Consider the following 72,089-nt stretch of genomic DNA (forward strand, 5'->3'; position numbering starts at 1 on the left):
CCGATGCTCCCACTGCACTTTTACCAAAGGTATTTCTTTGTTCCGCAAAATCTTATTCTTCCTTTCCAAGATGGCTACAGGCCTTTCCACGTAATTCAGGCACTCATCGACCTGTATATCATCCAGCGATACTACTGCCTCCTGATCTGTAATACATTTTCGCAACTGCGAAACATGAAACGTGCTATGAATTCGGCTGAGCTCCTTAGGTAGCTCTAGCCTATAAGCCACTCTGCCAACCTTGGCAATGATCCTGAACGGCCCAATATAACGGGGACCCAATTTTCCCCTCTTCCTGAAGCGGATCACACCCTTCCAGGGAGAGACTTTCAGAAGTACCATGCATCAACCTGAAACTCTAAATCCGATCGGCGTCTATCGGCGTAACTCTTTTGCCGACTCTGAGCGGTCTGCAGCCGCTGTCTGATCTGCTGGATCTTTTCGGTAGTCTGCAAGACTACCTCCGTCCGTCCCATCACTATGTGTCCAACTTCACCCCAACAGACCGGGGTTCTACATCTCCGACCATAAAACAGCTCAAAAGGTGCGGCGCCAATACTAGAATGATAGTTGTTGTTGTAGGCGAACTCTGCCAGTGGTAGGTGAGAATCCCAGCTCCCACCAAAATCAATAACACACGCTCTCAACATATCCTCGAGGGTCTGAATGGTCCGCTCGCTCTGACCGTCGGTCTGCGGATGGAAAGCTGTACTAAAGTGCAGCCGCGTACCCAGTTCCTCGTGGAACTTCTGCCAAAACCGGGAAGTAAACCTAACATCCCGATCGGAGACAATGGAGACTGGAAACCCATGGCGAGAGACAATCTCGCTGACGTACATATCGGCCAATCTCTCGGCCGACGAACTCTCCCGTATGGCCAAGAAATGGGCACTCTTGGTCAATCGATCCACGATGACCCATATAGCATCAAACCCCTTCTTCGTTCTCGGCAACTTGGTAATAAAGACCATCGTGATCTGTTCCCATTTCCACATGGGAATCTCCAGGGGCTGCAGTTTACCATGCGGCCTCTGATGCTCAGCCTTGACCATCCTACAAGTCAAGCACCTCTCGACGTACCAAGCGATTTCTCGCTTCATGCACGGCCACCAGTAGCTCAAACTCAAATCCCGGTACATCTTGGTGGCCCTCAGGTGTATAGAAAAGTGAGACTTATGAGCCTCCTCCATCACTGTCTGCTGGATCCCTCCGGACATCGGGACCCAAACCCGACCGTGTCGGGTCAACAATCCGCGGCTATCCTGAACAAACCGGGCGTTCTCGCCCTTAATCCGCTCCATCTTCCAGTTCTCTGGTCTCATGCCCTCGACCTGAGCATCCCTAATCAAGCTCACAAGCGGGGAATCCACCGCTATCCTCATACACCTTGCCAGGGTAGAAGACCCAGCTGACTTGCAGCTCAAAGCGTCCGCAACCACATTCGCTTTACCAGGATGGTAAAGGATCTCACAATCATAGTCCTTGACTACATCCAGCTACCTGCGCTGCCTCATATTCAGGTTCGGCTGATCCATGATGTGCTTCAAAGTCTTGTGATCCGTGTATATAGTATATCGGACCCCGTACGGATAATGCCTCCAAATCTTTAGAGCGAAAACCACCGCTCCCAACTCAAGATCGTGCGTAGGGTATCTTGTCTCATGCGGCTTCAGCTGCCGCGATGCATAGGCTATCACCCGTTCCCTCTGCAAGAGGACCGCCCCCAGACCTGTGATGGACGCATCACAAAATACTACGAAATCCTCGACTCCCTCTGGGAGCGTCAACACTGGCGCCTCACACAAACATCGCCGGAGGGTCTCAAATGCCCTCTGCTGCTCGGGGCCCTACCGGAAATCCACCCCCTTCCTCGTTAGACGAGTGAGGGGTACTGTAACCTTGGAAAAATCTCGAATAAATCTCCGGTAGTACCCTGCTAATCCCAAGAAACTCCTGATGTCGGAGGGAGATTTCGGAATCTCCCACTGCATAACCGCCTCGACTTTGGTCGGGTCGACCAAAATCCCCTCCTGGTTAACGAGATGTCCGAGGAACTGGACCTCTTGTAACCAAAACTCACACTTCGAGAACTTGGCATACAGCCGTTCTCGTTGCAAAACCTCCAACAGCTCCCTGAGGTGCTCCTCGTGCTGCTCTCAGGTCTTGGAATACACCAAGATATCATCTATGAACACAATGACTGAGTAATCGAGCATCGGTCTGCAGAACCGATTCATCAAATCCATGAATACTGCAGGCGCGTTGGTGAGCCCAAACGGCATCACCACGAACTCGTAATGACCATAACGAGTCCGAAACGCGGTCTTCTCCACGTCTTCCTCCCTCACCCTGACCTGGTGATACCCGGATCTCAAGTCGATCTTGGAAAACCAAGATGCGCCTTGCAGCTGATCGAAAAGATCATCTATCCTTGGGAGTGGATAACGGTTCTTCACCGTTAGCTTGTTTAACTCCCTGTAGTCGATGCACATCCTGTGCGAACCGTCCTTCTTCCTGACGAAGAGGATCGGTGCTCCCCATGGGGAACTACTCGGACGAATAAACTGCTTACCCAGCAGCTCCTGCAACTGAGATGACAACTCCTGCATCTTTGGCGGTGCCAGTCGGTACGGAGCCTTAGCGATAGGGGCCGCCCCCGGCACCAGATCAATCCTGAACTCCACCTGCCTCTCCGGAGGCACTCCAGGTAACTCCTCCGGAAACACGTCAGCAAACTCTCTAACCACCGGGACCTCTGAAACTGAAGTCTGATCCCTGACCCGTGTGTCCACCACACACGCTAAATAACCTGCACATCCGTGCTGAATATACTGTCGTGCCCTGGCGGCCGACCAAAACCCTGATCCTACTCTGGTGCCCTCACCATATACCACCAGTTCTCCCCCACTTGGGGTTCGAACTACTACTCGCTGTCCCTCACAGTCGATCATGGTGCCAAACCGGCTGAGCCAATCCATCCCTACGATCACACATACTTCCCCCATGGGAATAGGAATCAAATCTATCTGGAATGATACCCCAAAAATCTCCAGCTCGCATCCCCGGTAAACTAAAGAAGCAGAAATCCCGTGCTCGTTGGCGATCGAAACTCGCAACGGACACTCAAGCTCATCTACCGACACACTGAACTCTCTACTGAAAGTCTGAGATATAAACGACCAACTCGCCCCCGAGTCAAATAAAACCAATGCAGGCAAAGAGTTTACTAAAAACGTACCTAAAAACAGGCACCAATGATAAGCACAACATAGATAAAAAAAATTGAAACAGAAAATAGAAACATACCAGCAACCACATCTGGTGCTGCCTTGGCCTCCTCGGCCGTGAGCTGGAAGGCGCGCCCCTGAGCCTTCGGAGGCTCCGCCTTGACTGGCCTCCCATCCCCAATCCTCAAAGTAGCCGGTGCGGATCCCTGCGCCGACTTGGCGGCGAGCTGCGGGCAGTTGGTCTTCACGTGACCAACCTGATGACAATGATAACAAATCCTCATATCTGCTGGAGGGGCGGACTGGTGACAGTCCCTGGCATAGTGCCCCTCCTTGCCACATTTGTGGCACCCACCTCCTGCTCGACAAATCCCTGAATGACCCCTGCCACACTTTCCACAAGTGCGGCTCTGCTGACCGCCGGTCCGAGTATCAGCGGTCTTGGACCGCTTAGGTGCCGGCTGAGACTGTGTCGGAACCTGACGCTTCTCCTTCAACTGCAGCTCTATCTCCAACTTGCGCTGCCTCGCGGCTTCCTGAAGATCCAAAAGAGTCTCACAACGTTGCGTAGCAACAAACTGTCGAATATCAGTCTTGAGCATACTCAGATAACGAGTCATCTGAGACTGCTCTGAAGCAAACTCCGGGCAGAACATATCCCTCTCCGTGAACATACGAGTGATCTCCATCACTGACTCCCCATCCTGCCTCAATGTCAAAAACTCCTGAGCAAGCCGCTCCCGCTCAACACGTGGAACGTAGCGGGTGCGGAACATATCCTGGAACTGCTCCCAAGTAACAGCAGCTCGCTGATCATCCGTGTACGACCCTGTCGTCAATCTCCACCAGTCCTTTTCCCCAAGCCTCAGCAGGTTCAGGGCACACCTGACCTTCTGGTCAGCAGGACATGAACACGTGAAGAAACATCCATCCACGTCAGATAACCACCTCATAGCCCTGATCGCATCCTGTGTACCATCAAACGTCGGGGGCTTCGTATTATCGAAGTCCCGGTACTGGAAAGCCCTGCTGGCTCCTCCTCCAACCCCTGCCGCAGTTACAGCCGAAGTGGCTGCAGCGGCAGCTGTCTCTGCTAGAGCTGCATATCGCTCATCAAAGTACTCGACCATCACGGTCTTAATCGACCCAAACATCTCTGGCAGCTGCGTTCGGAACGCTGCAGCAATCTCGTCGTGCATATTCTCCCGGATCCTGGCATCCAACTCCTCGGTCCCTATCTGTACCACGGGCTCAGGTGCTATCGGCACCTCTGACCCTCCGTCTCCCGATCCTGATCCTGATCCTAATCCGGATCCAGTAGCAAGACCTCTCGTCACCACCATACTGAAATATATATACAAGTCATCAGATAAATAACATAATATCGGGAGACCAAAACCCACAAACCCTAGGGGTTGTGACTTCCTTGCTACGCGTATGGGTCCTGTGCTTTCAGTAGTACGGGCCCATACTACCTTCCACACCTACCCATATTTGTCTCAAGTATCATCATAACACCCTAACACTATCATCAACATAATATGCGCTCAACCCTTACTCCTAGGGAAACATCGCCCATCCCACAACTGATCTCACAGCTCCTCACAACCCACACATCCATGAAACTTTCATCAACCCCTGCAGTGCTAGTGCAGGCTAGCCGCACATAACACTAGACCCAATAGACTTTCGAATACCCAATCCTATCCAAAGACTGGATCAAACATTCTCAGGCTATAAGATCTTTATTACGCACAGTCGTAGCGCCTACACTAACGACTACAATAATGATGTCAATTCCATATACAAGAAACCCTAGGCTAGTAGGCATCATATAATCAGGCAAATCTATCATGCGATTCCTGAAGATCCCTAGCCTAGCACTAACATGTTGTTTTAACATATCATAATAACTGTATGGTATTTTGGGGTTTACTTACAGGCTCCAGCTGATCGTACCCTCTGCATCCTCCATCCTTTATTTTGAAAACCATTTTAGAATTTATTTTTAAAATTTCCTTGATTTGAGACTGGGTTCACACGTGTGTTTCCCCCAATTCACTCAAACCAAGGCTCTGATACCAACTTGTAACATCCAAAATTTTATGCCAAATTTAAACTTTTCAAGCATAAATAAAACCAAAGAGTAATTGTTTACAAAAGTGTTTTCAATTCATTATTCAATCATAGTGTCCCAAAAGCCAGATCATAAGGATGAGGAGCGGTACGGTCACGCCTTCGCCTTGCCATGAACTACTGAAGTACCTGAAACAATAAACTAAAAATTATAAGCCTGAGGGCTTAGTGAGCTACCCCCAAAATACCAATACCACACTGATAATACAATATCTGTAATAACCAATCAATCAACATGCATACTGGGCCATCGGCCTGACTGGACCGCCCTATAAGGCCTACAATCCAACTGAATCTATATCGAGCCTTCGGCATGACTGGACCGCCTCGTGGGCCTACAGTCTCCCAGACCGCTCATAGGGTGTGTTGGCCTTCAGCACAAAGCAGGACCGCCTCAACCCAAACGACAAGCAATTAACCATGTGCGCATGACTAACATTTACTGGCATAGACAAACATCGAACATATCTATCTCACTGATTACCAAACATATCAATCTCTCATAACTAGAGCACTGACCTAGCAGGTCACTAACATATCAATCCCTACGGATCATAAGAGCATAACATACTGTCTATCCTGATCCTGATCTAATAGATCATATCCATATGTAGCATACCATAGCGATAACAACTAAAGGGTCGGCATTGGTGCCTTAGACCCTATCGATATAGTGAGGATAACTCACCTTGCAGATGTCGTCTCGGTAGATAAGCTTCAACCCACAGATCACTGCCACAAACTCCACCACCTATTACCATAGAATAATCATACCCATAAGTTCCCAACCCTTCAAGGTACCCCTTAAGCCAACTAACCAAACCCTGGTCAAAGTCAAAGTCATCAGTCAAGGTCAACAGTCCATGTTGACCTTGACTCGCCGAGTACCCCCGGCTACTCGCCGAGTTCCTTGAAGTACTAACCCACTCGCCAAGTCACCTGAGTGACTCGTCGAGTTCCTTTGGTTTACGATCGAGGCCTTAAGGCCACTAGTCGAGCTTCCTTCTTGCAACTCGACAGTTACCCGCGCATACATAAGTTGGGGCAACCTCATCTGACTCGCCGAGTTGTTCATCCACTCGTCGAGTCTACGGCAATCTTGATTGGACTCGCCGAGTTGTTCTTCCAACTCGCCTAGTTAATGCCTATCTTCATATGACTCGCCGAGTCGACCATGCGACTCGCTGAGTCCCTTCAGTCCTTTTTGCCATACAGACTCATTTAAGCCATGCAGCGGCTCCAAACTACAGATCCAAGCTTCTAAGGCATGATTTTCACGTAAAGTTGCAAACTTTACGTGCATGCATAGCTACAAAGGCTCTTAATGTCAAATCCAAGCTCACAATGGGGGGTTTCATGTTCAAAGAGGTTTCATTCACGCCCAAAACAGAAACTTTATGACTCTAGGACTTAGGAAGGGTCCAGATTTGAAGTTACAACTTCAGATCTAGCTCATATCCCACATTACCATCTCAACCAACCCATAAAAACCCTAGATCTCAACCAAAAGAGGTCTAGAAAGAAAAAGGAGAAAAGGTGACGACTTGATACCTCCAAATGATGCTATCTGAGGTAGATTTCTGATTTCCCACACTTCCTTACTCCTAGCCTTTTGTTCCCCAAGCTATTCTTCTCAAAAGATCTCCTCTCCAAAGCTTTACACACACAAGAATGAAACACCACACGAATTAGGGTTTTTTGGGCTCTCAAAGGACTGCAAAGAGGCCAAAGGAGGCTTATGTTTCCTTAAATAGGGTGCAAAACCCCGGGATTTAGGGTTTCCTCTGCTAGCTCCTACTCGTCGAGTCCTTTCATGGACTCGGCGAGTAGGTCACTAAACACGCGTATCAAACCCGTTGCTACTCGACGAGTAGGGCAACCAACTCGTCGGGTAGGCCTTGAAACCAATTAAACTCTTATTTAAACAATACCTGAGAATCGGGGTGTTACAACTGCCGGTGCGTTGGTTAGACCGAAGGGCATTACTACAAACTCGTAGTGCCCATAGCGAGTCCGTAATGCTGTCTTGGGCACATCATTCTTCTGAACTCGTAACTGATGGTACCCTGATCTTAGGTCTATTTTCGAGAAGTAACTGGCTCCCTGAAGTTGATCGAAGAGATCGTCGATTCTAGGTAAGGGATAACAGTTCTTGAGGGTCAGCTTGTTCAGTTCTCGGTAGTAGATGCACATCTGAAAGGATCCATCTTTCTTTTTCACGAATAAGATCGGGGCTCCCCGGGGTAAGGAACTCGGTCTTATGAATCCTTTACTGATCAGCTCATTGAGCTAGATGGATAGCTCTTGCATTTCTGTCGGCGCTAAACGGTATGGAGATTTAGCTACAGGAGTAGCTACGGGCATTAATTCGATACGAAACTTGACTTGGCGCTCGGGAGGAATTCCTGGAAGATCTTCGGGGAAGACATCAGGAAAGTTACAGACTTCGGTGATGCTCTCGAGGTCTTTAACTTTTTGCGTTTCGTCAACAACATGAGCTAGGAACGCATGGCATTCCTTCCGCAGATACTTCTGGGCTTTGATACATGAAATGATACAAAGGTTCGAACTGAGTTTATCACCGTAAATAGTGAGGGCTTCACCAGAGGGAAGATTAAGATGAATAGCTTTCTCGTAGCAAAGGATATCAGCATGATTGGAGCTCAACCAATCCATGCCGATTATGATATCGAAGCTCTTTATGGATACTGGCATAAGGTTGATGGGAAAGGAATGATCGTTCAGGGTAAGAGTACAACCTATGAATATGTCGTTAGTGCTCTCTTTCTTTCCATTAGCCATCTCGACGGTAAATGTTTCAGTTAAAGGTTGAGATTTACATTTGAGTAGATGTTTGAGTGCATGACTAACAAAGCTCCTCTTCGCACCAGAATCGAAAAGAATGCATTCATAAGAGTTGTCAAGGAGGAACGTACCCGTAACAACGGTAGGATCAGCGACTGCTTCCTCCTGGACCATAACTAGCACCCTCCCTGTGTTGCCAGCTGTTGTTTCCTTGGGGCAATTTCTTTTGAAGTGCCTAACCTCTCCACAGCCATAACAGGCTTGACCAGCGCCCGCTCCAGGAGCCTGATTGGTGGGTTGGACTGGTACCTTGCAGTATCGAGTCGTGTGCCCCTTCTTTCCACAACTGTTGCATTGCAAATCACGGCAGGGTTCCGTGATGATGAAAGTTACACTTGTTGCACTTTGGAAGAATACCAGCATAACCACTGGTAGGTGCTTGGGTGGTTGGAACAGCAGCTGGAGTAGTAGCATCATGAATCGCCACTGTTTGTTGTTTCTTGGAGGGCTCCTGCGAAGACTGGCCCTTCCGTTTTTTCCAGAACTTTTTCTTTCCACCACTAGCCTTTGGTGGTTCGGGAGCGGCTGCCACCTCATCAAGATCGACCCCATGATCTATCAGAGTCTGCTCCAGACACTTGGCACTATCAAATGTAGAAGGCTTAGCAGCCAAGACATTCCCTTGAGTTGGGGGCGTCAGTCACCAGATGTACCTCTCAATTTTCTTGCTTTCCGGGGTGACCATTCCTGGACAGAGGAGAGCCAGATCGCAGAATCTAGCTGTGTAGGCAGAAATGTCGGAACCCTTCATCTTCAGGTTCCAGAGATCGTGCTCTAACTTCTGCATCTCGCCCCTTGGGCAGTATTCAGCAAGCATGATTTCCTTTAGGTTATCCCAACCCATGGCATTTACCACCGGCAGGGTTAGGGATTTGACACGACCATTCCACCAGGTCAGTGCTTTGTCGATGAAAGTGCAAGCAGCGAACTTCACCTTGTTGGCTTCGGAACAGGCACAAATCTCGAATATGGATTCGATCTTCTCGAACCATCGAGTTAAGGAAATGACTCCACCATTGCCATCGAAGGACTTGGGTTTGGCATTCATGAAGTCTTTATAGGAACACTCATTTTGATGTCCCTGGCCTCCATCATGACTTTGAGAATCGGGTCCACCTCCAGATCCACCAGAGCTGCCCTGATTTATCTGCGACATCACCGCAACCACAGCAGTCGTAACTGCTTCCTGGAACATAGCTGGGTCGAACTGAGGAGGTGGTGGTGGCGGGGGATCGTTGTTCCTTCTGATGGTTCTTCTTCGGGGAGGCATCTTGTTCTAGAACAATCAGGAAGAAGGGGATGGTAAGTCCCCTAAATTTTAAATCAAGATATATGAAACAAGATATATCTCATACTGATAGTTAAAGTGTTCTACAAAGCGATAAATAGAGAAGGGCTACTAATGCAAGTAAACTATCGCTAAGAAGAAATATGTAGCAACAGTTGGAATGAATCTCTATACTGTATTCGGCTCTAGCGGAAATACTCCTATAGTATTTTAAGTTGTGTTGTTTTGTTCTATCGATATCTGATGTACATATACTTGGTAAGTTTTAGGCTTGCTACAACACCTCAGTCACTCCCGAGCATATGTTGGTCATGTCTCGAATAATTATAGATGATCAGGCTATATTGACCCTAGAAAGGATTAGATAACTTCCCAGGTTTAACCGCAGTGTCCAACATCCAAATACTTTTGTTTTTTTCTACTTATGACTCTGGTTATGTTATGTATGTATACTTGTATACTTCTTATAAAATACTTATATTTTAAAAGTATACTTTTAGTTCAGAGTACTTCAGCCCCTTAGTGTTTATAGTTGTATACCATGTAAGGTTTGGTATACTTAGTTCACTATAAACAAGAGCTCTGATACCAATCTGTCACACCCCCAAACCGGAACGGCGGAAACGTTCGGGGGTGGATGACGTCATGTGTAGTATCACAACAATTGTACCATAGCAATCATAGTAAACACAACCATTACATTGAATACATATGAGAAAAAGGTTTATATATGTTTAAGTCTTGTTTGTACACATCAAAAGTATAAGATAAAATATAAAGACGTGATTCTAATTGCTCCGTCTTCTCAAAACTCCAGGTGGTACCTGTCTACTGATTTCCTGAGAATACAAGCAGTTTTGAAAGAGTATCAGCATAAAGCTGGTGAGTTCATAAGCGATGTTTTGTAGTGAAAACTTGTTGATGAATCTTGTAAAAATGTTTGTATGTTTCCAAGAAAATCCGATATTTTCCTTAGTAAAAGCATGATCTTGCTAGTTCCTTCTATGAATGCTTGTTTCGGTATCCTTTGTAGTATAAAACATGTTACTCTGCATGCTTGGTTACTACTAAAATGTACAGTATGATGAATTATGTATGAAAAACCATTGTATGAAATGTTTTGTTTGAAAACCCTGGCTACCACCATTATTTTTAATAGTTTTATTAAATAAAACCATGTATTGTATTTCTAAAATCCCTAAATGTAGTGTATAATAGTTCTATTAATTAAAATAAAACTAATGAAGAATGAAATCTCGTAAACAAAGGTTAATTTATACTTATAGTGAGTCGTATAACCATGCTTGATATGACCTAGTGACATTTACAACGTTCTTCAAGTGTTGGTTAAATGACATTTGTCACCCCAGGCATGCCTGCCTAACTGTAGCTAGCAGTTCAGGTGTGGGATTGTCAATCCCGAATAGATCTATTCACAAATTTCACGCTCTCCCTCCAGGAGACTATGGTTATACTATGATAGGATTTAGTTCAGTACACCTAAGGGTACAGTTTTGAAGTAGAGTCTCACAATACTATATAACATAGTTTACATGTAATTCTGTATTGTTCTCTTGTATTTGAATCCGTTGAATATTGTATATGGTAATAATTATACTTAAATAATTATTACATGTTGTGCTCTTGTAGTGATGTATATCATAAACTAAATTTGCCATAGTTTATACGTTTAGCATTGAATAACTCTGAATTCGTAAAAGTTGTGTATTGAAAATATTGAATCTGAAAAACTATGCAATTATGGTTGTAAGTTGAAAACGTCCCTTATGCTCAACATAGTACAAAAGGGATAAAATATCTAAATATTTTATACAAATACGGAAATCATTTGTCTGCATCAATTGCATAAGTTTTATACTTGTTAAAAGTCCTTGTGTATTAGTTAACAAAATCGATTTTGTTTGGCTTCTATTCCCCCTGAAAACGTTTAAAAATCGTAAAAGCATAGGGGTATGAACTCACCTCGAGTGAGTGGTTTGTATGAAAGATCGATATGAGATGCCGAGTGTCAAGTGAAGCCTCGAACACAATTGGATCCTATTTAGAATGTAATAACACATAAATGAATCAAATTAGAGCATTTCACTACGATACATGATAGGAAACCACCCTAAGGACTTGGAAACACTTGAACTAAGTGTTAAAATCATGTGTGATTGAATGAGGGAGGTGTAAGGCCACACTAAGGGTGTGTACGGCCATGGGTGTACGGCCCATGAGTGTACGGCCGTACACTTCTGAAGGAGTGTGCGTTTTAGGTGTTTTCAAGGTCCTAACTCGCATCAAGGAAGTGCTCTAGGTCCCATGCTTAGTTGTAATGAAAGTTTGAGGCCTATAATGATCATCAAAGTGGGTTTACGGCCCTATGAGGTGTGTACGGCCGTACAAGGGGTGTGCGGGCATACACCCTCCATGTTCATGCCAAATTGGTCGATTTTAAGGTGAATCAAGGCTAGGATCAAAGGTTTAGCATGTCCAACTAACTGATAGGGGTTAAACTCTCACTTTGGAGGGCCTTTAAGGTGTGTACGGCCAACCTTATGAAGGTGTGCGGTCGTACTCCTTCAAAGGATGAACAACATGTTGCAACTTGAAGAATCAAGGCCCAAATCAAGGGGTCTTTCAAGTATAAAAAGCTAAAGGATGGAATACTTATGTTTTTGAAGCCATGAAGGGTTCACAGTTGAAGAAACTTGAGAGAGAATGGAGTGGTGTGCAGCCAAGGGAAGAAAGAAATGAAGGAAGTGAGGTCTACTCATCTATATATAGGGGTGGGTGACCCACCACCTTGTGTGTGCGGCCATGAGGGGGGTGTACGGCCGTACACTCCTCCTGAAGAAGTGTATGGCCCGAAATGCTACTTTACGACTTGATAACTCATCCCTAATCTCAACCTTGGTTGTACTTAAGCTTAGAACACTTAAACGAACCCTTAAACAGTGCTAAAAGATAACAGAAACGAGTCTAGCATTGATTGGATTGAATAGTTGTACAAGATAGGAGTTTCGTGTTGTCACAAAATCAGATTGAACCCTTTTGGTAACTCCACTCTAAAAAAGGGTAGTGTTGATGGTAAATGTGAAACAATTTAAAAACCGATCTCATTAGGAATCATAAAAACCTCCTTAAACCTTTCTTAGAGTATTAGAGTGGATGTGTCTAGTCTTGATTCGAAGATAATGTTATTAATTAAATATGTGAATACACATGTTATATAATTCCTATACATATAGTATTTATGCCATATACTAAATTTAAACCTTTTAAATTTATATATTCTTCTCTTTCTAATTTAATTCTCTTATTAATTAAAGTTCAAGATAAATATTTAAATTTTAATTCAAGTTTAAATAATATTAATATTTTATACAATTAAATATTCATATTTAAACTCCAGTTAAATAATATTTCCAATTAATCTAAAATTCAAATACCCGGCTTTGAAGAATTAAAATGATAATTTAAAAACGAAGTTTATCCCCAGAATTTCGAAATTTAGTCCAAATCTGAAATCTTAAAATTCGGACAGACGTGTCGCGCGTGTCGATTAAACATGTTTCTCTATTTTTTTACCAAGTTTTTGCAATTAACTAAAACTTGTTAGTCTCTGATACCACTATTGGGTTTTAATAGTAGCTATACAATATCTTAAGTAAATGAAAACAATCAAAAGATATACCTAACTGTACATGCACCAAAGATCCAGGTTTACTAGTTATAACAACGAACTTTAAAAACAACAAGAAAGAGCATACTAACCTCTTGATCCTTTGCTTGAGATCTTATGAATGCCAGTAATTGCACTGGATGAAGGATTCAAAGTAGAATCCCTATAATGAAGTCAGACCCACAAACTCCAAGAGAAAAAAGGAAGAACCATAAACTAGGGCTTAATCTAAATTCTCTAACCCTATGAGAGAGGTTAGAGATTTCATATAGAGGAGAGAGATAGATAAAGAGAGAGAGAGAGGACGATAATATAAGGAAAACCAACTTCTAGGGTTTGACCCCTAGCCGTCTATTTATAGATTGTAGATAGAATCCTAAAAGGATTCAAACTCTTAAGTTAATCTTTATCTGATTCAAACTTGCTCTATCTCTATCCATGTAGCAACCAAAAACTTACACTCCTATATATCTAGGAGCTTTTGGAATATTCCAATTAATCTCTTCGATGAATTAATATTCAAGCTCTTTAATTAATTAAAAAATTTAGTGAATTACCAAAATAATTTCCAATTTATTTATTAATTCCTTAATAAACTAACAACTAGTTTTCCTCATTTTTATTAACCTACTTTGGTTATGAGACCAACCAAAAAGACCCTTTTATTATTAGAAATATTACCAAAATCGTTAATGAACTTGGACACTATTTCCAACACATTCATGAGTATAAATTGGTATGGGGCAACCAAGAATTAGGTGCCAGCCTTTAAGAAGTCATTATGATTGGAAACCGAACATGAAAAACCATAGGGAGGATAACCTCCTCATTGATAATCATAAACCCAAAAACTATACGGGGCATGGCCCGTTGGCAAGGAAATGCATGTAGGGGTGGAAATTATTTGCTCCAGAACCAAAAAACCCGAAAACCAAATCGAACCGAAATCGATTTTAGACCGAACCATATTTAAATCGGTTTTTGGTTTGCTATGAGACCAAACCGAATTGTGAATTTGGTTTTTTGTTCGAGTTTTGGTCTCATGAAGTTTAAACCAAACCGAACAGAAAAAACCAAATTTCATAAATTAATTAATTAAAAAATATATTTTATATTTTATATTAAATAAAAGTATTAATTATAAAGTAAAAATCATTTTAACTCATTTATTCTTTGGATCATTTTGTGTGAAACTTTAGATCTTTCTGTTTGCAAGTTTAGGTTTCTATGTTAAAAACATTTTAATTTATGTTTGAAAATTTTTTAAGTTAATATTTGGTTTCCTCGTTTTTCAAACCGAACCAAACCGAATTAGAATTTGGTTTTCGGTTTGGTCTAGAGAATTTGAATTCGATTTGGTTCGCTTTTCGAATTGGACCAAAAAAATTTCAAACCGAACCGATTCCCACTCCTAATGGCATGAACAATTAGTCAGAGTGTCACCAAATGTATTAGATACGAACCACACTAAATTGGCGTAAGGTGAGAAACAGCCCTTGTAATATAATACAACATAATGAAATGACATTGGTATTTATGTTAGTGTGTCTTGTCGAGAACATACAAAGCAAGCTATACAGAATGAAGGCGAATGTTGTAGAATGAAGGTGAATGTTGAAATGCTAATCAACACAAAGAACAATCTAACGAACACCATGATATAAAGTGGAAACTCCAAATCCCAAAAACTTGCTATGAAACGACACTCCTATTGACAATGTTACATGGTTGATAAATCACCAAGGAGAGAGGAGAGAAAGAAGATCTAGTGGAATGAATAAAATTTGACATTTAAATGTCTTTTATCTTTATATAATAGGGTTATAAAGTTTTCTAATGGACAAAACTATAAGATTGGTCCCAGTGGTATTCAAAAAACTTTTGATAGAGTCCAAAAAGTTTCCAACACAGGGAATCACTTGAGATACACTTGAAAAGTCGATTTTGCCCTCTTCATTTATTTTTCTAATTCTTTATTTATTTTGGTATTTAAAAAATAAAAAATAAAAAATAAAATCTCTCTCTCTCTCTCTCTCTCTCTCTCTCTCTTAACACAGGGAATCACTTGAGATAATCCATAAAAATATCAAAATAATCTTCCACTTGAGATAATCCAAAATCCTTCTCAGGAGAGTTCCTTAGCCAAATGTAAGTGAGTTTTGAAACCCTTCACAGTGGTGATGACGACTTTCAGATCTGAAAGTCGACATGAAGATCCGTGCTGCTCTCCAGATCTACCTCTGCCTGCCATGGAAGTTTTCGATCTGAACAAGTTGCCTCCGGGGACGAACATGTTTGAGCACTTGAATGACAACAAACAATGGTCTGAGCCCTTAATTTTTCGGAAAAATTAGGTGGTCTGAGCCTTTCATCGGAGGTGATGGTTCATAGCAGATAGTGGTGTCATTTTGGTATAGATCTGAAGCATTCTGGTGATGCTGTAACTCGAGGGCCGTAGATCTGTGTAGGGTGTTCACGAAGAAGGTTAGAGCGATAGATCTGGCTAGGGTTTTCATGAAGCTAGGCGGCGGCGAAGCCCTAATCTAGTCAGAGAAGAAGGATGATGGTGGCGGTGAGGAGCTTGAGCTCTAGAGACGTTAGTTATTGTTGGTACTACAAACAAGGACGGCGATGTAACCCGATCTGTTTCTTTGTGGCTGAAGAGATGGTCGGTGGAGTTTCCGATGAGAATGACATGGTGGTCGGTCTAGGTGGCCGTGGGTGTCAGCAGCCAATAATGGTGGTGGTTATGTTTTCTCTATGTTTACTAAAATCATGTGCAAGATGCCAAAATGGGTATGAGAGAGAGAGAGAGAGGTTTGGTGAAATTTTATTTTTTATTTTTTATTTTTAATTAAATAAATACCAAAATAAATAAAGAAAATAAAAAAAGGAAATGAAAAAAAGTAAAATCGACTTTTCAAGTGTATCAGAGACCAAAAACTCAGAAAAACTTTAATTTTGGACCTTCAATTCAAGTTGGAAACTTTTTGGACCTTATACAAAAAAAATTTAATACCACATTGACCAATCTTGCAATTTTGCCTTTTCTAATGTTACTCAAATATAATAACCCTTATAAACTGGAAACAGTCCTAAATAAATATGAGATGTTATAACCAAATAATAACCGGTTAATTGGTTCTATTCTTGGAACTTACATATGAAAAATAAATAGAACATCAATAAAAAAAGGTTGAATAAAAGGAAAGTATTAGTATTGACGCATCACAGTCAATTTCAACACTTTCAGGAAAGTTGCATTCTGGCTGCACATTGCATGCAATAAGGCTTGAGGGAGTGGCCTTACCACCCCTCTCGCCAAAACATTTGTTAAACATGTTATACCATTCCTATTAAAATGTTAGAATGCTCGCCAAGCTTTGCCTCGCTATGTTGGTAACGAGAAGAGAGAGAAGAGAGAAGGAGGGAGTGTGGGCTTTGATTGGTTGGCTCAATTTGCTTTTCTTTTTTTCTTTTTTTTTTCTCCAAACTCAATTCTAATTAAATTCTTTTACAACCATTCCTTATCTTTTACAAGGTGCTATGGTTTGATAACAAATGCTTAGGTGGATTAACAAAATCTGACGTGTGGCAGAGTGCTAAAGGTGCTATCACTCCCTTTAGCCTAAAAGGGTTGCACATCATTTTTTTCATATTTAATCCTTCTTAATTATAGTTAGAAAACATTTGCGTGTGTTTGATGGTGTAGAGGCAGAACCAATGTTGGAGTTGCTTGCTGACTTTTTCTTCAACTACAAAAATAAGTAAATATTTAATTACGAGCTGCAAAACATCCAGAAATGCAAGAATTCCATAATACAATAGCTTCATTATTAATTCTTATAGAAACACATTATTATAAGTACAAATAGAGTTCACACCAACAAACGAGATGAAAGCAATTAGCTAACAAAATACTATAATCGAGACATGGTCCGATTTTCCTTTTGTTATTCAATCAAATGTTATAAACATACTGCTAAATCCATCTCACATGGACGTACTATTAGGAATTCCCTTCCCAGTAAGTCCCTCTTCGCTCGTTGGGTATAGTAGGGTATATGGTACGTTAACTGGTCCAATCCTGTTCTTCAACTTTTCATCATTGTTCATTTTTACAATCTTTTCCTCGATATCTTTCAGCTTCTTCCCAAATTTCTCAAATGCCTTCAAAGGTTCTGCATCCATTGTCCACTCAGGACACTCTCTTTGTCCAAGGTAAACCTCATCCGATGAATGCCTTGACAATAACTCTATCAGCGCTATCCCAAGAAGCGTTTGTAGTTGAGGAGTAATGGTTTTCAAGAAAACATCATCAGGATTCTCTTTAAGTTCATCATACTCAGGAGTATTTGGTTCTGGCATAAACCTACGGCTTAGAGTTGGACGATTAGGGAGATAACCAGCATAAGGGTATTGCCCATAATTTACAGAGGCATGAAGAGCAGAAGCCACCCATATGAATGTAGTGCAGATGTTTATCAGTTCTTGACAAGAATCCATTTTAGGCCACCATGGCTCGTGTTTCTTGTCACCATGTCCCTCTTCACGTAGTTCCTTCCACCATGATTGAAGCTCTGTGTCATTTTGAATCATATCATCGTTCTTGTAGTAGAATTTACAGTAATCCTCAACCCAAGATTTGATAGCGGACCAAATCTCAAGTCCATCAACCGCATATGGATAATCATCGATTAGTAGGCGAAGTCCATGATGAGAATCTGAGTCCTCAACCGCCATTCCCCTAAGTGTAAATTAATCAAAATTTAATCAAGTTTACACTACTAATAACAACTTACCAAAGTATTATATCTAGCATGATTTCCTCTTAAATACTTACCTCTTGACAAGATCCACTGGAAGTGCTTGTTCAGGAAAAACCCAATCCTTATACAACACCGAAGACAATTCCATAGAATATTTTCCAGGAAATACAGTTAGTTCAAGGATGCCTCCACCGTTGATCAATATCTGCCTAGCGAATGCATTGATATTCATGGTATCACGGAAATGAGGGTAGAGAAGCTTATAAACAGGGTGGAGTACGCTAAGTTGCCTATTTGCAGCAATCACGAATGGCTCAACAACTGCATGGGTATGCAACCTGTGATGAATAATGGATATGGTTAAAATATATAAGCACTAGTCTATAAAGTGTTCCTTATGAGCTTCTGTTAGTATACCAGTGGCTGATGAGTTGATGAATTCCAGAATCGTTAACTGCTACATATGCCTTCGCCAACTGCCAGATGGAGCCTTCCACTCCATTTTCAGCAGGGGTGTAAACATTGTTAATGGCACCAAGATTATCTCCATCAGGATGGGGTAAGCTTAACTCGATTACTAATGGTTTTAAAGTTCCATAATTTTGTAGCAGGAGCAAAGTTCTTGATGCATAAATCTTGTTCGTGGTTGCATTTATTCGCCTCAAGTATGGCATCAATGAGTCATGATGATCCAGTATGAATAACCTATTTGCTTTCAAAACCTGTGTAAAAAACAAATTGATGGTTCTTTTTTTCTTTGGTAACAACTTCATCTTGATTGGATTCGATTTTGGAATGATCTTACCTCATCTACTTTTAACCCATTTAGGTTTTTCTCGATGTGGTGTGGTTTTATCGAACTATTTTGATTGCCATAAATATGGACGTCCAGCTTGCTTGTTGGAGGGAACTCCTGCAAAATTGAAAAGAATTCTGAATCATGGTTGAACATCAACAACATTTCTAGTGTGGTGTGCAGGATATATATATCTAATGTACGCGAGTGTTTACTTTTAAAAGACAGATTTTAACAGGATTGACTCCAGCCAGCATTTCTCTTGCAAATTCTTCATCTGTCCTCCAAGCTGACTTGTCCTCTGGAAACACATCATTCAAATTTATTTATGTGCTTAGTAACAATCATTACAATATATTGATAAGAATAATCTTGTTTTTACAAAGTTGTTTATCGTTTATATCTTATTAAAGATACTTCGCTATTACTTTCTTATATTATGTAAGAAGATGTTGTAAGGTTTAGCTGATTTAGGACATGTATACCTTTAATGACTTGTGGTTTCGGAAATTTTGCAATTCCATCACTATCTGTTTCAAGAACTATTTTCAGCAATTCTAAGGGGATGTTTTCTCGAATACGATCAAGTAAAGGACCTCCAGGAAGCTTGAATCCTCCTTCATAAAGCTTGTAGATATCTTCAAACGAGTCAAATTCATCATGGGTGGTATCACATAGAGCTTGAAACTCGGGGAGGAGGAACTGAACGATGGATTTTAGACCATAAGCAAGAAAATCAGACAACTTCAAGTGTCCAAATCTTTCATCTCTTGGCACATATATGTTTAAGCTCATAAGAAGTGGAAGCCTACTCTCCGTCTTAGGATCTATTAGAAGATGAAAACAAGATATTAGTTTACAAAACATGTGCTAAAGACATGGAATTGAATCTTTTTTAATAGGTTCATGTTAGGACCTGAGTTGGTGGGTGGTCTTCCTGTTCTACCCCTACGAGGATATGGGTACTCTGAAGATCCTCCAAGAACTGGGCGTGCATCATTAAGGTCTTTATCGGGATTTCCCAAGTCGTTATAGAAAGCATAGTCGTAAACCCTATCCCATTCTTCAAGCATCCCAGTTCCATCCCCTCGCAAGATTTCCAACTCTTCATCTCTATATGAACGTAGAAATTCAGGTGTCTCACCAGGAAGATATGCCTGTATAATTTGATTTATGTAGAAAAGTTATCATACGTAAATAAAGACATAAATTTTCTATTATAATAGTCAAACAACACACTGATTCTAAAACACACAACAAGTCCGACGAGATATAAATTTGATTGCACTTTTGTTAATGATCACCATTACCAATACAGGTTATTTACAAAATAGAAAGATCAATACGTTCAGCTATGAAAAAAAGGAAAAAGAAAATAAAGCCGTGTTTCAGGTTATACCTTATTGGTGAAGAAAATACGATCCTTTTTGTAGCGTTTTGTAGGGTAAACCCACGAGTTACAGACAAAATGTACATGTCCATGGCCAGGAACATCTTCAAGTGTAAGTGTTTTGAGGTAAAATTCACTGTGGTGATGATTCTGGACAAGAAATGCCCCAGGCACTTCTGTATCTTCATCCCATTCAAATGTTACTTTATACGTGGATTCTCCATCTGTCAGAGGGGTAATAGTGGTAATCCAATCTTCCAACCTAGCTGGCTTCCCTACCTTCCCTTTCAAGTTCTTTTCTGTAAAAATAATGCATATATATAATTTTTTTATTCAATGCATTATCTTTAAGGAAAAAAGCAAAAGCAATTGGACCAACATAAAATTATAACACATGCTTAGGGTTTGTTTGAAAAAGAGTATTTGATAGGAGTAAGTGGTTTGTTGGTAGCTATAAATTTCGAGGTGTAAGCAATTGGACCGAATGGCGTGTTCATACAACTGAATGACTGATTTGGTCTAAATTGCCCCTGTCGCTGGTGGGTTTGATGTTGCTTTATAAGGAGAAAGATGCTAAATGGCTGTAGTAATGATGAGGGGGTGCCATTTTTATGATTCTGGTCTATCGCTTATGGTGGGCTACATAGAAAATTACAGCTCAAGATAATGGAAATGATGATCTTTTTACCCTTGTGGTCGGTTTTTCACTTGCTTCAGGGTATTGCTCTAAAGATATCTCACGGCTGCTTTATTTGGTTATATTTTCATCTTGGTTTCCCTTTGATGTCTCCGTAAGTCCTGGCGGTTTTCATTTTGGTCTCTTGGTGCTTCTGTTTTCTTTTGCATATGTTTTTTTGATTCTGCTTGTGGTGTGTGATTTGTAATAGCTTCTTCTTTCTTGAGATGGGAGTAAATGTAAACAAAACATATATTGTGCGGATGTATAACTCATTTTAGGCCAATAATTTTAAAATACTTGAATAAGGATATATCTTTAAATTAATATATAATTTAATTAATTAATCTTAATTACGTCCTATAATTATGGTATCTTGGTTTCTCTCTTTCCTTTCTATTGATACATCTTCATCACCGTAATTTTTCCATCGATACCACCAGCCACCTTCTAGGGTTTCCTTTACCCAACTCCTAAACGGAAGCCTCAAGATCATCTTCGACTGTCATCTTCTCGATAGATAATCGGCTTCACCTTCATACAATTGGTTATGCTTCCCCTCACACGAAATCACATCGACAAAAGCTCTTCCTTTCAAGAATTTTCTCAGCTATCGACCATTCTCCTCCATGTTTCCGCTTCAGTGTCGCCCTTTTCCACCTCTAGCGTTGCCATCTATTAGCCCCCAACCTTCCCCCTGGCCCGCCCTCCTTCAGTAAATTTCTATTTCTAGTTTTCTGAAATTGTTTTTGAGATTGGATTTTGGTTTCGTGATTAGATTTTATACTTATTGCTTTTTAGTTAAATGTTGATGATACTCGTGTGTAGGCATGAAATTTTGGTTGAGTTCCTTAATAGCCCGCAATCTTTTATTTTAATTGTAACATCCTGTTCCGAGAAATTTCTTATTTCGGGATTGTAGACAATAAATGGATCGAATAAAGGCTTTTGGTTTTAATGGAAATAGAGTTTAGAATTTATTGGACGTTGATAATATTGGTTATGTAATCTAAGCCCTTGGTTTGTGTGTTGGAGCCAAAGGGTAAAATGGGAAAAAATATATGTTAGGCTTCTTTCATGGATTACTCGATCATCGATATGTTACAACTCTCCCCCACTTAAACTAGAAAATAAATGGAGTTTGTGGAATATGTTGGCGTTGTTTTCATAGATTCTAACCAAGACGAATTACGAGGACGAAATCCACTTTTAAGTGGGGGAGAGTTGTAACATCATGCTTAGAAATTCACGATTGGTGTGTTTTGGGTATTCTTTTTGCATGGTTGGTGGTGTTCCTAGTCAGGAACTAAGGGTAGGTACGACAAATGGACGATGATCAGTATTAGGTCATGGTTTTTGGAGTTAAAATGATGAGTTCCTGGTTTTGGGGAGTTATTAATGGAATTTGTTTGTATTTCCAGTTTTTGAGAAGTTTTCTGCATGAAGTGGTTTTTGCTGTAATTTGGGTCTTACATTAGGCAGAGAAAGATAATGGTTGTGGTTGAGTATTTTCAAGTTATTGGGATGCTTGTTGTAAGTTGTGGGTTTTTGAGTGATCTCTCGACTTCTCTATATAGATGCCTTGTTTTTGAAGTGGTTAGAGCGAGCTTGTGGAATATGTTGGCGATGTTTTCAGAGATTCTAACCAAGACGGATTCCAAGGATGGAATCCAATATAAGTAGGGGAGAGTTGTAACACCCTGTTTGGAATCTATGTTCGTGGAATTGATTGCTAAGTGTATGTTTGAAAATTTGTTTACAGTTAGGATCATATAGTCCTAGAATGACTGATTTAGCCTTGTTTCCTGTTCCTCGTCTGGTTATGGTCCTAGAGTGGAATCATTTATTCGACAGTCTATTTGATCATGTATTGTGTATAATTTGCATGCATAAGCCAACCGACAGTGTTAGCAGAAGTTCCTAGCATCGCAGAAGCAAGTTAGTTGGAGGATGCCTTTTTATGTTTTGTGGCCTATAAAGTATTACTGCTTGAATGATGCTTTATTTGTGCTTTATGGGACCCATATTGATGAGAGCTAGCTATTAAATGAATATGTTAAGTTACATACTATAGATGTTAAATAATCCTAGAATAATTGATTTAGACCTATTGTGCTACTCTCGTTTGAGTCTAACCGTTGTAGGGTAAGGTCTTTTATTCGAAATATTATTTAAGTTTGGTTGCATATAATTGTATTCATGGAGTATATAGCTGATATTAGTAGCGGTTCTTCAGCAGCTGATGGCAGGGTGAGGTGGGAATCCTAAGAGAGCCTAGGAAGTGCCTTAGATGGATTGGTGCGTAGTTTAGCGATGTGTATTCATTTGAGAGCAGGTATATGTGATTGGATCAGACTGTAGTTAACATGAGTAGTTACTTAAGGGATCGAAAACAATTCTTGAGGAAATTACAGATAGGTGTGGAAGGTAGTATTGGGCCCGTACTATTGAAAGCATAGGATTAGTACCGGAAACAAGGAAAAATTCAGGGATTCTAAGGAGCTGATTGAGGGTAGATGGTATGGTTTGGCACCATGATTCATTGCAGTGTATTTCCACCCTTATCGGTTTCTCGATTATAGATTTTCAAACTGAGGATGGGTCTGGTGATTGGTTGGGCCTTAGTGGCCATGTCAGTTCGACCTGATTGGTGTAGACCTAGGTAAGTTAGTTAATTTTGAGGTCCGAGGGGGGGCTTACACGAGGTAGTTCCAGATGAGTCGCGGGACTCAAGAAGGAAATGAGTATGATGATCGCCTCAAGGATTGCAGCCAGAGGCCGAGTGATTGGCAGACAGGGTGGGATGTCACTATATTTAATACTTCCAGCTTTTCGTGTTCGGAGGAAAGAGAGGCCAGACTTGTGATTTTCAAAGTTGGAATGTAGACCCAGCATAGGGCTAGACAGTTGCGGTTTTGGCGGCAAGTATGGCAGTGTGGGGATTCACAAGAGGATTCTTGTGGTGTGCTGGCCTTAATATGAGATTAAGGGTTTGGTTTCTTTGAATTTAGTTAATTTAGTTGCTAGTTGATTGTTTCAGGTGATCAGGGGATGTGAATCGGGAATGACAACTTTGCTATATCTAGTTTATCCTGACCTTGAGAATGATGCCTCTTGTATTTATTAATGATTCTCGTGATGAAGTGATGGTTGGGGATTTAAAGGCGAAGTATGTGGCAGTCCACTTGTTCCTAGGTAGAGAATCGGTGATATGAATGGATTGTCATAATTATTGCTTGTGCATCTGCATGGGATTCATGATGATATGGGTGGTTATGCTAGGGAAGTTCTGGGGGCTCCGTATGAGATTCAGAATCTCTTTGAGTTTGGTTGGTCTCTATCTGGAAGATCATCTTGCATTGTGTTATACATTCCAAGAGTCGGGGATGGTAAGTATTTGCTTGAGCCGGTTTGAGATTTAGTCTTTTTGCAATGCCAGTTGGTGGTACTTCGAACACTAAGTAGGTGAGAACTATGTACTCTACTTGGAAGATCATCAAGTTGTTCGAGTTTATGGTTTCGGAATAATGGGTCACACGAATCTGCAAACCGGGTACGCGAGACTTTGGTTCAGGATTTGGTCAAGATGGGGGTATAGAGCAAGTTGCCATCAGATGTATGTGTTCTGGAATCCAAGAGTTGTCTTCGCGACACAAAGCTGTTAGATAAGGAGCTTGTTGTAGCCAGTGGTTCCTTTCTGTAACATCGAGGAATACGTCAAGATGCATTTGGGTCGCGCAGGTTGAGTATCGGTTGTTGAGGGATTTATCAGCTCGTTTTCTAGATTATTATCTATAGTCTAGCAAGGGCATTTGTTGATCGGTCAATTTGCTTCAGATTTGGTATGTTTAGTTCCACATTGGCTTTGTTCATTAGTGTATTGGATCATTGAATTAGTTTTCAATGCATTCTCAATCGTTGGTCATTTCGTTCATTGTTGGTTGTGGAATTATTGTTTGTAGCTGGCTCGAGTTTGGCACATGTCCTTGGTTAATGGAAGTTCGGATGTTGAGACAGCGTTGTTCAGTTTTCCAAGTGTGACTCTAGATCTATTTACAAACAATTTTTGCATGTCGTGTCTGCAGGGTTGGTATTTGGATTGATCTGACCAGGGTCGTTTCAACATTTCTGGATAACTTTGGAATTTTTATTGAGCTAGTAGCGTATTATTGGGATTTACAATCGAGGTGTGGGATCTTGTTTCAGTTATTAATTAGGATGGTTTTGCTAACAGTTGAGGTTCGACATCTCGTTAGATCTGCTGGTACTTCACCATTTGGGTAAGGTTATGAGGAAGGAGCAATGTAGTAGATCTAGGGATGGCTATGTGTTTCCCTTGGGGTGTATATTATGGTAGTTCATCAAATATGGTCATGAGGAGGAGGTATATGTGGACCGAGTAAGATAGCTTAAGAACACTTGGGCCGAATTTATTGGTATGATTCTTATTTGGTTTGTACCCTTTGAATTGGAACAAGAATACAATCGCCTATCTCATTCCCTGGTTGTGTGTGACCATGTTCTCTTCTGATTTTGCATTGGTAGCAACCTGTTCTGTGAAAGGAATTTTGTGTCATATAAACGGATGACTCTTGTTGTGTTGAGAGGAATGCCGATTGGGTTCCTGCAAATCAGTGTGTTGATGGTTGAGTACCTTTAGACCCCTGAGGTGCTAGTCGTGAGTCTTCAGGACAATTATGGAATAACGGCAAGATCAGCGTGGAACCATGAGTTTATCGTCCTAGTTGTTAGATGGTGTCACAATGTATCGTGAACCAGTGGTTGTATAAATCATTAGGGTGGGATTTGGTAGTCATTTGATTGAGACTCTTACGTCTCGGATTGTTAGTCTTATTGGCATGATTGGGTGTAGGGACATTCCAGGGTGTTAGGAGACTCAGTGACCAGCGAGCTTGGAGCATGTGGATAGTAAAATTTTGTTTTGTTTGATGTATTGGTTGTGCATCAGAAGTCTCTTGCTGAATATTTGCATTTGTGTGTCTCTGCTTGCTTGTGGACTTTTATTAAGTGTTGATTGCCAGAGATAGGTATTGGATCTGAAACTTCGAGTCATGAAGTTCGTTGTTAATGTCTCGAATGATTTGTCAGGTGGTTGTACACCTGAGCTAATGGGCGATTTGGATGCAACGAGAGATTATTCGATTGACCATCATTATGTTAATGGGGGCAATAGGTTGGTAATGACTTGTTAGGAAGTCAAGTGTGTATTTAAAGTTTTTGGGCACAATTTCCGGATGTGGGAGTGGTTAAAATTCACGATCAGTATGTTTTGAGTTTTCTTTTTGCATGGTTGGTGTTGTCCCTAGTCATGGACTAAGGGTAGGTACGACAAATAGACGATCATCAGTATTAGGGCATGGTTTTTGGAGTTTAAACTAATGGGTTTCTGTTTTTGGGGAGTTTATTGATGGAATTAGTTTGTAATTCTAGTTTTTGAGAAGTTTTCCGCTATGAGTGGTTGTCGTTGTGATTTGGGTCTTACATTAGATAGAGAAAGATAATGGTTGTGGTTGAGTATTTTCAAGTTTTTGGGATGTTTGTTGGAAGCTGTGGGTTTTCGAGTGATCTCTTGACTTCTCTTTATATATGTCTTGATTTCGAAGTGATTGGAGGGATCTAGTGGAATTTGTTGGCGTTGTTTTAAGAGATTATAACCAAGACGGATTTCGTGGACGAAATTCAGCTTAAGTGGGGGAGAGTTGTAACATCTTGTTTCGAGAAATTTCTTATTTCAAGTTTGTGGACAATAAATGGATCGAGTAAAGGCCTTGGGTTTCAAGGGAATAGGGTTTAGACCTTATTGGACGTTGATAATACTGGTTATGTAATCTAAGCCCTTAGTTTGTGTTTTGGAGCCAAAAGGTAAAATGGAAAATTTTATATGTTAGGCTTCTTGCATGGATTATGATTTTTAGTTCGATAGAAGTATGTGGCTCATTAGTACCTTTCTGTAGATATAAAGATCGCCGAAAATGGAGTTGAAACGAAGAAGTTATGGTTGGTTGAAGTTGAGGTGAATTTTGGTGAAAACTGTCACCATGGCATGGCGAGCATTGCTACGACATGGCGATCAGTCAGGCCAAAGCCCATGATTTTTAGGGTTTTCAACGTATTTAAGCATAAGGTTCTGAATTTTCACACGTTTTATCAGCCTCCATCACCTCTGAACCCCTAGGGAGAAACCCTACCCTCCACCTTCAATATTTGAGCTTCTCTTTTCTCCTATGTCCTCTTTTGGATGCTTTTTATGATATTTTCATGAAGTTTAATGATGAAGAAGGTTCTTTTGGTTGCAAGGAATGATGCCTCAAGTTTAGATTCATCAAAGACACTACATTTCTGGACTATTGTGAGTATAAATTTCTAATCTTGCTATCTAATTCTTTAGATCTTGTCATTTGGGGTTTTTGGCACTTTCGGTCCACTTTATGGGTGATCTTGGAGTTGAATGGACTCCAACATCTTTTCATCAGTTTAGAATGCTTCTTGGACCTCATGGACTAGGAAATTTGTGATATTTTGTCTTCCCTTTTAGCCATGCAAGTTATCTTGGTCCTTTAGGTTATTTTAGTGTATTAAAGTTTTGATCTTGAAAGCTTGTTATTTTTTTACGCATAAAGTTGGAAATTTATTTATATAAACATCATGTTGATTCAGATATGAAGGTTGGAGAATTGGACTTAATGGATTAAGTAGAGAAAGATGCATTTTTGGGTGCTCTTGAGACTTAAAGTCTAGATCTTGGTGCTTTGGACCTTACTAATAAATAAAGTTAGAAACTTTATCCATTATAAAGCTATTAGGAATCAGATCTGATGATTTTAGCTTTGGTCCTTATGGATTAAGCTCTTATTGAAGAAAAGTCTTTCAAACTGAAGACCATAGTGTGGCGAAGGAAGGCCACGACGTGATTGCGAGACTTATCGTGTCTATTTTGTTCGGATGTGTCCACGACGTGGCAAAGGAAATGCCACGACGTAGAGGTCATCTGAGATGACTTGACTGTTGACTTTTTGACCAGTTTGACTTTTCGTCAAACTTTGGTAGAATTGACTATTTGACTAAGGGCTGGTTTCGGTTTGGCTCTAGGAAGTTTAGGTTGGCAGTTGTGTTTCTGAGGTAGCTGTTAGCATTCTGTTGAGTAGTTTAGGTGAGTCTTTTCACTATACTCATAAGTCGAAGGCACCAATATCGGCCTACTGAATTGCATATGTAGGATGCATGTGTCTATGTGACTGTTGTTAGTATAATTGTATATTGTATGGATGGAGCTAATCTGGGCTCAGAGTCATTATGTACTCGGAGCTGATATGGACTCAATAGAGCCGATATGGGCTCGAAGTTATTATGGATTCAGGGATGATACAAACAAAATGGAGCCGATCTGGCCTCGGAGTCATTATGGATGCGGGGTCGTTACAGACCCGGGTTTGTAACGGACCCGATACAGTTATGTGTTGTTATTTATTTATGTTGTATATGGTATTTTGGGGGAAGTCACTAAAGTTTGTGCTTACGGTTTGTTGTTTGAATATTTTTAGGTTTTTCTTATAATAAAGGAGGAGCATTGGCTGATTGCATCGCATCCATTCGAGAGTTCTAAACATAATAACTTTTGTCAATACTTTAATAAATGTTTTTGAATCCAATGATTTTATCTATATCTTTGAAGTTGTAATTTGAGTAAATACTTTTATTTTTAAATGAAAATTTTGGTTTGAAATTTTGGACGTTGCAAGTTGGTATCAGAGCCTTGGTTTGAGGGATTCGGACACACTCTCGGGTGTGTCTGGACTCAAACTGAGGAATTGGTAATCTTTTTGAAATAAAATAAAATTTTCTAAAAATATTATGCAAGGAAAGAGTGTGATGCATGCAATCAGTCGAGATCAAGTTAGTGATTCCTAAAATACCCATACATGTTGATATGTTATATGGTATGGAATGTTTGCATGCTAGAATAAGGCTAAGGATACCTTCAGGAATTGCATTATAGAGTAGCCTGATTTGTGATGCCTTGTGGCATAGGAGGAATTGAATGCTATGTTAGTTTTGGAATCTATGTTCGTGGAATTGATTGCTAATTGTATGTTTGAAATATTGTATACGGTTAGGATCATACAACCCTAGAATGACTAATTTAGCCTTGTTTCCTATTCCTCGTCTGGTTGTATTCCTAGAGTAGAATCATTTATTCGACAGTCTATTTGATCTTGTATTGTGCATAACTTGCATGCATAAGGCAACTGGAAGTGTTGGTAGAAGTTCATAACATCGCAGAAGCAGGTCAGTTGGAGGATGGCTTTTTATGTTTTGTGGCCTATAGAGTGTTATTTCCCGAATGCTGCTTGCTTTGTGGTTTGTGGAACCCATAATGATGACATCTAACTATTAAATGAATATGTTAAGTAACATACGGTAAAGGTTAAATAATTCTAGAATAATTGATTTGGACCTATTGTGCAACTCCCGTTTAAGTCTAACCGTTGTAGGGTTAGGTCTTTTATTCGAAATATTATTTAAGTTTTGTTGCATGTAATTGTATTCTTGAAGTATATAGTTGATATTAATAGAGGTTTTGCAGTAGTTGGTAGCAGGGTGAGGTGGGAATCCTAGGAGAGCCTAGAAAGTGCCTTAGAGGGATTGGTGCGCAGTTTAGCGATGTGTATTAATTTGAGAGCGGGTATATGATTGGATCAGACGGTAGTTGACATGAGTATTTACCTAAAGGATCCAAAATTATTCTTGAGAAAAGTATGGATAGGTGTGGAAGGTAGTATTGGGCCCGTACTACTGAAAGCACATGATCAGTACTTGAATCGCGGAAAATTTCGGGGATTCTAAGGAGCTGATTGAGGGTATGGTTTAGCACCGTGATACATTGTAGTGTATTTCCATCCTTATTGGTTTCTCGGTTCTGGTTGTTCAAACTGAGGATGGGTCTCGTGATTGGTTGGGCCTTAGTGGTCATGTCAGTTCAAGACTAATTGGTGCAGATCTAGGTAAGTTAGTTGATTTTGAGGTCTCAAGGGGGCCTTGCTCGAGGTAGTGCCAGATAAGTCATGGGACTCAAGAAGGAAGTGATTGTGAAGATTGGCTTGAGGATTGCAACCAAAGGCCGAGTGATTGGCAGATGGAGTGGGATGTCACTATATTTGATGGGTGTTATACTCTTCCACCTTTCTGTGTTCGGAGGAAAGAGAGGCTAGACTTGTGAGTTTTAGAGTTGGGATGTAGACCCAACATGGGGCTAGACAGTTGTGGTTTTGGCGGCAAGCATAGCAGCGTGGGGATTCACAAGAGGATTCTTGTGGTGCGGTGGCCTTGAGATGAGATTAAGGGTTTGGTTTCTTTGAATTTATTTAGTTTAGTTGCTAGTTGATTGTTTCAGGTGATCAGGGGATGTGAATCGGGAATGACAAGTTTGTTGTCTCTAATTTATCCTGATCTTGAGAATGATGTCTCTTGCATATATGAATGATTCCCATGATGAAGTGGTGATTGGGGATTTATAGGTGATGTGTGTGGCAGTCCACTTATTCCTAGATAGAGAATCGGTGCTATGAATGGACTGTCATAATTATTGCTTGTGCATCTGCATGAGATTCATGATGATATGGGTGGTTATGCCTGGGAAGTTCTGGGGTCTCCGTTTGAGATTCGGAATCTCTTTGAGTTTGGTTGGACTCTATCTAGAAGATCATCTTGTGTTGTGTTATACATTCCAAGGGTCATGGATGGTATGCATGTGGGTGAGTCGGTTTGAGATTTAGTCTTCTTGCAACACCAGTTGGTGGTAGTTCGAACACTAAGTAGGGGAGAACTAGGTACTCTGCTTCGAGGATCATCGAGTTGTTCGAGTTTATGGTTTCGGAATAATGGGTCATAGGAATCTGTAGTTCGGAAATACGAGACTTTGGTTAGGGATTTGGTCAAGACGGGAACATCGAAGAATACATCAAGATGCATTTGGGTCGCTCGGGTTGAGTATCGGTTGTTGAGGGATTTGTCAGCTCGTTTCATAGATTGTTATCTATAGTTTAGGATGGGCAGTTGTTGATCTGTCAATATGCTTCAAAGTTGGTATGTTTAGTTCCACGTGGGCTTTGTTCAGTAGTGTATTGGATCATTGAGTAGTTGTCAATGCATTCTCGATCGTTGGTCATTCCGATCATTGTTGGTTGTGGAATTATTGTTTGTTGCAGGCTCGAGTTTGGCACATGTCCTTGGTTAATGGAAGTTTGGATGTTGGGGCAGCGTTGTTCAGTTTTCCAAGTGTGACTCTAGATCTATTAAGAAACAATTCTTGCATGTCGTTTCGGTAGGGCTGGTATTTGGATTGATCCGACCAGGGTCGTATCAACACTTCTGGATAACTTTGGAAGTTTTATTGAGCTAGTTGCGTATTGGTGGGATTTGGTCAATCGAGGTATGGGATCTTGTTTTAGTTATTCATCAGGATGTTTCTGCTAATGGTTGAGGTTCGACATCTCCTAAGATCTACTGGTACTTCACCCTTTGGGTAAGGTTGTGAGGAAGGAGCAATGCGGTAGATCTAGGGATGGTTATATTTTGGAAGTTCATCAAATATGGTCATGAGGGGGAGGTATATGTGGACTGAGTATGATAGATTAAGAACACTTGGGCCGGATTTATTGGTATGATTTTTATTTGGTTTGTACCTTTGAACTGGAACAAGAGTGCAACCGCCTATCTCATTCTCTGGTTATGTGTGAGGGATGGCTCGGGTTGTGTTCAGAGGAATGCCGATTGGCTTCCTGTAACTCGGTGGGTTGATGGTTGAGTACCTTTAGACCCCTGATGTACTAGTCGTGAGTCTTCAGGACAAAGATGGAATAATGGCAAGATCAACATGGAACCATGAGCTTATTATCCTAGTGGTTAGCTGGTGTCACGATGTACGGTGAGCTAGTGGTTTATGAATCATATGGGTAGGATCTAGTAGTCATTTGATTGTGACTCTTACGTCTCAGATTGTTAGTCTTATTGGCATGATTGGGTGTAGGGACATTTCAGGTTGTTACGAGACTAAGTGACTAGTGGGTTTGGATTATGTGGATAGTAAAAGTTTGTTTTGTTTGATGTGGTTGTGCATCAGAAGTCTCTTGTTGAATATTTGCATTTGTGTGTTTCTGCTTGCTTGTAGACTTTTATTGAGCGTTGATTGCCAGGCATAGGTATTGGATCTGAAACTTCAGGTCATGAAGTTCGTTGTTAATGTCTCGAATGATTTGTCACGTGGTTGTACACCTGAGCTTATGAGTGATTTGGATGCAACAAGAGATTATTCGATTGACCATCATTATGCTAGTGGGAGGAATGTGTTGGTGATGACTTGTAAGGAAGTCAAGTGTGTATTTAAGGTTTTTGGGCACAATTTCTGGATGTAGGAGTGGTTGAAATTCCTGATCAATGTGTTTTGAGTATAATTTTTGCATGGTTGGTGGTGTTCCTAATTAGGGACTAAGGGTAGGTACGACGAATGGACGATCATCAATATTAGGGCGTGGTTTATGGAGTTTAAACCGATGGGTTCCCGGTTTTGGGGAGTTTATTGATGGAATTATTTTGTAATTCCAGTTTTTGAGAAGTTTTCCACTTTGAGTGGTGGTCGCTGTGATTTGGCTCTTACATTAGGCAGAGAAAGATAGTGCTTGTGGTTGAGTATTTTCAAGTTATTGGGTTGTTTATTGGCAACTGTGGGATTTTGAGTGATCTCTCGACTTCTCTGTATAGATGCATTGATTTCTAAGTGGCTAGAAGGAGCTTATGGAATATGTTTTCGAGTGATCTCTCGACTATTGTGAGTATAACGTTCCAATCTTGCTATCTAGTTCTTTAGATATTGTTATTTGGGGTTTTTGGCACTTTTGGTCCATTTTATGGGTGAGCTTGGAGTTGAGTGGACTCCAACATCTTTTGCTCGGTTTAGAATGCTACTTGGAACTCATGGACTAGGAAACTTGTGATCTTTTGCCTTCCTCTTTAGCCATGCAAGTTATCTTGGTCCTTTATGTCATTTTGGTGTATTAAAGTTTAGACCTTGAAATTTTGTGACTTTGTTATGGATAAAGTTGGAAAATTTATCCATCTAAACCTCATTTTGATTCAGATATGAATGTTAGAGACTTTGACTTAATGGATTAAGTAAAGAAAGATGCATTTTTGGGTCCTTTTGAGACTTAAGTCATGATCTTGGTGGTTTGGACCTTCCTAATGGATAAAGTTGGAAACTTTATCCATCATGAAGCTCTTAGGAATCAGATCTAATAATTTTAGCTTTGGTCCTTATGGATTAAGCTCTTGTTGAAGAAAAGCCTTTTAAACTGAATATCATGGTGTGGCCAAGGAAGGCCACGACGTGGTGACAGGGCTTATCGCGTCTATTTTGTTTGGACGTTACCATGATGTGGCAAAGGAATTGCCACGACATAGGGGTCATCTAAGTTGACTTGACCGTTGACTTTTTGACCTATTTGAGGTAGCTGAGCTTATGTTGAGGAGTTCTAGTGAGTCTTATCACTATACTCGTGGGTCGAAGACACCAATGTCGTCCCACTGAATTGTGTATGTAGGATGCATGTGTCTATGTGACTATTGATGGTATAATTGTATTTTGTATGCATGGATCCGATCTACGCTCGAAGTCATTATGGACTCGGGGTTGGTATAGACTCGATGGAGCCAATATGGGCTCAGAGTCATTATGGACTCGGGGTTGATACAGACTCGATGGAGCCGATCTAGCTTGGAGTCATTATAGACTTGGTGTCATTACGGACCCGATATAGCTATGTGTTGTTATTTATTTATGTTGTATGTGGTATTCTGGGGAAATCATTAAGATTTGTGGTTACGGTTTGTGGTTTGAATATTTTCAGGTTTTTCTTATATTAAAGGAGGTACACGGCTCGAGTGCATAGCATCCATTGGAGAGTTCCGTACATAATCTTAAAAGGTATTAAATAACATCCATTGAAGAATGTTTTAAGAAAGAATTAAATATGTCACATGAATAAGAATTAGAATGGACTGAAATCTAATTGAATTGAAATCTACAATGCATTTGGTTATCATATAATGGAATATATTTTTTATTTAGTGTGTGGATTGGTTAGAAGAATTGAATTATGTAATACGATAAAATTAAATATATTTTTTAACTTATTATTTTCAATAAAGATGATAAAATTTTCATTTACTATACACTTACATGCTTAAACCTATATTTTCAATTCAACTTGCACATAATATATATATATATATATATATATATATATATATATATATATATATAATTGAAATTGATAAACCAATTAATAGATACCTTGCTGTGTGGCCATTAAATAAAATTGTGGACGCACATTTGAAGAGTTAAAGAAAGAAAATGAACACATGTATGTACGCACACAAATATGCATATGTATGTGCATATGTGTGCATGTGTAGGCATCGATATAGGTGTATGAGTTTGACTGGGGTTAAGGTGGGTGTGAGCATAGGTTTAGGAGGGTGGGTGGGTGAATGGGATGAAGATAGGCGGGTGGGTAGGTATATAGGTGTGGTATGTTAGTGGGGTGGACATATGCATGCGGGTGCATTTGTAAGGGGTATGGGTGGGTAGAGAAGTAGGGTATATGTGGATGATGTATAGGGTACATGTATGATGGGATGGGTAGGTGGATGAAGTGTGGGAGAGATGATAATATATTTTCATTTGATGTATCTATTGCTAAAAAAAAGATCCATTTTTTTAAATGGCAAATTGATATATTCTCAACTATCACCACTTATGTCTCAAACGAGACTTAGTAATTAAATAGTTGGGATATCATTTTTCTTTTTTTTTTATTGAACATAAGGAACAAAATCTGAAACATTTGCCTTTAACAAAAGAATGATCAATTTCTCTTATCACATAATTTAATGGAATTTATAGAATTCCATTGAATGTGCCTATATAGATATCTATAAACACTCCTCATAAACACCTTTAGCTAAAATTCAAATTATTACCTTGAAACACACGCCCATCATTTCATTTGCATCAACTTTCTAATAGTTAGGTTTTTCTTTTATTTAATTATTTTAATAGGTTTAATATTGATTAGGTAATATTTAGTTTTCTTTAATCAATTATCTAAATTTTTTAAAACCATATTTTTATTGATTATTGTTTTCATTTATATATTATTCTTATTATTTTAAAACATTTTAATTTTGTGATGTTTTGTACAAATATATATTCTTTAATATTTTATTATTTTATTGATGTGTTTATTATTTTTTTTTAGGGAAAATGACAATGTAGCTCATCAAACTTTCTATTTTTGATTTAAATAGTCCCTAAACTATTTATCTAAGTTTATAAGGGTCATAAGGTAGGTTATGACGTGCTTATTTGGTACATGTAACCTGAAGTAACCTTTTATTAGCACTACTTAACCAGCAAGATGGCCATGTTATTATATAAAATAGCCATGCCTGACCAACATTCAACACCACCAACATCCACCTCTTATCACCGCCACCTTAAACCACCATCAACTACCATTATGAGCCACCATCACCATCTATATCCCAATCATCAACTACAATCATGAACAACCACAATTTCAAATTCACCATCAAACAAACTTGGAAATCGACGTTCAAAACAAAAAAATCAACACAATCCCATGACATGATATGAGAATGTAGATTTTTTAGTCTGAAAATAAAATTATGAACATGGAAACCTCAACCCTATTCTCACTTACAAGCCCTAGAAACAATATGACGATTATTCAAACGATGAGTGGTGAAGACAATGATGATGGAGGCTAGAAACAGATGTGGTAGAGATGATTGCACTACTATCCTATAATCCTTCATTTATATGACATAGTTTTTAGAGGCTTATTTACATGTGTCACTTCCTCACAAGCTTCCGCCTTGGAAAATCGTTTGTCTGTACCAACGGTTATTGAAGACCGATGCTATGAGATTCATACTACTCAGTTACCATAGTTCATTGGGTTGGGAACTAGGAGGTTTGTGGTCTGAATCAGGTTACAGTTTAGATGTTACTGTTTGCGTGATGGCGTATTTGATACATGAATTTGGCTAGAGAGACAGGTGTGATTTCGTTGCTCACAAGGTTTTGGAGATTGACAACGATGGTGAGATTGGGTTTAGATATAGTCGAAGAAAGTCAAGGTGTTCATCCTATGTGGATAGTTATAACCGGTTTACCCCTTCTATTTGTCTAAAATGTTCACTTGAATCAGACAAAACCCACATTTTGCCCCCATAAAAACAAAAAGAAAAGAACCATTTAAACCAAAAGATGAAAGTTCAATAGGCTATAAAATCATTTATCCATATTTTTATTATTTAGAAGTCTTTTATTTTACACCAAACAAACATGATACTGTATTTCTCTTTCAAAAAAGAAAAAAACATAATACTGTATTTTGTTCCACTAATCTAAGTACTTCCAAATTAAAATATATTATAGTAGCTTTAAAACAAATATTTGTAAAACCACTAAACTAATAAAACTAATACATTAATATATTACTTGTTATTATTCTTATACACCAAAATAATATATTTTGAAATTATATTGTTTTTTAACATAACTTGGAAAGTAAATAGAAATCAATAGAAATCATGTGGTCCCACGAGTCTTAAAATATGTATTGCATGTATCTTATTTAAAAAAAATGAGCATCGCATGTATCTTATTTTAAAGTGTGTTAAATAAGAACAAAAGGAATGTTTTTATTGAATCATTGAACAATTATTTCGAATATATGTTAAGATACCAAAAATAAAAAGATAACTATTATTTTTCAAAACGAAATTAAGACCCAATCACGACTTTCACATAATCCTCCATAATAAATGAAATAATTTTGTCACTTGTCATCCTCTTATCTATTATGTCAAATGTCATTTTGTGGTAAATTTATATGAAATTATATCCGTTGTTATTTTGTGATTTTTTTTATTTTATAAAATTTCATATAATACTTAAATGTAATAAATGTATATCTAATTATTAATACAACTTTCCTTATAATTTCTAAAATTCTAAATTGAATTCAATTATTTTAGTTGTTTATTTATTTAAATTGTTAGTTTAAATTTAAAAGATAAATAAACACTTCAACTTCAATAATTAAATATTTTATTTTTTTGAATTAACTCATATAATACATGGGTCTTACAACTAATTTAACCTAATAAATTTAAATCATTTTTGTCAATTGTCATGTTCTCATTCAATTTGATATATATCATTTTTTGGGATTTTTTAAACTATATATCCACTTGTTATTTTTATGTTTTTTTTTTTCTCTTTTTATCGAAATGTCACCTCATTATAATTAATATCATGGGCGGAGCCACATAAGGCCCACCCTCAAATTCTCAACTGGTAGACATGTTCGTGCACCTTTAAGATACTTAGGTTCGATCTCATTTGTCGGCAAATTTTTTACAATTTAAGCACTTATTTATACTCTCATTTTCACAATTTAACATATCTTCTAATTCTTTAACAAATCACATCTTTAGAAATTTATATATTCTGTCCCTTAATTTTTATAAATTTTTTTTTTAAATAATTTAGTTACTATTTAAGTTTTTTCATGTTACAACTCACTCCCTTAAATTTATCTTGCTTATATAAAAAAATATGTATTTAGAGGGGTCCAATTTTACTTTTCACATAGAACCTTCAAAATCAACGGTCTCTCTCTCTCTCTCTCTCTCTCTCTCTCTCTCTATATATATATATATATATATATATATATATATATATATATATATATATATATATATATATATATATATATATATATATATGTGTGTGTGTGTGTGTGTGTGTGTGTGTGTGTGTTTTCTAACTAATTTACAAGGAACATCCTAAAATAGTTTTTTTGGCTTCGCCCCTGATTAATTTCATTAATATATTAATAAATATAAATTAAAATATAAACGGTAACAATCCGTTTATGAATTTTTATATTTATGGTGTACATTCATCAATGACTTTTCAATTTATATCTCTATCACTTAATCAAGGAAATCATTTTGTCCACTGTATTTTATTCTATATGGAAATAACTTTGATTTTAATTTAGAATACTATGAAGTAAAGAATTTGCCGATATTATATCATTTATATGAATAGCATAAACAAAAGGGTAAATAGCATAAAAAACACTCAGTTTATACCAAAATTCTAATTTGACACCGTGTTTTTTTTGTCTCAAATTTGACACTGTGTTTTCCAATTTGTTACAATTTTGACCACTTGATCGGTCAACCAGGTTACATGCTGACGTGGCATGATGACGTGTCAGTTTTGATGACGTGGCATGCTGACATGATATACTGACGTGTCAAAATTAAATTTTTTTTCCACAAAAAACACTAAGTTTTCATTTTTTTTCGATTTTGACACTAAGTTTAATTTTTTCTTTTAATTTTGACACTATGTTTTTTTGTTCCAAATCGAACATCATTTTTTCAATTTTGTTCAATTTTGACCATTTTCCATTTGAAACCGTATAAATATATTTTTTATTACATTTTAAACCGTATAAATATATTTCTTTTTTTGTTTAAAAACCACATTTTTATTTAAATACAAGGTGTTTCTTTTGTTTTGTTTTGTTTTTTTTTTACATTCAAAGCATAATGTATAAATATTCATTAGTTATATCATGAGAATCAAACTAACGATAAACTTCTAATAACTTCGAAGAGTGCTCATGTCACAAATATATGTTTACATAATCAACTAAGCAAGTGACCAAGTTCTCATTATTATTTAACATGTTCGATCCTCTAAATTTATTAATATTTTTTATTCCCGACTCTTAAAAGACATGTCAATTATTTATTTTTAGATGTTATGTATATTTTTTAATTTAGCTACTTTTATTTTTACTTCTTTAACAAATGTAACGTGTTTATAAAAAAATATTATTACAAAAGAAACACCTAATTATTTATTAGCAATTATTATAAAATACTTATTAGGACTACTTATTAGGACGATCTATTTTATTAATCCAAAGTAAACATGAATTATTCCTTTATAATTAAATAAAATTAATTTTAAAACACTCTTAATTTATTTAATTTGTTGAAATCTTGGGGTGGCAAATCGTGCTATCGTGCTATCGTTTCATGTTTCTTTCTGACACGACACGACACGACACGAAAAGGTTTTATGGAACACGAACACGATATGAACAAATTTAAAAACGAAAAACACGATACGACACGACAAAGATAACATATATACTAAAAACTAGTTTATTTAATGAATATTTTATTAAATATAACACGACAAACACGAAAAAACACGATAAAGAACTGCTAAATCGTGTCAATTTCGTGTTGACTTTTGAACACGAACACGACACGATACGATATCATGTTTTTTACAATTAACACGAATACGACACGAACACGAATTCAAATTGCAGTTTCGTCCCAATTTCGTTTCGTGTCGTATACTTTTCCTGTGTCGTTTCATAAATTGTCATCCTTGTTGAAATCTACTAAGATTCATTCTGACACGTGTCATATTCTCTTGTAGTTGGGCAAGCGTATTACAGAAATAGAAATAATTTGTAATAGTAATATATGAAACTGTATATTTATTCTAAGAATGTCTTTGCATAAAAGAATTTTTTCCACATTTCAAAGAAGATAATTTTCTTTGGTTGTATGTGTTGTGGTGAAAATAAACAAGAATCAATGAAAGTCGTTATCGAAACTGTTATTTTTAGACAGTCAGTGTTCAATTATGGATAATTTTATGTTACGTTGTCCAAAGTTAACTCTGAAAATGAACTAAAAATATTAATTTTAGATAATGACGGTAAATTTAGCAATAAGACATATAATATTATATTCAAATAAGTCTTTGAAAATTTGAGTCATAACAATTATATTTCTAATATGTCAATACTTTTTATTTATTATTATAGATTCAATTACCTACTTTTTTACCATTTTGTTTGTATTTTTTTTTAAGTTTCCTTTAAAAATGTTTAATTCTTACATCTTAATACTCAACACAATTATTCAAAATATATCAATAGATTTTTTTTATTAGTATAAATTGAGTTACTTATTTATTTATCATTTTGTTTGTACTTTCAAAATGCTTAATGTTTACTATTTATAATTTTTTTTATTAATGTGTATATTACACTATTCTCACACCTAACCAAATAATAAAAACATATGTATTATGTATAAGTCAAGTATGAAATTTTATAAACAACTCAGAAATATTTTTATGATTATAGAGAATAATTAATATGTAGGTATATATTGTATTACCTTTTAATGTTGTGTTTGTATATTGATTTATATTTTTCAATTAAATAATAGTATAAAATATGTAATTATTAATTAAAAATTAAAAAGTAATAAATACTTGATTATTTCATTTTTATTTTTTTAAAAACAGCTAACACATTCTAAATTCTACTCTTAAACTACATTTTTATGTCTGCAATGGGACTTAAACATACAACTAGTTTCAATATTTTGATTACACGGTTTCTTTTAGTAAAATTGGATGTTTATTTAGCCTGATTTCATTTTCTTTTGTTTTCTCATCCAAACCACAACTTTTGCTTTAATTTATATTCTAATTCCTTTAAAAATTTTAAAAATCCATGACCGTATGCCTAATTTTGAACCTTGTGAGATTCTAAAATTAGGTGATTCTTTTTTGAATGTTTACTTCCAATGTTACACCACCAATGTCACTTTAAATGTGTTTGCTATTTTTATAAATAAATAATTAAAAAACATAACAAACAAAAAAAAATATTCTAATCACACAAACAAAAATTGCTTTTGGAGCGCTTAATTTCGATGATCTTCTCGATCAATGGACAAAATTCGTTTGAAAATGCTGTTGCTGTTATTAGAAGTTTAATGTACCGACATATTTATAAATATGTTGAACTTCAACTACCTCTTATTTATTCAATAAATGCTGCGTGACAATTGGTTTGTGATTGATTGGTTTTTGTACAACAGATTTTACTTGGTTACTAACTTTATTCAATATTTATTTATTTAAGAAACTAATCACATTTTCTTCCCAAACTTTTATACATTTTTTTTCTTTCAAAATCGTAATATTGACCCATAATAAACATTATAATTCAATACTGAATAATACATTATTGAGATTTTCTTTGTCAATACTCAATAATCATCCCCACCATAATGTTTTTACTATGTTTGAAGCAAAAGCTATGTGTGCGGTGAAATAAATAGGAGAGTAAAATTAATTTATGATGAATATCATTAATAATTCAACCAATACAACTAAGGGCATCTTACGTAAAAGCGACTTCTACCAAAATTTTAAATAAAGCTGTGAATTTCAAAATCAGTACGACTGACATCTTCTACGTGTGTAAGACAAATATCGAACCTAACAAAAACATCTCGTATATATTGTGTCTACTTGGGATTTGTGTGTCTGGTCATAAATTCAAATGCAAGAAGGGTGTGGTAGAAGAAGATAAGGAAAACTTATATGAGTTTTCAACAACACTATAAAAATTAAGTATGTTGTGGTTGCTAGTGATATGATCGTAGCTGAAAACAATCCCCTTCTAAAAGGGCACTTCTAGTTCTAGGTTTTAGTTTGAGATTTTAGAGGGTGGCTGATAAATATTAACACCAAACATATCGACTACTAGTGTGAATACACGTGACAAATATGTAAAAAAATGGTTGTCGTTTGAAGAATTTTTTTAAATGGTTAATTGGTTATAATTAATTTATTCAAAAACCTAAAAGTTAATCAAATAAAAGTACTCGCAGATTTAACTCTACATACAAAAATTATATAATATTATAATAATAGAAGTCGAACCTGGGGATTGATTATCAAAACCATGAGAACTGATAAGTTGCAGAGTGACGTTTTTCCCCACAAGCTCATGAAGTCGATCCAGAACCGATGCACTCAAGTCGATGATATCCAACACATTTTTCTTGAGTAACACCACTCTCCCTATGATCGTCTTCATTTTGTTAGCGTAGGAAGCTTGTTTGCTTAGGAAGACAAAGTTGATGTAGGAATATATAGAGGTTGGGAAACCCTAGCTGCTATGTGCAGACAAAAAAGGGATTTATGATGATATAAGGTAAGTTAGTAGGGACACATTCATTTAATTATCTAATAAATTAAGTTTGAAAAAATAAAATAAAGTTTTAAATTTTATAAAAAAAATTTCATTCAGTTTGTATTGTACGGAAATATCAATAAATTTTAGTATTTATATACCTATTCGTAGCGAAAAACACCAATAAAGTATAGTATTTGTACTTTTTTGTTATATTAAGAGCAGGTTTAAATTTTCAAAAATCAATTGCTGTTTGGTGTATGTTTCTTATATCAAACTTTTCTTCTAATTTGATTTTGACTTTTTTTTTTTTTTTTTTTTTTTTTCTGCTTGTCGTTCATAAAAAAAGTACTCATATTGGTTAGTGATGGAAATTTGAACACGCGGCTAACTTTAATGATCATTTTTTTTTATAAATATAATAGTCTATTGGTATTTTTTGTACAAAACAAAATCAATTATATACCTTGTTATCATTTTTATGGTCATACTTTAAATAGTCTCTCTTCATACAATATCATTAATGAAAGGCTAAATAACGAACTTTTTTTAAGGATAATTTGTAAGTTATTTTTTTTTCTTTTACGAAAAATATAAAACTATGGACAAAAGAGGATAGGTTTTTAAAAATTGAATGTCATATCCAAACTAGGGGTGTGCAAAAAACCGCACAAAACGCACAAACCGTCCGCACCGCACCAAACCGCACCGTATAATGCGGTTTAGAATTTCGTGGTGCGGTTTGCGGTTCATCATTTTATCAAACCGCACTATGCGGTGTGGTTTGCGGTTTGTATTTATAAAACCGCGGTTCAAACCGCACCGCACCGCATGTTATATATATACTTTTTTTCTTTACTTTGTTATAATTTCAAATCACGATTTAGAAACGATGTATTTAAATATATTTCTTACAATAACCAAATATCTATAACGTACCATTAAATCACTATTAGATGAAGATCACACGGTTTACAAGAATATAGCAACTATAACGGCAATATAAAACAATAACAATGACACTTACAAAACTATAGTAGCATGAATCACAATTTATTAAAAACGATTTAACTTGAAAATTGTATTTGTTTTTATAAAATGAAAGCAATCAATTTTTATAACCGGGTCAATTTTTTGGTTTTTTGATAGATTTAATGTTGAACAACTCATTAAACCGCACAAACTGCAACCAAACCGCATAAACCGCCCGCATCAAACCGCACCGCATAACGCAGTTTCGAACATCTGTGGTGCGGTTTGCGGTTTCTAAAATATTCAAACCGCATATGCGGTGCGGTTTGCGGTTTTGACTCTAAACCGCACCAAACCGCACCGCGCACACCCCTAATCCAAACCCATAAGAAGCAATCATATCTCAAATTCAGACCGTTCGATCAATCTAGTTGGCTCCTGAGTGCAATAGTTTAACAAATGTGAAATATTTACAATGATTTTCTTATAGATATTCGAGGGTACGGCCGTATGGGTATGTCTCATTAAATTTGTACCTCTTATTTTTTTTATTGTTTAATTGAGCTATTGACAACTTCAACTTGAGTTAAATATATTGGAATTGATATATTTTCCTTCTTATTTCTCTGTCTTTTTCTTATTACTTCCTGGTTTATAGTTTATAGTTATGGTGGCCTATATATATTGGGTTTTATTTTGTTTATTGAATCAATGAAATCACATGAATATTTTGTGATTTTTATCGATTTCCTCGTGGTATCAGAACAGGATATTTAACTGCTCTACAGAAACGCTATAAGTCGTCGATGGTGTCTTCCACATCAACGACCAACGCCATGGTCGACGATGCAGAATCCTCGAACAAGAATGACAACAACACACCGGACCACAACTCTCCACTTTATCTCCACCCGTCTGACTCCTAGAAAAATGCAAGTTAACAATGCATTATCTGACAAGAATGATACATATTGGGCTCAAGAGATGGATAACTTTCTCCTTGCAAAAAAAAAAGATCGGTTTCGTAGATAGAACCATTAAAAACCCGAGAAAACGTCAAAAGACTATATGACATGGATTAGGGATGAACATTAGATCCAGTTACCGGTTCTCCATTTTCATGAAAACTGGTCCCGGTTCTAAAAACCGGAACCGGTTTGATATTTTTCCCATTTTTTAAAATTCATATGAAGTAGGAATTATTTGAGTTTTTTTTTCCAAGATGTAATTTGGAGTTTGTAATTTATTTTTGACTTTACAAACATATGTTTTGGTTAGATATTGAATCAGACACATGCTCCAAAAGAAAAAATATCGATGCTGCGTTTTTTCTATTTCAACATTTTTTTTTAATCTATCCCATTTTTTTAAATGTGCATAACTCATTCATATGACGTCAGAATTACTTAATTTTTTTCCAACATGCATTTTGGTGTTTTTTGTTCATTTTAGACTATAAAAACACATATTCTGGTTAGATATTGAATCAATTATAGACCCCGGAAGACAACATATCAATGCTGCATATTTTCTGTTTCAGCATTTTTTTTTTGGAATCTGTCCCGCTTTTAAAATACGCATAACTCACTCATATTAAGTCGAAATTACTTGATTTTTTTTTCATCATGTAATTTAGTGTTTGTACTTCAATTTAGAATGTAAAAAGTCATAATTTGGTTAAATATTGAATCATTTACAAGCTCCGGAAGATAACATATCATCTATAATATTTCAACCGTTTCTTGTTTGAAAAATAACCGAAAAACCAGGACCTGAACCGGAACCGGCGCTAGAACCGACGGTCCGGTTCCCGGTTCTTATAATATAGGAAAACCAGTTCCGGTTCTAAAGCTCATCCCTAGCATGGATGAGATGCGATGTCATGGTAAAGAGTTGGCTTACTACAACCATGGAAAAGGAAATAAGAACCAGTGTTAAGTATGCGAACACTACATTAAAGATCTGGTCAGACCTTCGTGAAAGATTCGAGAAGGAAGGTGCACCGAGGGCCTACGAATTGAAGAACCAACTAATCGACATACATCAAGATGGAACATCCGTTTTTGCCTACTACACCAAAATTTGATCCTTATGGGATGAGATCCAGTCGGTTTTTCCCACACCTCAATGCACTTGTAATTTGTGTACTTGTGACATCGAAAAGCGACTAGTCGAACACCAGGAAAAAGAAAACTTTTAATGAATTCCTCATGGGACTTGATGACGAGTTTATTGTAATAAAAACATATATTCTCGCTACTTCCCCTGTTGGATTTTTATTCAAAATTAGTTTAAAAAACATATTTAGCGACGAAAGACTTAGAAATTTTGAATAACATAAAACAAGTTTATACCCACCATGGATCATCTTGCAAAGTTTGGAAATAAATCAAGCACCAAAGAAGAAAATGAAGAAATAACAACATTTGTAGTTCTTTGGGTCCTCTTGGGAGGCTTGGAAGTTGATGGAATATGTAGAACTTTTGAGACACCAACAATGACTCAGCTTGATGTAGAGGATAGTCCATAAACTCTTAACTCTTAAGCTTGAAGTTCATAACCAATATGAACTTCAAGAGAGCAAAAGAAATGAAGTAATATTCAAGTGATGAACCAAAAGTATGAAAGAAAGTAGAGTGCAAGAGCACTTGCAGTTTTTCATGTATATGAGAGACACACACATGAAAGCCACATAAAGTGGTTCTTTTACACACAAGTTCTTAACCATTTAAGCTCTCTTGTCACTAGACAAACATGTCCCCCATGCTTATATGGTATAGACATTACTTTTGATTATTCAAACTTGAAAGTCATGACTTCACTAACCTAGTCAATATTCGGCCATATTTCTAAAAAGGAAGAGATAAGTTTTTATATTTTATAAACCAAGTTTATAAAATATAAACTTTAACTTTTTCGGTAAAAGACAAAATAATTTATCTAGTCTAAAATGTTATGAATGACTTATTAATTCATATCATATGAATTATATAATGTTACTTACTAATGAAAATTATTACTTCCTAGAAATAAATAAATTCCAATTAATTATAAGAGTTTATTGAATATTTATTAAAACCAATTTCTAATAAATAATCAGTTGTATTAAGTTGTTGTAAGTGTGACCCTTTAGTATCATATGTTAATTAGTAATATCACTTTTGTAACTCCCGGTTCCTGGTATGTACTTAATTCAAAAGTTTATTCATTTCTATATAGGAACTCGACGAGTTGGAGGCCCCAAACTCGTCGAGTAGAGATGGATTTAGACACGGGTTGTGAAGTCTACTCGATGAGTCGAGGAGTCTCAACTCGACGAGTAGGACTGGCAGAGTAAAATCCTAAATTTCAGGGTTTTGCATCCTATTTAATCATCTTAACCCCATAACCTAGCCTCATTTGCTGCCTCCATCGTTCCAAACCGTAGACATGAAACCCTAATCCATTATTGAGAGCTTTGAGCCATTTGTGTGCTTTCCTTGTGATTTTGAAGGAAGAGATACTTGAAGAAGGAGCAAGCACGTGTAGGAGAAGAGTAGATCCAGAAGCTAAGCCTCATTTTTGGTTCATTTGAGGTACAAAGCTCCTATCTTGCTTGTAGAATGCTTATATCTAGTTTTAGGTCGTTTTCTTCATGTTTTGGTCCAAGAATGTTGATCTTTGGGACTTGGACATCCCATATGGGCAAACCTTTCAGATCTAGGGTTTATAGGGGGCTTCATGGCATAAAGGTGCCAACTTTATGGCCATGGAAGTCCCATGCATCTTGTAGTCCATCTTTTTAGTCTTTTGAGCCAAGTATGCCATGCATGTATGGAAAGATGAGAACTTTACATGATCAAGTTGACCCTAGAGTCCAGATCTATGACTTTATGGCTTGTATTGAAGTTTTTGGCGGTTTTAAAGTCGGTATTAAGTCATTTTGAGCTAGGGCTAGGGCTCATTACTTCTAGAATGGGTCTAAATGGGTAAAGTCGAAAACTTTACCCTCCTAGAGGTGTATTCGGTCCAAAATTGGAGTATGGGACTTAGATTCGAAGGTTAAATGCTTAATCCATTAAGAAAGCTGAACAGACCGAAGAACTCGAGGAGTCATTAGTGAAAAATCGACGAGTTGGGTCTAAGTGACCCGACTTTGAAAAAGGAAAGACTCGACGAGTCTAGGACGGACTCGACGAGTTGGGTGGAAAGTCCTGATTCTATGGACAGGAGGAACTCAAAGCGTTCGTGAAAGAACTCGACGAGTTGGATCACGATTTCAGAGTTTTCTGATTTATGGAAATTGGCGAGTTGATGGGTCAACTCGACGAGTTGAGTCAACTCAGAATGTTGACTTTGACCAGAAGGTTGAGTTTGACCAGCATGCTGACCTTGACTTTGACCTTGACCAAAGTTGACCCTTAAAGGGATATGAGTATGAAAGGGTAATTAAAGGAGATCTTTTATGTGTAGGAGTTTGAGTGGAGTTGACTTCAGAGCCGAGGGCAGTTAAGCTACTTCACGACATTCGAAGTGAGTTACCTTCCCAGTAGCAGTGGGTCTAAGGCACCAAGGTCGGCCCACTAATAGGAGTTTGTAGTTAAATGATTGTCTGTGTGTTAATTATCTGTGTGATAATTGTCTGTTATGCCACTATATGTTATGTTTTATTTGCCAGTATGCTATGACTTTGTGTGGTAGTGGTAGGGGGTGAAATAGTCCTAGTATCCGGTTGGACATACCATAGGGGAGGCCAGCACCTAGATATGCTCGGTAGTATCCGGTCGGACATACCGAAGAGGAGGTCATCACCAAGATATGCTTGGTAGTATCTGGTCGGACAGACCGAAGGGAAGGCCAACACCCATATATGCTCGGTAGTATCTGGTCAGACAGACCGAAGGGGAGACCAACACCCAGATATGCTTGATAGTATCCGGTCGGACAGACCGAAGAGGAAGGTCGGGTACCCAAATATGCCCGAAAGTATGTCATTATGTGGTATGATGGGGGGGGGGGAACTCACTAAGCTTTATGCTTACGGTTTTCAGTTTTGGTTTCAGGTACTTCTTCTTCGAAAGGAAAAGATCTGGCATGATTTCAGCGTATCACACTATGTTTCCGCACATGAGATCCTTGGGGGTTATATTCTGATGTTGTTTTATCATGACATGTTTTGACTATTGATACTTTTGTTTTGATTTGAATTGACACTATGGTTGTTTTCAGACAAATGATTTTATAATTATTATATTAAAAATGAAATTTTTGGTTGTAAATTTTGGGATGTTACAAGTTGGAATCAGAGCCTTGGTTTAAGGGATTTGGACACACCTTCGGGGGTGTCTGGACTCAAATCGAGGGTTTGAAAGATTTTTACAAGAAATATTTTTTTTTCAAAAATTAAAATTAAGAGTTTTGGACAAAGAACAAGAAGTGTGATGCGTGCAATCAGCTGAGCTCAAGTAAGTTTTTCCGAAGATACCCATACATGTTTGCTATGATATATGATATGATTATGAGAACTGCATGCTAGATTAGGGCTAAGGATCTAGGAAGGATGCCTTATATGCCTACTGTATGTGTATGAGAACTACATGCTAGATTAGGGCTAAAGATCTAAGAAGATGCCTTATGTGCCTGTTGTATGTGCCTATTGAACTGCATGATAGTATTGACTAGTCAGTGATATGATAGCCTGATTTGGATATGCTTGGTTTGGTTACTCAATGCTTGAATGTTGCTTGCTTTGTGCTTTTAGGAGTCCTAACTATCTTTAATTAGCTAGTCAACGAATATGTTAAGTTACATATTACGAGGACCAAATAATTTCAGAAGGTTAGGTCTAGCCCTATTTTGCAACTCTTGTCTGAGTCCAACCGTTGTAGGGTAGGACTTCTCATTCGAATAATTATCTGGTCTTAGTAATATGTAATGGTATTCACGAGCTAGTTAGGGAGGGGTAGCAGGGACTTCTTATGCAGCTGATGGCGGAGAGTGGGTTGGAGATTACCCTAGGGTAAGCCTAGTATGAGATTAGCACTAAGAGTAGTAGTGGTGAAAAGGACTTGGTGAGGTCAAGGCAATCCTTGAGGAAAGTATGGATAGATGTGGAAGGTAGTATGGGCTCGTACTACTGAAAGAAAAGGATCCGTACTCGAATCAAGGAGAGCTGAGATTAAACCAGGGAACTTGTAGTGATTATGTGGTCTCTCGATATTATGTACGACTCTGATGATTGTGTGGTTTGTTTCAGAATGGTGATGACATGTCACGGAGTAGGAGGTTCAGGGTCTGGGTCAGGTTCGGGTACAGGATCCGAGCCACTTGATGACGGATTGTGCGAGTTCATCGCATCCGAGATTACGAGAGCCATCCTTGAGGCGACCCCGATGATTTTCGGGTCGATCAAGGAGGGTATTATAGAGTTGATGGAGGATCGCCTTAGGGCATTTATGAGTGATATGTCACCAGGCCAGACAGGGAATCGCAGGCTCTCCTTCAAGGATTTCAGGGGATGTGGAGCACCAGACTTCAGCGGGGTGGAGGGCCCCATTGTGGCGAGACGATGGATAGTGGACATTGAGTCTGCACAGGTGACGAGATTCAGCCCTGAGGGGTCGAAGGTCAGGTTTGCTGCTGGTTGTTTAAGAGAGAGGGATAGAGACTGGTAGGAAGCAGTCAATGATACGTTGGGAGCCCCAATCATTGAGGCTATGACCTGGTCAAACTTTGTGACCAGATTTCAAGCTGAGTTTGTGCCAGCTGTGGAGATTCAATAGCTAGCCAGGGAGTTCTTAGATATGGGACAGACTACTGAGTCAGTGGTGGAGATTACCGCCAAGTTCATGGAGAGGGCCTTACTGGTGCCTCGGTACGCGGGTGATGAGGAGATGAGGAAAACCCGGTACCAGGACATGTTGAGAGCTGACATTCGGAAATATGTCAGCTACTCGGCATGCCCGACTTTGGATGACATGATAGCGAGGGTGAGGGAGAGGGAGATTGATATAGAGCACACCAGGAAGAGGAAGGCAGAGACTGGGCAGACCACTGTGGTTCCGGGGAAGAAACCCAAGGGATTCGACTCTAGGTCGAAGGGACAGCAGGGCCGGAGCCGCTGTGGGAAATGCGGCAAGTCACATGAGGGAGCTTACAGGGTGGGGAGATCAGGCTGCTATAAGTGCAGCAAGACGGGGCACTTCAATAGGGATTGTACTGCTTCTACCCCCACCGTTTAGATATCAGATTCGTTGTGTCTTCAATAAAACCAGGGAGGCCATAAAAAAGCCAACTGCCCTAGATTGGTATCAGCAGCTCTAGTGGCGGCGCCAGTTCCAGCGACCCTACGGATCATGGATGGCCGACAGCGTAAGACAGATGCTCTAGTGGTGATGAGGTCGAGCCTTCCAGCTGACCGCCATGGAGGCACATGCCACCCTGGATGTGGTAACGGGTATGTTTTCTTCTCCCTAACTTTTACTACATTTTAGTTTTGATATTTATATATATAAATATATGTTTTGTTTAGGATCGTTCCATGTGAACGGCATTCCAATACAGATATTATTTGACTCGGGGGCTACCCGATCATTCGTATCTTTTGCACTCAGTAAGAGGTTTGCTGAGTCTTCAGGCATGTTGGATTGTCCTCTAGAGGTCTAGATTTCTGACGACCGATCCGTCCGGGCATCTGAGGTTTATAGAGATTGTGTCTTGAGGATGTATGATGAGTGTTACCTCGTGGATTTGGTTCCCATTCCTTTGCGTGGGAACAAGGTCATCATAGGCATAGATTGGTTGATCCCTAATGGGGGCGGTGATTGACTATGGGCAGCTATTGGTTCGTGTCAGGACCCCAAGTGGGGGAGAGATGGCGATTCAGGGCGAGAGGCCGCAACGCTGGCCGACTTTGTGCTCATCAGTGAGGGCTAGGCGCTACCTTCAGCAGGGTTGCACAGGTTATGTCGCCTATGTTATGGATACCCAAGAGGCGGCCAAGGCGACAGTTCGCGACGTGCCAGTTGTGCGGGAGTATCCAGATGTGTTCCCAGAGGAGTTGCATGGGATACCTCCAGAGAGACAGGTGGAGTTTAGGATTGACCTAGTCCCTGGTGCGGCTCCGATAGCCAAGGCATCATATCGGTTGGCTCCTCCCGAGATGCAGGAGTTGTCTACATAGCTGCAAGAGCTGTTAGACAAAGGATTTATCAGGCCGAGCATTTCGCCTTGGGGAGCCCCGATCATGTTTGTGAAGAAGAAGGACGGGTCACATTGGATGTGTATAGATTACCGGGAGTTGAATAAGGTAACAGTGAAGAACCGTTACCCACTCCTGAGGATTGACGATCTCTTCGACCAGCTTCAGGGGGAATCTTGGTTTTCCTAGATCGATTTGTGTTCAGACTATCACCAGATGAGAGTCAGAGATGAGGATATACATAATACTGCTTTCCGGACTCGCTATGGTCATTACGAGTTTGTGGTGATGGTCTTTGGGATCACCAATGCCCCTGCTGCGTTCATGGACCTCATGAACCGTGTATGCAGACTGATGCTGGGTCGGTCTGTGATAGTCTTTATTGATGACATCTTGGTTTACTCCAAGACGCAGTAGCAGCACGAGGAGCACTTGCGAGAGGTGTTGGATACTATGAAGAGGGAGAGCTTGTACACTAAGTTCTCCAAGTGCGAGTTCTGGTTGCGCGAGGTGCAGTTTCTGGGGCACCTTGTCAACCAGAATGGTATCCTGGTCAACTCGGCCAAGGTGGAGGCCGTGATGAGATGGGAGGTTCCAAAGTCTCCCTCTGAGATTCAAAGCTTCCTCAGTTTAGTAAGCTATTATCGGAGATTCATCCAAGATTTCTCCAAGATAGCGGTACCCCTGACTCAGCTGACGAAGAAGATTGTTGTCTTTCGCTGGGGGCCTGAGCAGCATGCAGCGGTCGAGACGGTGCGACAGAGTTTGTGCGAGGCAACAATCTTAGCCCTGCCAGAGAGCGTTGAGGATTTTTGTAGTATACTGTGATGCATCCATCTCGGGTTTGGGCGCAATATTGATGCAGAGGGTACACGTCATCGCCTACGCCTCGAGGCAGCTGAAGCCTCACGAGGCGAACTATCCGACACACGACCTGGAGTTGGGGGCAGTTGTTTTTGCCCTCAAGATTTTGCGACACTACCTCTATGGGGTCTGTTGTACCCTTTACACAGATCACAAGAATTTGAGGTACTTGATGGATCAGCCAAATCTGAACATGAGACAGAGACGGTTGTTTGACGTGGTGAAGGCTTACGATTGCAAGATCCTCTACTATCCGGGGAAGGCCAATGTTGTGGCCGATGCACTTACCCGCAAGGCATTCGCAGCCCCAATCAGAGATATCTGTCTGAGGATGACGGTTGTGACTCTACTTTTGGAGTAGATCCGGGAGGCCTAGCAGGAGGCTATGAAGGAGGAACAACGAAAAAGTGAGCGTATCGTGGGTCAGATTTCCTCCTTCGAATATGATAGCCGCGAGCTGTTTACACTCCACCGCAGGTTATGGGATCTGTACGCGGGCGGTGTGCGCCAGATCCTGATGGAGGAGGCGCGCAAGTCCAGATTTTCCATCCATCCCGGGGCAACGAAGACGTATAGAGATCTTCGTCCTGATTACTGGTGGCCCTACATGAAGCGAGATGTAGCCTGGTACGTTGAGAGGTGCCTGACCTGCAGGAAGGTCAAGGCCGAGCACCATAGACCTCACGGCAAGACGCAGCCATTGGATATCCCTGTGTGGAAATGGGAGGATATTACTATAGATTTCATCATGAAGCTTCCCAAGACCGCACGAGGAGCGGATTCGATTTGGGTCATCGCGGATCGATTGACCAAGAGTGCCCATTTCATTCCGATTCAGGAGAGTATTTTGGTCGAGAAGCTGTCCGACATCTACATCAGAGAGGTTGTAGCTCGACACGGGGTGCCAGTTTCCGTGATTTCTGACCGTGATGTGCGATTCACTTCCAGATTCTGGAAGAAATTTCATGATGAGTTGGGTACTCGGCTACACTTTAGTACGACTTTCCACCCGCAGACGGATGGTCAGAGCGAGCGGACCATTAAGACCTTGGAGGATATGTTGCGGGTGTGCGTTTTAGACTTCGGTGGTAGCTGGGATACCTACCTTCCATTGGCAGAGTTTTCCTCCAATAATAGCTATCACGCCAGCATCGATCGACCTCCCTTCGAGCTGCTTTATGGGAGGAAGTGCAGGACCCCCAGTATGTTGGGGAGAGGTCGGTCAGAAGGTCATGGGGAGTACCGAGGTGGTACTCAAGACTAAAGAGTTGATCCAGCAGGTCAGGAGCAGGCTCCAGACGGCACAGAGTCGGCAGGAAAGATATGCCGACAAGTGCCAATCAGATTTAGAGTTCCAGGTGGGAGATATTGTTCTCCTGAAGGTGTCACCCTGGAAGGGTGTCATCCGGTTCAGGAAGCGGGGCAAGCTGGGACCCAAGTACGTCGGTCCGTTCAGGGTTTTGGCTCGGGTTGGCCGGGTTGCGTATCGGTTGGATCTGCCAGATGAGCTGAGTCAAATTTATAGCACCTTCCATGTTTCTCAGCTGCGGAAGTGCTTAGTTGATGATTCGGCAGTCATGCCTTTGGAGGATATTCAGGAGGACAACCGCCTGAACTACATTGAGAGACCGGTGGAGATCTTAGACTGGAAGGCGAAAACCTTAAGGAACAAGGTTGTACAGTTGGTAAAGGCGTAGTGGCTGCACCGCAAGGGTTAGGAGTGGACATGGAAGCCAGAGGAAGAGATGAGGTGTAACGCCCGCGTTTCGGGGCTAAGCATTTTTAGACGATGTAATAGTCTAGGTCAACTATTGTAACTCTTTTGATGTAATAAATATGAAATATTTGAATACTATGTGAATTATGTGTATTTGTGTGCTTATTATTTAATTATAAATGTATAATTAATAAAGAATAAAAATAAGCGTCAAAATTAAAGTGTGAGATAAGCCCGATATCTTTATATGAAGTTGTAGTGGTCGAAACAAGGATTCCGGAGATATAAAGAACGCCGAAATCCGAGTTATAACGAAGAAGTTATGACCCGTCGAAGTTTCGCGACGGAACCGGCACGACACCGGGAAACGTAAATAGTGAATTTACGATAGAGCAAGTTTTAGCCTTAGCGATCTAAACAAAAGTCATAAATAACGTTAAACCGAGAGTGTCCATAAAAAGAACGCCCAAATCTGACTTCGTATGAGGAAGTTATGATTTTTCGAAGTTTCGGCTTAGCAGTGTACAACCAAAGTTTGAATATTAGATCGAGCGGTTTTTAGCTGACACAACCTAAACGAGAATCGAAGATCTCGTTAATAGTAGCGTAACGATAAAAAGACAGACGAAAACGGACGTCGGATGAAGAAGTTATGAATTTTTAACGGACCAATCCTGTCCCGGCCTGTTAAAAATATAACTTTTAAAATAAATTCAAAATTAGCCGACGGAGTCTAAACGAAAGTTGTAGAGTACGTTCCCGCCTACGCGTGGATATAAAGAACATCAAAACCGGAGCTCGTACGAGGAAGATACGAATTTTTGAAGTTCGGAGTCGGATTTGCGAAGCTAAAGATAGAAACGATGACGTGGCAGCATCTGGACCCTCCATCGCTGATCAGTGCACGCTTCGGATTTGGACACGTCTCCCTTCGCTACGCCCCGCGTCCGAGGTTGGTACGCCCAGCGTACCTTCGCTTCCTATCCATCCGAGACCGAGTGCGAGCCAGCTGGATCCTCCTGGCAAGCTTATCCGAAGCTACGCGGCGCGTAGCTGCTGACGCCCAGCGTAATCCGAGAGGCTTCGCCTCCTATAAATACATGCGAAATTTTCCGAAAATTTCACACCATTCTCTTTCTCTCTCTAAATTACTTTCTCTCTCTAAGGGTTTTAACCCTCCCCTAAGCCTAGGTGAACCCCTAGCACCCGAAGTAAGCCCCGAGGCTCCCGGAGTCCCGAGAAAAAGGGTCTTTTGGTTTCGGAAACGCTGCTCCGAGCAAAACCCGGTTTTCTTTAAAAGCCGCTGTAAGTGAGCTACGCCTACGCAATTTTTAATATAGCTTTTAAATAATAATAGTAATGTTATTAGGTCCTTAAAATAATTATTTGGGCTATTATTATGAGTTATATTGGGTGTTATTTAACGCTTATATAATAATAATAATAGTTAGACTATTAATTAGTCACGGCTAACGTTAAAACTAAACCCTAGTGGTATTGATACTAGGTTTTGGTCAAGGAAAAATTGTTTTGAGATAACGAAGCGTTGTTCAAGTGCCGAGTCACCACCTAATCAGGTGAGTGCATAGTTACTTTCATCTTACACATAGATATGAAGTATTTAATATAAATTACGTGCTATGTGTGCATATTGTCTGATTACTTGCTGTCTATGCTGGGTGAAATATTTTTATACACGTTTTAAATGATTTAAACTGTATACGTATTTTATATCTACAAAATGTGTTGGGTAAAACATGGGTAGATGTAATAGTTGCTGTGTGACAAAATAAAATAATAAGAGGCCTCGTTATAGATGATATTGATGATCCAGTCATCTAGCGGAGTATATATGACGACCACGAACTATTCTAGACAGTCCAGTGGAACGCTAGCAGGCTCGCAACCTGTAGGTGTTTATTTGAACTGTGTGTTTACCAGCAGTACTCCATCCCCCACATGGTTGCCTTATTTGACATGAATTGCTGAGGAATCCCCGAAGCATGTGTTGTCACCCCGATGAAAGTCCTTAGACTAGGTCCCTTGAGTTAGATGTTTTAGGGACGTAAAGTGAGGATAACGGGAACGGGTAATCGGGTTTGTTTGGTTTGATAAAGTTAATAAACTTATTTATTGTGGGTTGAAAACCCTATATGCTCACCAGGCTCCCAAGCCTGACCCACTCAGTTTCTTGTATTACAGGTAGTGGCGCATGAGCATAGATGTTTGGATGAGAGATAAGGGATTATAGGCTTGTAAATACGAAATAATGTAGTAAGGCTTATGTTGTACTGTTTATGCTTTTGATCTGTATTGAACATGACATCCCGAGTCTTTTAATGAAATACATTTCTTTGGAAATGCTTTTGATAAATCTTTATCATATTTTGTTTTGGGACAAATTCCGTAACTCTTTTATTTAAAATGTTACTCTGATTTTCAAACAAGCATAAACAAAATCGGTCTTTTCTGGCCGTGAAAATGGGGATGTTACAGTTGGTATCAGAGCATTAGTTTAAGCGAACTAGGAATTTTTAAGATTTCTAGACTTAAACTTAGAATGCTAAGCGATGATTGTGAGATGTGAGCACTAGCTTATTTTAGGAATTATGCCTAAAATGCTTTTATGTGCTAAATGCTTTGTGCCTGATATGCTGTTATTTGTTCGGATTTATGGTCTGTTGCCGACCGGATCTGGAAACCTTATGTGTTTAGGATTCTAAACGTACGACTACGATATTAGAACTAACATGTAAACGTTTCAGAGTGATAAGGATGATTTAAACGACTATCCTAAATAAAGATCTAAATTCACCTTATTCGGTGTATAGATCAAAATGGCAAGAACCCGCAGTGGAGCCGGGAATGCAAATGGGAACAGAAACCAACCCCCAGTGATTGAGCAAATACCGGTTGTGGTAGCCGCTGCTGAGCCAATAACGATGGCCGGAGTGCAAACGATCATCCAGGCGACGTTGGATCGTCAAATGGAGGAAACCAGACGTTTGCTCCAACAAAATCGAGAGGAAGCTACCATACAAATCGACCAGCCCAAGTTGAACGAAGGGCAGACTGAGGAGGGGAACTACAGTGGAACTGTTGGTCAAGTCAACCCACCGATAGTTCGAAAAAACAACCAAGGTGATGGAGTCGAGAGGAATGGATGCAAGTACAAGGATTTTTTTGACTTGCAAGCCATCGACTTTCACTAGAAAGGAAGATCCGATCGGGGTCATGGATTGGATCTCAGAGATGGTGTTAGCTTTTATTACGTGTGGTTGCAGAGGCACACTATAGACCACGTTTGCAGTGCGTCAGTTCCGAGGAGGCGTTGTGCGTTGGTGGAACACCCTGGGGAAGACCTTGAGCCCCAATGAGCCCCTGCAGCTGACATGGGCGGAGTTTTTAGTACAATTCAAGCGCAAGTACTGCTCAGCCCAAAACCTACTCGAGCTAGAAAACCAGTTCCTAACCCTGAAGAAAGGAAGCATGTCCATTGATGAGTACACTAACAACTTCACAGAGAAAATGGAGTTTGCCTTGTGTCTTGTCCTGGATGAGCTGACAAAGATCGACAAGTACGCTAAGGGACTCCCATGGGAGTATGCGGTGCCGGTACGTCAGGCACATACTCTGGAGGCGGCTATCTGCGCTGCCAAGTCTGTGGAGGAAATGATCAAGGGAAGAGCTGCCAGCAAGGTTGAGGTTGGCGAGAAGAGAAAATTTGAAGGTTCTGCTAAACCCAACAATAAGAAGAGCAAGTTCGGTTTGAAGAAGTTCAGGGGAGGAAATGAATCAAAATGGTGCGAGAAGTGCAAGAAGAACCACTCGGGAAAATGTAGCGAGGAAGTTGTTGGATAAGGTGTCTAAGTCCATAACTTATTTGGTATATACTTGACCCGACCCGGCATGGTCCATTTGGGTTGCACTTCACCCAAACTAGTTATGGATAATTTTATGAGAGTTGTATACTTACGATTTATTAATATATTATAAGTTATAATATATTAATATAAAGTCATGTTACTTAATTAGTTTTAATCTTGAATTAATTATGAATTAATTTAGTGATTAAAAGGAAGACTAATTAAATCATGGGCTATTATATTTATATGGTGTGGGCTAACACTCATTTGGGAATGGGCTAAGCTTATATGGAAGTCCATGGATGATCCATGGAGCTTTTACCCATGGATCCTTGGAAGAGGAAAAGACATGGGTTATTAGGGTTTCACCCTAACCATGTACACTATATAAACAAGCTTATGTTGCATGAAAAACACCCTTATGTGTGTGTAAGTGTGGTGGCCAAAATCAAGAGTTAGTATTCTCTCTCATACATTTTCCAAGTTTGTGGTGATTTGTGATTTCCATTTGAGGCATTCACATTATTGGTGCTTGGCTCTCAAACTCCAAGGAATCAACAATCAACAAAGGTATGTAATTCATCTAGTTCTTTTATGGTTAAAAGTACCCCATGCCATGCTAGATAGGTTATAAACCTTGGAAAATAATATTTTGCATGTATCTTAGACAAACATAGATCCAAGGTTTAATAGGGTTGCATGTACACTTAGGAAGTGTTAAAATGCTCAAAACCCAACAGTGGTATCAGAGCCTAGGCTTGTTTGTTTGATACTTGATGCAAAATAGTGATAAAAAGTCGTTTTTTTGCTGTCTGACTGATGAACTCGCCGAGTCCATGGGGGGACTTGCCGAGTTCATGTGTAAACTCATCCTACTCGCCGAGTAGGTTTGTGCACTCGACGAGTAGGAGCCTCAGAATGCAGATTTTCGACTTTTGCTGCTGGAAATGGACTAGAAACATTACCCTAAATTGTTTTGGTGTTTTAAAACTTGTTTTAGTTGGTGTAATGGTTGTTCTAATCCATTTACAATAGCTTATATCAAAATTTCATGCTTTGTATGTGTTCATATAATTCTTGAAACTTTGATGATCATGTTCATGTTCTTATGAATTTAGAAGATGATAGGAATTATTTGCTGAATTGTTTAGGATTAATTCTTGATCATTTATGTGTTTTAATGGAATCCATAATTTGTCCTCAAGTTATGGATATTCAAAGGTCACTTCTTTTAAACACACACTTAAAACACATAAGTTACATGGAAATGAAGAGTCTTCATTTTTATGAACCTTTAATTCATAAGTTATGAAATGAAAGGTTTTGAATAGTTTCAAAACTTGTCCTCAAGTTTTGGAATTTGTAAAGTTACACACACTTTAATATACTTTAATTCCAAACCCTTAGAGTTTTAAAAGTTAAAATTCAACCCTTATACTATTTATAACATTAATGGTTAATTATTATATATATGTATAAGATCAAAGTCGTCTTACCGCTAGTACGCCTCATTCACGAAGCCAGTCTATAAGGTGGGTATAAGGTTGTTGCCTATAAAATGGCAACTTAATGGGTGTCCACTCTCACCCACCGCTTGTTTGACTGGTGGAGGGTCGTTAGCCGAACGGGTAGGACAAGGACTTATAAATTCTCATTAAAAGTATGATGAATATTATAAAGTAACTAAACCTTATATAAATTCCCAATCTTAGTTACTTTAGGAAAATATGAATATGGTGCTAACCCATGAAATTCACACTTTGTACCTTACCAAGTCGTTGGTGGAGCGTGTGTGGTTAACCGGCACACTAACTTGGACTAGTAAGGATCACGAAGGGTGACTTAATGTTTATCATAGATCGGTGGAGCGTGTGTGGTTAACCGGCACATTCATTAGGTGATAATATTAAGGGTACCAAGTGAATTTGCATGGTTATTCACACCTTGTTTTGTGATCCTCGGTATCCCAGTCACAAAACTTGAAGGGCACAATCGAGATTGAAACATGCCATTGAAAAGTTCAATGAATCTCAAAAGAATCTAGGAATTTCAAAAAGCCAATTAAACCTAATAATTCATTTCGTTTTCATGGTGGAAATTGGTGAATCGTCATTCACCTACCTTCAAATATATTATAGCTTAGATTACGGCATCCCTCTTCTAAGTTATAATATATTGTGTTGGATCCTAGCCTTAATATTACATTTGGGTGTATTATTAAGGATTCGATATATCTAATCTGAACTTGTTTTCTTCTTTTCAGATGTCTTCCAACAACAAAGCTTCGGGCTCTAACCCTACTGGCTCCTTTTCCCTCATGAACCTTTGTGGGAGGGTCATCTTTGATGGTTCCAACTTCATGGATTGGATCCGGAACATCAGGATGGTTACTCGTTACGAGGACAAGGAATATGTCCTCGATAAGGAGCTAAAAGAGCTTGATGAGTCCACTGCTACTCCCGAGGAGGTCGCTGAGTATCAGGCACATGAAAGAGATGCCACCAAGGTGGCATGCATCATGATGGCCACCATGACAGCTGAACTCCAAAAGTCCTATGAGGACTATTACCCTTTTGAGATGCATCAGGATCTGATGGAAAGGTACCACCAGAGTGCTCGTCAAGAGCGGTATGAAATAATCTCCTCCATGATCACTACCCGTATGAAGGATAGCGAACCAATCACGAGCCACATGCAGAAAATGCAAAGGTATGTGGACCGTCTAATGAAACTAAATGTGAACTTCCCTGAGGAGTTGGCAATTGATATCATTTTGCACTCCTTGCCATCGTGTTATGATCAATTTCGTATGACATACCACATGAACAAGGAGGAAGTCACACTCAGTAAGCTTCAAGGACTTCTGAAGACTGCCGAAAGTGGTCTTAAGAGTAAGTCGGTTGCTACTCCTACTCCTACTACTACCCCTGTTTTGGCTATCGGGCAAGGCAAAGGGAAGAAGAGGAAGCACCCTTCGAAGGGTACCAAGGGAAAGTCCCTTGAAGGCTCCTCATCTGGAACCAAAGGTGGTTCTATCACTCCTTCTGCCATCCCTAAGGATGCTGAATGCTTCTACTGTCAAAATAAGGGGCACTGGAAGCGAAACTGCCTAAAGTACTTGCAGGATGTCAAGGATGGGAAAGTGAAACCATCCCATGCAGGTATTTACACTATATTGTCTAATAACTCACCATATTCTAATTCTTGGGTTCTTGATACAGGTTGTGGTATTCACATCTGTTGTGACTTGCAGGGCCTAAGAAGAAGTGAGGATGTGGAGCACGGAAAGATAAACTTAATCATGGGGAACAAGAAGGTTGCACCTGTTACCAAGATTGGAGTTTATACTTTGTTGCTAGATAGTGGGTTAAAGTTAGATTTGAATAAATGTGTGTACTCGTCTGAAATGGCGAGGAATATTATTTCCTTTCATGCTTTGTACAAACAAGGTTTTACCTTTTCTTTTGATAATGAAGTTGGTAGTATTAATGCTTTCTTTAATAATGTTCTTTATTTTAAAGCATTACCTTGTGATGGTGTGTATGAAGCTGTATCGGTTGTAGATAATTTAGGAAATAATGTATTATGTATTGATTCTTCTACTAGCTTGGATAAAGCACCTTTGTGGCATTGTCGTCTTGGACATGTAAGCAAGAAACGCATAGGCCAGCTCCAAAAGGATGGAGTCTTGGAGTCGTTCGACCTCAAGTCGGATGATAGTTGTGAGTCTTGTCTACTTGGAAAAATGACAAAATCACCCTTCACTGGTACTTGTGCAAGGGGTGAGGGTTTGTTGGACCTTATACATACTGATGTATGTGGACCATTCAAAACCGCCACAAGGGATGCTAATCGCTATTATGTGACTTTTATTGATGATTTTAGTACATATGGTTATGTCTACTTAATCAAACATAAGTCAGAAACTTTTGAAAGGTTTAAAGAGTTTAAACAGGAAGTAGAAAATCAATTGGGCAGGAACATTAAGATGCTTCGATCCGATCGAGGCGGTGAGTATCTTAGTACTGAGTTCCTCGACTATCTTAAGGAGTGTGGGATTGTCTCACAATTGACACCTCCCAGGACACCACAGCTGAATGGTGTAGCTGAGAGGCGCAATCGAACTTTGTTGGACATGGTTCTCTCTATGATGAGTCGAGCTTCGCTGCCAATCTCTTTTTGGGGGTATGCCTTAGAGACTGCCGCCCACATCCTTAATCTAGTCCCTACAAAGAAGGTTGCCAAAACACCTCATGAAATGTGGACTGGGAAAGTTCCCAATCTAGACCATATCAAGATTTGGGGTTGCGAGGCTTTCGTGAGGCGCGAAACTCATGACAAGCTCGAACCTCGAAGTGAAAGGTGTATTTTCATCGGCTACCCACAAAAATCCTTTGGTTACCTCTTCTACAGACCCAGTGAGAATGTGGTCTTTGTGGCTAGGAGAGGGGTCTTTCGAGAGAGAGAATTTATAAACCAAGGAGACAGTGGGAGGCAAATTGACCTTGAAGAAATTCAAGACTCAATTGGTGAAGGAACCTCAGACACTAGCAATCAACTTGAGGAGGAAATTCCTGTTGATCCAGCTGACGAGTCTATACTTCCGAGGCGTTCCACAAGGGTTAGGAACACACCGGAGTTTTATTATAGATTTCATATTACTACGGAAGGTGATACATTTATCAGTGACAGTACACTGGTAAATCTGGATGAACCTAACAGTGTTAAGGAAGCCATGGCAGGCCCAGAGTCTGCTAAATGGAAGGAGGCTATGGACAGCGAGATACAGTCCATGTATGACAATCAAGTTTGGAACTTGGTTGACAATGTACCAGGACGTAAGACAGTCGGATGCAAATGGATCTTCAAGAAGAAGACCGACATGGATGGGAAGGTGCACACTTATAAGGCTCGACTGGTTACGAAGGGGTTTACTCAGACTCAGGGTATTGATTATGATGAAACCTTTTCACCAGTAGCAAAGATTAAGTCTATTAGGGTTATGCTAGCCATTGCTGCATTTCATGATTATGAAATATGGCAAATGGATGTCAAAACCGCTTTCCTTAACGGAAAGTTGGCTGAGGATGTTTACATGAATCAGCCAGAAGGTTTTGTCAGTGCAGAGTACCCCAATAGAGTGTGCAAGCTTGAGAAATCCATTTATGGATTGAAACAAGCATCTCGAAGTTGGAATCTTTGTTTCGATGAGAAGGTCAAAGAGTTTGGTTTCTCAAGAAGTGAAGATGAGTCCTGCGTGTATGTCAGAGCTAGTGGGAGTATAGTTAGTTTTTTGGTACTGTATGTGGATGACATACTACTCACAGGAAATGACATCCCAACCTTGCAGGAGGTTAAGTCCTGGCTTGGGAAGTGCTTTGCTATGAAGGACCTTGGAGAAGCTACCTATATCCTAGGGATAAGGATATTAAGAGAAAGGAGTAAAAGACTAATTGGACTTAGTCAGAGTATCTACTTGGATAAGGTGTTGAAAAGGTTCAACATGCAGAATTCCAAGAAAGGAGAATTACCAATCCAAAGCAATGCCAAACTGAGCAAGGCTCAGAGCCCGAGTACAGAAGATGAGATAGCTGAGATGAGTCGATTACCTTATGCTTCCGCTGTTGGTTCGATCATGTATGCTATGACTTGTACCCGTCCTGATGTGGCCTTCGCTTTGAGCATGGTCAACAGATATCAAGGGAACCCTAGCAAGGCTCATTGGACTGCGGTAAAGAATATTCTCAAGTACCTGCGGAGGACTAAGGATTGGATCCTTACCCTTGGTGGGAGTGATGACTTGAGAGTAGTAGGGTATAGTGATGCTAGCTTTCAGACTGATAGGGATAACTTCCGCTCTCAGTCGGGCTGGGTCTTTACCTTAAATGGAGGGGCAATCACTTGGAAGAGTTCCAAACAGGAGACTGTAGCTGATTCGACTTGTGAATCAGAGTACATAGCAGCGAGTGAAGCGGCAAAGGAGGCGATATGGCTGAGGAACTTCATCAGAGACCTTGGAGTTGTACCAGCTATTAAGGAGCCTATGGAGATTTTCTGTGACAGCAATAGTGCGGTTGCCTTAGCCAAGGAACCAAGAGATCATGGCAGATCCCGACACATTGACAGAAAATATCACTTCATAAGACACAAGATAGAAGAGGGACTCCTCGTGGCAAAGAGGGTATCGTCAGATGAGAACCCTGCGGATCCCCTTACGAAGGGACTGACGAGGGTGAAGCATTTGCAGCATGCGAGGCGCATCGGGCTGAGGGACGATATTAGTTTTACAGATTAGATAGCCTTTTCTGAAACTTGTAAAATGTAATCGACGTTTGATGATGAATAAAATTTGTGATTTATTTATGAGTAAAGTGTTGCTATCATTGTCAATTATTTACTATTGTTTCAGTTTTGCATGTTTTGACTTCCAGAATAATTAATTTATTCAAACTCTCCACAATCGGTCATATGTCGGAAGTAGGTATGAATCAAGACTGTCATGAATTGGGATTGTAGATGACTAAAGGTGTTTAGCCATAGCAATGGTTGATACAACATTCATGAGTACTCATAAGTTATGAGTATTGGAATAAACCCACGCTCACTTGTATCACTTCATGGAATTTATCTCGAGTGATCGTGAGACGGTAATATCATATAAGTCTTCAAACCTAGAGATATGAGTTGTTACCTATGAGTTGGTTGTGCATTGATTGCACGTAAACGCATCAGTAACTTGATGTTATAAAACGTGCCTTTGTGTGCAATTCAATAAGTAGTAGAACAAGCATATGAGTCGAAGTTTATCTGTTCCTTCTATAAATAGAAGCGATATCTGGGCCCCTCGATGATTTTGTGTTGACCCATGTACCGGGCCCGGTCAGAACTAAATTGATGTGTTCAGTTAAGTTCTTTGTCAAACAAATCGGAAATCGAGAAACAACTGCTAGACAATAAGTAAGACATTGTTCCATGTATTTGTCCGGCTGATATCATGAGAGCAGAGGATTATATGATCACTTATCTAAAATGGCGCTTCATAGTTCACAAGAGTTTTCGAGAGCTACGATTGCCGGTTGGTTCCTGAAGTAATATAGGCAAATACAGTTATTAGACTTATCCAAGTGGGAGTCTGTTGGATAAGGTGTCTAAGTCCATAACTTATTTGGTATATACTTGATCCGACCCGGCATGGTCCATTTGGGTTGCACTTCACCCAAACTAGTTATGGATAATTTTATGAGAGTTGTATACTTACGATTTATTAATATATTATAAGTTATAATATATTAATATAAAGTCATGTTACTTAATTAGTTTTAATCTTGAATTAATTATGAATTAATTTAGTGATCAAAAGGAAGACTAATTAAATCATGGGCTATTATATTTATATGGTGTGGGCTAACACTCATTTGGGAATGGGCTAAGCGTATATGGAAGTCCATGGATGATCCATGGAGCTTTTACCCATGGATCCTTGGAAGAGGAAAAGACATGGGTTATTAGGGTTTCACCCTAACCATGTACACTATATAAACAAGCTTATGTTGCATGAAAAACATCCTTATGTGTGTGTAAGTGTGGTGGCCAAAATCAAGAGTTAGTATACTCTCTCATACATTTTCCAAGTTTGTGGTGATTTGTGATTTCCATTTGAGGCATTCACATTATTGGTGCTTGGCTCTCAAACTCTAAGGAATCAACAATCAACAAAGGTATGTAATTCATCTAGTTCTTTTATGGTTAAAAGTACCCCATGCCATGCTAGATAGGTTATAAACCTTGGAAAATAATATTTTGCATGTATCTTAGACAAACATAGATCCAAGGTTTAATAGGGTTGCATGTACACTTAGGAAGTGTTAGAATGCTCAAAACCCAATAGAAGTAACCTGCTACAAGTGTGGGAAAACGGGGCACTATGCCAATGAGTGCACCATCAACAAGCGGGTGTGGTACGAGTGTCGTGAAGAAGGGCACATTGCTAAGGATTGCCCAAAGAAGACAGATGCGGCAAGACCCAACATTCCACCAAAGCCCAAGGCGAGAGCCTTCCAGATGACGATCGAGGCTGCAAAGGAGGCAGCAGACGTCGCTTCAGGTACCTTTCTTGTAAATGGTTTGCCTGCCAATATACTATTTGATTCCGGAGCCAATTACTCCTTTGTATCACATAAATTTGGTGGGAAATTAGCATTGCCTGTAGAAAAACTTGATAATGCCCTAATTGTGGAAGTTGCCAGTGGCAAGTTCGTACCTATTAGTAATCGTATTAAGAACATAGTCATCGACTTAAACGGAAACGAATTCCACGAGGAGCTGTTACCCATAGAATTGAACGGTTTTGACATCGTTTTGGGAATGGATTGGCTTAGCGCCAACGATGCAGAGATTCTTTGTAGAAAGAAGATAGTAAGGGTGAACCCACCCGGAAAAGAGTCGTTCGTGGTGTACGGGGACAAACGCAAAGTAAATTCTGGAATCATCTCCCTGATGAAAGCCAGAAAATGTTTGTCCAAGGGATGCACTTCATACTTGGCATTCGTAATCGATGCTAAGAAGGAAAAGAAAGAGGTGCAAAATATACTGGTTGTGTGTGACTATCCGGAAGTCTTTCCCGAAGATCTTCCCGGATTACCACCTGATAGACAAGTGGAGTTTCGTATAGACTTGTTACCAGGAACAACACCGATAGCAAAGGCACCTTACCGATTAGCACCGACGGAGATGAAGGAGCTTATGACGCAACTTCAGGAGTTGTTGGACAACAGTTTCATTCGACCTAGTTCATCACCCTGGGGAGCTCCGGTGCTATTCGTAAAGAAGAAAGACGGAAGCATGAGAATGTGTATAGACTACCGAGAGCTGAACAAGGCAACGTTGAAGAACAAGTACCCATTGCCGAGGATTGATGACCTATTTGATCAGCTGCAAGGTTCGAGCTATTTCTCAAAGATAGATCTTAGGTCAGGATATCATCAGCTAAAAGTGAGTCAGCAGGATATCGAGAAGACTGCGTTTAGAAGGAGGTATGGACACTACGAGTTCTTGGTTATGTCGTTTGGACTAACCAATGCTCCAGCAGCATTCATGGATTTAATGAATAGGGTTTGTAAACCATTCCTCGATAAATCCGTGATAGTGTTCATCGACGACATTCTGATCCACTCGAAAAACCAGGAGGAGCATGGCAAGCATCTACGAGAGGTGTTGGAAGTCTTGAAGAAGGAGAAGCTTTATGCTAAGTTCTCCAAATGTGATTTTTGGATCCGAGAAGTACAATTCTTGGGTCATGTGGTTAACCAGGAGGGAATAATGGTTGACCCAGCAAAAATCGAAGCCGTAATGAAGTGGGAACGTCCAAAGAGTCCCACAGAGATTCGAAGCTTTCTTGGATTAGCAGGATATTACCGATGATTTATCCAAGGCTTTTCTTTGATAGCTGCTCCATTGACAGCGTTGACCCACAAAGGAGCTACATATACGTGGAATGAGAAACACGAAGAGGCATTCGAGAAGCTAAAGAAGAAGTTATGCGAAGCACCGATACTTTCTCTACCCGATGGAGTTGAAGACTTCGCGGTATACAGTGATGCATCTGGAGTCGGGTTGGGTTGTGTTCTAACCCAAAGAGAAAAGGTGATAGCATATGCCTCTCGACAATTGAAAGAGCATGAAAAGAACTACCCTACTTATGATTTGGAGTTGGCAGAAGTAGTTTTTGCCCTAAAGATATGGAGGCATTACCTCTACGGCACGAAGTGCAAGCTTTTCACTGATCATAAGAGTCTCCAATATCTCTTTAATCAGATGGAATTGAACATGAGACAACGACGCTGGCTAGAGTTACTCAAGGACTACGACTGTGAGATACTTTACCACCCAGGTAAAGCAAACGTTGTCGCTGATGCTCTAAGTCGAAAAGTCAACCTTGAGAGAAAAAGGCCAAGAGCGTTAAGAATAGAAGTTGTCTCGACGATTGTGGAAAGTATCAGGAAAGCTCAAGAAGAAGCTTCAAAGAAGAATGACCGAAAGGAAGAACGTTTGGGAAAGACATTAGTGTTCGATACAAACCGTCAAGGACTGAAGGTATTCCAAGATCGGATTTGGGTACCTAAGATGGGAGGGATAAGAGATCTTCTGATGGAAGAAGCTCACAAGACCATGTACTCGATTCATCCCGGTAGCACAAAAATGTATAGGGACCTAAAACCCTACTACTGGTGGTCGACGATGAAGCTCGATGTTGCGAAGTATGTGGCCGAGTGTGTGACATGTGCGAGAGTTAAGGCACAACATCAGAAACCGTATGGTAGTTTAGAACCTTTACCTGTACCCATGGATAAATGGGAAGACATCACCATGGATTTTGTGACTAAACTACCCAGGACGAAGAACGGTCACGACATGATTTGGGTGGTCGTGGATCGTTTCACAAAGAGTGCACACTTCATAGCTGCCAACGAGAGGTGGTCTATGGATAAGCTCGCAAATGCTTACGTGAAGGAGATAGTAAGACTTCACGGTGTTCCTCTAACGATTGTATCGGATCGTGATAGTCGTTTCACGTCAAGGTTTTGGAGAAGTCTACAAGAGGAATTGGGTACGAAGTTGTGTTTGAGTACAACTTACCATCCACAGACTGATGGTCAGAGCGAAAGAACGATTCAGACACTGGAAGATATGCTGAGGGCATGTACCCTCGAGTTCCAAGGGAACTGGGACGAGCACTTACCTCTAGTAGAATTTTCCTACAACAACAGTTTCCACTCGAGCATCAAGATGGCACCTTATCAAGCTTTGTACGGACAGAAGTGTCGTATGCCATCTTGTTGGCTTGAGTCCGGAGAAAAGCAGTATATGGGCCCGAGATAGTTCATGAGACTGCTGAGAAGTTGAAGGTGATCAGGGAAAGGATGTTAGCAGCTCAGGATCGTCAGAAGAGCTACGCTGACAAGAAAAGACGACCGATGACCTTCGAAGTTGGGGATTCGGTTTTGCTTAAAGTCTCACCATGGAAGGGACTTATAAGATTCAGGAAACGAGGAAAGTTGAGTCTAAGGTTTATTGGACCGTTCAAAGTTCTTCAGAAGATTGGGAACCAAGCTTACAAGCTGGAATTACCCGAAGAACTCGATGGTATTCATAACACCTTCCATGTGTGTTATTTGAGGAAGTTCACGGGAGAAGTTCCCGACATAATTCCAATCTCAGAGTTAAGAATGGATGAAAACAAGAGGTTGACTGAAGAGCCCGAGGCAATTGTTGACCGTAAGATTAAGAAGTTACGACGCAAGATGGTCGACTTAGTGCTAGTCCAATGGAAAAATTCGAATGGGCCGAATCTCACTTGGGAAACAGAGGATGACATGATGAGTCGCTATCCGCATCTGTTTGCTGACGCATGATTTCGGGACGGAATCATCCTAAGGGGGAGAGAATTGTAACGCCCGCGTTTCGGGGCTAAGCATTTTTAGACGATGTAATAGTCTCGGTCAACTATTGTAACTCTTTTGATGTAATAAAGATGAAATATTTGAATACTATGTGAATTATGTGTATTTGTGTGCTTATTATTTAATTATAAATGTATAATTAATAAAGAATAAAAATAAGCGTCAAAATTAAAGTGTGAGATAAAACCCGATATCTTTATATAAAGTTGTAGTGGTCGAAACAAGGATTTCGGAGATATAAAGAACGCCGAAATCCGAGTTATAACGAAGAAGTTATGACCCGTCGAAGTTTCGCGACGGAACCGGCACGACACCGGGAAACGTAAATAGTGAGTTTACGATAGAGCAAGTTTTAGCCTTAGCGATCTAAACGAAAGTCATAGAAAACATTAAACCGAGAGCGTCCATAAAAAGAACGTCCAAATCTGACTTCGTATGAGGAAGTTATGATTTTTCGAAGTTTCGGCTTAGCAGTGTACAACCCGAAGTTCGAATATTAGATCGAGCGGTTTTTAGCTGACACAACCTAAACGAGAATCGAAGATCTCGTTAATAGTAGCGTAACGATAAAAAGACAGACGAAAACGGACGTCGGATGAAGAAGTTATGAATTTTTAACGGACCAATCCTGTCCCGACCTGTTAAAAATATAACTTTTAAAATAAAGTCAAAATTAGCCGACGGAGTCTAAACGAAAGTTGTAGAGTACGTTCCCGCCTACTCGTGGATATAAAGAACGTCAAAAACGGAGCTCGTACGAGGAAGATACAAATTTTTGAAGTTCGGAGTCGGATTTGCAAAGTTAAAGAGAGAAACGATGACGTGGCAGCATTTGGACCCTCCATCGCTGATCAGTGCACGCTTCGGATTCGAACACGTCTCCCTTCGCTACGCCCCGCGTCCGAGGTTGGTACGCCCAGCGTACCTTCGCTTCCTATCCATCCGAGACCGAGTGCGAGCCAGCTGGATCCTCCTGGCAAGCTTATCCGAAGCTACGCGGCGCGTAGCTGCTGACGCCCAGCGTAATCCGAGAGGCTTCGCCTCCTATAAATACATGCGAAATTTTCCGAAAATTTCACACCATTCTCTTTCTCTCTCTAAATTACTTTCTCTCTCTAATGGTTTTAACCCTCCCCTAAGCCTAGGTGAACCCCTAGCACCCGAAGTAAGCCCCGAGGCTCCCGGAGTCCCGAGAAAAAGGGTCTTTCGGTTTCGGAAACACTGCTCCGAGCAAAACCCGGTTTTCTTTAAAATCCGCTGTAAGTGAGCTACGCCTACGCAATTTTTAATATAGCTTATAAATAATAATAGTAATGTTATTAGGTCCTTAAAATAATTATTTGGGCTATTATTATGAGTTATATTGGGTGTTATTTAACGCTTATATAATAATAATAATAGGTAGACTATTAATTAGTCACGGCTAACGTTAAAACTAAACCCTAGTGGTATTGATACTAGGTTTTGGTCAAGGAAAAATTGCTTTGAGATAACGAAGCGCTGTTCAAGTGCCGAGTCACCACCTAATCAGGTGAGTGCATAATTACTTTCATCTTACAGATAGATATGAAGTATTTAATATAAATTACGTGCTATGTGTGCATATTGTCTGATTACTTGCTGTCTATGCTGGGTGAAATATTTTTATACACGTTTTAAATGATTTAAATTGTATACGTATTTTATATCTACAAAATGTGTTGGGTAAAACATGGGTAGATGTAATAGTTGCTGTGTGACAAAATAAAATAATGAGAGGCCTCGTTATAGATGATATTGATGATCCAGTCATCTAGCGGAGTATAGATGACGACTACGAACTATTCTAGACAGTCCAGTGGAACGCTAGCAGGCTCGCAACCTGTAGGTGTTTATTTGAACTGTGTGTTTACCAGCAGTACTCCATCCCCCACATGGTTGCCTTATTTGACATGAATTGCTGAGGAATCCCCGAAGCATGTGTTGTCACCCCGATGAAAGTCCTTAGACTAGCTCCCTTGAGTTAGATGTTTTAGGGACGTAAAGTGAGGATAACGGGAACGGGTAATCGGGTTTGTTTGGTTTGATAAAGTTAATAAACTTATTTATTGTGGGTTGAAAACCCTGTGTGCTCACCAGGCTCCCAAGCCTGACCCACTCAGTTTCTTGTATTACAGGTAGTGGCGCATGAGCATAGATGTTTGGATGAGAGATAAGGGATTATAGGCCTGTAAATACGAAATAATGTAGTAAGGCTTATGTTGTACTGTTTATGCTTTTGATCTGTATTGAACATGACATCCCGAGTCTTTTAATGAAATACATTTCTTTGGAAATGCTTTTGATAAATCTTTATCATATTTTGTTTTGGGACAAATTCCGCAACTCTTTTATTTAAAATGTTACTCTGATTTTCAAACAAGCATAAACAAAATCGGTCTTTTCTGGCCGTGAAAATGGGGATGTCACATGAGGGGGCACTATCCAGAGTTGTTCGAGGCAGCAGACTTCGACGACGAAGTCTGATATAAGTGGGGGAGATTTGTAATGCCCGGTTCCTGGTATGTACTTAATTCAACAATTTATTCATTTTTATATAGGAACTCGACGAGTTCGAGGCCCCAAACTCGTCAAGTAGAGATGGATTTGGACGCGGGTTGTGAAGTCTACTCGACGAGTCGAGGAGTCTCAACTCGATGAATAGGACTGGCAGAGTGTAACCCTAAATTTCAGGGTTTTGCACCCTATTTAATCATCTTAACCCCATAACCTGGCCTCATTTGTTGCCTCCATCGTTCCAAACCCTAGACATGAAACCCTAATCCATTATTGAGTGCTTTGAGCCATTTGTGTGCTTTCCTTGTGATTTTAAAGGAAGAGATACTTGAAGAAGGAGCAAGTATGTGTAGGAAAAGAGTAGATCAAGAAGCTAAGCCTAATTTCTGGTTCATTTGAGGTAGAAAGCTCCTATCTTGCTTGTAGAATGCTTAGATCTAGTTTTAGGTCGTT

The 72,089-nt window shown here is 39.5% G+C and overlaps 1 protein-coding gene across 1 annotated transcript; it reads right to left on the bottom strand.

The window, feature by feature from the left end:
• Positions 1-17,016: 17,016 nt before the first annotated feature.
• LOC145136371 (putative linoleate 9S-lipoxygenase 5) lies at positions 17,017-41,997 on the bottom strand. Its single transcript, XM_079070494.1, has 9 exons — positions 41,792-41,997; positions 20,169-20,458; positions 19,686-19,926; positions 19,255-19,596; positions 18,985-19,070; positions 18,779-18,886; positions 18,391-18,695; positions 18,048-18,311; positions 17,017-17,951 (listed from the first exon to the last, which is right to left on the bottom strand). Exons 1-9 carry the CDS (start codon positions 41,946-41,948, stop codon positions 17,198-17,200), a joined length of 2,547 nt encoding a protein of 848 aa, XP_078926620.1. The 5' UTR covers positions 41,949-41,997; the 3' UTR covers positions 17,017-17,197.
• Positions 41,998-72,089: the final 30,092 nt, after the last annotated feature.

This window comes from Lactuca virosa, chromosome 9 (genome assembly GCF_052849685.1).
Source record: "Lactuca virosa cultivar CGN04683 chromosome 9, Lactuca_virosa_CGN04683_v6, whole genome shotgun sequence".
Taxonomy (NCBI): domain Eukaryota; kingdom Viridiplantae; phylum Streptophyta; class Magnoliopsida; order Asterales; family Asteraceae; genus Lactuca; species Lactuca virosa.

Bases quoted from the DNA above. Each gene is read 5' to 3' on its own strand.
- LOC145136371 (XM_079070494.1), bottom strand. From the start codon at position 41,948: ATGAAGACGATCATAGGGAGAGTGGTGTTACTCAAGAAAAATGTGTTG. The intron at 20,459-41,791 runs GTTCGACTTCTA...TTATTTTTACAG, and splicing joins TTTTGATAATCAATCCCCAG to AAAAGAACTTGAAAGGGAAG. The intron at 18,887-18,984 runs GTAAACACTCGC...TCAATTTTGCAG, and splicing joins TTAAAATCTGTCTTTTAAAA to GAGTTCCCTCCAACAAGCAA.